This window comes from Labeo rohita, chromosome 7, assembly GCF_022985175.1.
Source record: "Labeo rohita strain BAU-BD-2019 chromosome 7, IGBB_LRoh.1.0, whole genome shotgun sequence".
NCBI lineage: Eukaryota > Metazoa > Chordata > Actinopteri > Cypriniformes > Cyprinidae > Labeo > Labeo rohita.
In genome coordinates this window covers 40,101,089-40,173,177 of record NC_066875.1, presented here as the reverse complement: position 1 = coordinate 40,173,177, position 72,089 = coordinate 40,101,089, and the positions used below count along the sequence as shown (strand labels likewise).

At 36.2% G+C, this 72,089-nt stretch overlaps 3 protein-coding genes across 3 annotated transcripts; 1 reads left to right on the top strand and 2 right to left on the bottom strand.

The window, feature by feature from the left end:
* The first annotated feature begins 3,661 nt into the window (after positions 1-3,661).
* Positions 3,662-7,500, top strand: cd248a (CD248 molecule, endosialin a). The gene has a single exon (XM_051115487.1). The coding sequence runs from the start codon at positions 3,868-3,870 to the stop codon at positions 6,025-6,027; it is 2,160 nt and encodes a 719-aa protein (XP_050971444.1). The 5' UTR covers positions 3,662-3,867; the 3' UTR covers positions 6,028-7,500.
* Positions 7,501-28,666: 21,166 nt separating this feature from the next.
* On the bottom strand, positions 28,667-45,812 carry sstr1b (somatostatin receptor 1b). The gene is made up of 2 exons (XM_051113805.1): positions 45,554-45,812; positions 28,667-31,339 (listed from the first exon to the last, which is right to left on the bottom strand). The coding sequence occupies exon 2, from the start codon at positions 30,668-30,670 to the stop codon at positions 29,555-29,557; it is 1,116 nt and encodes a 371-aa protein (XP_050969762.1). The 5' UTR covers positions 30,671-31,339; positions 45,554-45,812; the 3' UTR covers positions 28,667-29,554.
* An 8,870-nt stretch (positions 45,813-54,682) lies between these two features.
* znf16l (zinc finger protein 16 like) lies at positions 54,683-61,833 on the bottom strand. Its single transcript, XM_051115913.1, has 3 exons — positions 61,031-61,833; positions 59,068-59,250; positions 54,683-57,875 (listed from the first exon to the last, which is right to left on the bottom strand). The coding sequence occupies exons 1-3, from the start codon at positions 61,737-61,739 to the stop codon at positions 57,166-57,168; spliced, it is 1,602 nt and encodes a 533-aa protein (XP_050971870.1). The 5' UTR covers positions 61,740-61,833; the 3' UTR covers positions 54,683-57,165.
* Between the last annotated feature and the right edge of the window lie 10,256 nt (positions 61,834-72,089).

The following is a 72,089-nucleotide window of genomic DNA, read 5'->3' as shown; positions in this document are numbered from 1 at the left end:
CAGATCACAGCTTTTTTTTAACAGAAACAAATGTCATATAAGTTTCATCTGCATCAGGTACATCCTGAAAGTGGTGGGGACATGTCCCACTTGTCTCACCCACATAATACACCTGTAATTATTGTATTGAACACAGTGAAATCAAGAATCATAACAAAGCTGTCATGCCTCTGGACTGTCTGTGTGACCCAGTTTTTCCCTCTTGTTTGATTAGTGATTTGGTACAGGTGTGTCCCTTTGATTTCCCTTGTTTAGTTCAGTATTTAAAGTGTTGTCTGTTCCTTGATTCCTTTGTCCGGTGTTGTCCTTGAGATGTGCTATGTCTGTGTTCCTGCCTGTCCTGTGTTACCCCTTATGTGGATTTTTAAGACTATTCTTCATATTTCTCTCATCTCTGCGTTCCTTGCCTCCTCACAGTAGTATTGTGACAAAAGCTGAATTTACATTGAATGTTTATATGGTTTCCAATGAATGGAACACTACATTTTATTCATAACCTCTTGGAATATAGACTAAATATCTTTTGGCTTAAACAAGATTTCCCCAGAGAATGCAATCACGATTGGGACGTCTTCCATGATTCCTGTTCTTTCTGACATCAAAGCATTTGAATGCAACAAATTTGTAATTACAACTTAAGAAGGGGAGATTTCTAATAGCACATGAAGGCAGCATAAATGTTTGGAGAAGTTTTGCATATATCACTAGAGAAAAGACTTTTTTATAAAACATTACAAGGCCAGAACATTACAAGGTTTTAAAAATGAAAGATGTGCACAGATTAATTGCTCACAATATATGTAACATGCCTTTAGAAAATAGATGGGGTGAACTTTTATTTCATGCTGAGTTTAACAGTAGTAGGCCAACTGGGTTTAATGTTGTGGAAATCTGCCCAAAGACAAATTGCTTTTTGGACAGAGTAAAATTGTCTGGTGAGATAAATCTTCCAAGTATTTTATATTGGATGAGAATCCACTGTAAGCCTAAGCAAAAAACGATACAGGTGACAATCCCCATCTAAGATATAAGCTGATATCAGTAAGAAGGATAGCATTTATATATGTGCGAATTTGTTGTTCCTTTCTGGCAATGTGATCGAGTCAGCCTTCCATGCTAATCAAAAGATCTCCAGATGCTGTAATACTTAAACATAGGCATTACGCAGTGTCTGAACAAGATGTATGTGATCCACATACATGTATGCTTGTGTATATGGAGGTAATTCCTGATCCAGAAATGTATCTTTAGGTTGACAGCTTCAACTGAATTGAATTTGCGACTTATCATGGTTCAGGGAGAGGGCTTTCTGTAAGTGCTGTCAAAGACTGAATTATGAATTTTAAAAATGTTAAACAGAGCCACATAAGACTATACATCCTGCACCAAGATCCTTGTTTCCAAACACAGCTGGGAATGTTGATTAATAAGGTCATTGTAACATACAACATGCTGTCTTTAAGACTATGGAATGATTAGTACTCTCTATATTGTGCTTCCATTTGCATCAGTGTCTTAAAAATGATAACGTTACGTCTGCTTTTATTTTCCAGAGGAAAACAAAATGAGCAGTAATGACTTCTGCCAAGTACATGACCACTGCCAACAGCATGAGAGCATAGACATGAGATATCTGTTGCATGTATAACATCTCATCATTTTCTTCTCAGTCCCAATCACAGCTCTAATTTGTATAATTATCACATGCAAGAATTAGGGACACTGTTTACGAGTGGGTGACTGAATTCAGTTCTGCATGATATGAAGGGTTGGTGGAAACATCATGAGACCTGAGAACAATATTAAGAACGAGGGATCTTGAGGGCGGAAAAGAGCAAATGTGATTTACAGGTGGTGGATTGACGGTTCCAGGAAAAAAATAAAGGCAAATAAATGAAAAAAATACCCTGAGGATCTTCTGTGCTGTCCTGCAGATTTGATCTCTGCTTCACCTCGTTGTACCTTGGATATGGAGTTGTGGCATGAATAGGCACGTTAGCACTGATCGTGAGATGAAAAGAGAACACGAGTCAAGTGAGGTGTTTAAAACGTGCCCTTTTTGTTTTTGTTTTTTTAAATTTGTATTTTTATAAAAGACCATTTTCATGGTATTATCAGGACTTTGCAGGCCTATACATCCTTGAAATCTTGTAACAAAAGCTTCCTGGAACTGTTTTATTCATTTTTATTTCATTTTGTCTGGCAAGCTTTGCATTTTTTACATTGAGTGTTTCCATGGAAGTGATTGATATGTTCCTATAGAACATCTGCACAGTCCATGATTAGATTTGCCCAAGCTCTTACGATTGTTAGACACATCTCTGTTTACTGACAAGTTTGACATTGTGTATGCATATACAGGTATATAAAAAAATTCCATTGCTAATGACTTAACCTTTAGACACCTCTCCAAAATGTTATAATGTGATATTTGCTTCATTGTGAGAATGATCACCACAATAGGAGTCAAATTGCTTGGTTCAAGGTTGTATCAAGTTTTATAATGTTTTCGCTTTAATAAAAGACAAGAAAAATAAACTCTTTTTTAAATATTATCAGCATGTGCGTCATCTGTTTCAATCGCAATAGTGATTAATGATTTTTTAGAGAAATCCAGCCATTTCCTCCTCACTCTGCTTCTGTTTAACCCCCCACAGAACGTTATCCCCATTACGACCATATACAGACTGAGATCCCATCTCCGTCTTTCCTCCTCTCTGGTTTTTTAACAAAGCTATACCTGCTTTTGTTCCTTACGGCTGTGGATACTGTAACCTCTAGCATAACTAGATTTATTATTGTTCCGGTGCGCAGTGATTGTTGATTTTGCAGTGTTTTCACAGGCATCTGGCAGACTTCAGGTAATTTGAGTTTTTGTATGCTCCGGTATTCAGGTATGAACAATAGTTGTTTCATTGAACAAGTTTGTATATATAAACATATGTATATATCCGTTAATGTATGTATGTTTATAAGACATTGTTAAACACATGTGAATGCATATTTTACAATACATTCTGTGTAATTCATTCATCATATGAAATGTAGTAGTACAATAAAGTAACATATTTTATTTTTTCATGTTTTAGTCTTTCATTTTTATAGTCCAGATTTTAGAAAAGTGGGGAACATTTGGAAAATGGCCAGATTCAGACCTACTTAAGAGCAGAATAGCTTGTACTGTGTATCAGAAAGACAATATGAAAGATCTGTGGAAAGTTGGAATAGAAAGTGCTGACAGATACAAGTGGGACTGTTACAGCAGATACAGCCTTTGTTTCAATTTTCTCTGTTTTGTAAATGGGTAAAATAAATAAATAAATAAATGTGTTATAGGTTATCATGCATTCAGAGTTTGGTGGGGGTGGAGAGCTGCATTGGGTTGCAGGGGGTAGTGTGGTAGGGGTAGAGTCCCAAACTATTTCCATGCACACTCTTATGAGAAACATACGTTACGTTCTGGTGAAGAGGCGCAGAGACTGCTGCACTTCCCCCCGGTCCCCCCAAAATACACACACACATTGGTTCTGCCTGTGCCAAAAGCATCTTTTTCGACTCCCCCCTTTTCTTCAGTCACTCCTACTCTCCTTCCATTTCTACAACCCTCCCTCTCTCTCTCTCTCTCTCTCTCTCTCTCTCTCTTTTGCTGGAACGTCAAGGGTGAGATTGTAAGTACTCAGGCTAGGCACAGATCACCACTGGACAGGACAGAGAGAGGAGGGTGGAGAGGAAAAGAAGGGAAAAGTTTAATAAAGGTACAAGTAGAAGAAGAATGGACAGTTAGGGCATTAAACTGTATTTTAGTATACTGAAAGCCTTTTAAAAAAGGGAAACAAAGTATAATAGAAAATAGAGTAGGTGTAAGGTATGGGCTGTCCAGTTCTTTGTGTTATTCTGCTGTCCTCACTACTGTGCCTCTGCGGAGTGCAAACTCAGGACATGAGAGAACGGGATGCACTCTGCAGCGAGGATGGGTGCTACGTGCTCTATTTTCAGCGGAAGATCTTCCTGGAAGCTTGGCGGAACTGCAAGGAGCAAGGAGGGAACCTGGCCATCATCAGGCATTCGAAGGAAGCAGCAATGGTGAGGGAGCTCTTCTCAAATGTGGAACTGAGATCACACCACAGAGGCAAGGTAAATATCTGGATTGGCCTTCAGAGACAACCCCGACAATGTTCATCCACCCGGCCTCTGCGTGGCTTCTCGTGGGTCACTGGAGATCAGGATACCCAATACACTAACTGGCTGCAAGAGGACCTGGCCAGTGCCTGCTCATCCCCACGATGTGTGGTGATGCCTTATAGCACCGTGGCCCATGAGCAAGGGCATAATCTAAAATGGAAGGACGGACCTTGTTCGATAACAATGGATGGCTACCTGTGCAGGCACAATTTCCCAGGCATGTGTACAGCTATTGCTAGTGAGGGAGGTGGGAATACACTGTATACTACGCCTTTTAACCTGCTGAGTACTATCTTAACCCATATCCCGTATGGATCAGTTGCTGCTGTACCTTGTCCTGCTAAAGATGACCAATCAATTCTATGCACACAAAAGGATGATGGAACTGTAGGTTGGAACAGGGAACCACCTTTTTGCTCAGATACGCCTAAGACAAGCTGGTGCGATAAAGACAACGGAGGTTGTCATCACTACTGCATTGAGAGTAACATGCACTACTTTTGTGATTGCAATGATGGCTTTCTCCTGGCTGAAGATGGGGTAAGTTGCATTCCGTCTGACCCTTGCAATGGGGCTCCATGTGAGTTTGAGTGCTTGCCTGTGATGGATGGCTACCGCTGTGCGTGTCCTGATGGCTACATGCTGGCACCTGATGAACGGGGCTGTGTAGATGTCGATGAATGCCTACAGAGTCCCTGTGAGCATATCTGTGTGAACGCTCCTGGAACCTTTGAGTGTCGCTGCCGCGATGGCTACCGACAGGATGAAGATGGTGCCTGTGAAGATGTGGATGAGTGTTTGGACAACCCATGTGAGCTTGCGTGTGAGAACACAATGGGCTCCCATATTTGCCACTGCCATCTTGGTTTTGCCCCATTGCCAGAAGACCAGAGTCGTTGTCATGACATTGACGAATGTCAAATTGAAGGAACATGTGAGCAGATGTGCATCAATTATGAGGGGGGCTTTGAGTGCTACTGTGAAGAAGGTTATACTCTTCGACTTGACCAATATTCCTGCAGTCCCATCTGGGACGACCTGGAGACTCGGTCAACCACTGTCCCCAACCCATGGATTACTCAGAACCCCATTTGGAAACCAGAGGATCCTGTATACCCATGGCACCCTCCACCTGATTCTGACTGGAACTGGCAGACTGAGCCACCCAATGTGGAGACGGTTCCGACAGACCTGATTTGGACAACTGAAGAGGAACCTGAAACGACTACACCGACTGAAAGCTCCCCTGAGGTCACTAATGTAGATGGTGAGCTTAATCCAGAACAACCTAAAATTCATAATGTTTTTTTTTCACCAACTCTGACGCCCACACCAGACTATTATGAGGATGAGAGCACCACGGTTCCCACAGTCCACCCTTCCTCCACAGCTTCAGGCGGAGCTTGGAATTGGCTCTGGTTCAGCTCAACCCAAACAAAGCCTGAGACACAGGAAACTGCAAAGAACCCTCTTGACCTTTCTGGAGAATATGAGTCTTATGAACAAGATCGTGATCATGTTGACGTGTATGATGATGAATCAACCACCTTTGGTCCAGGGCAACAAACTTCCACCCTTATCCCAATGCAGTCCCGAGGAATAGAGGAGGCCATGGATGGCAATAGCAGCAACCAGAGCCAAGGAACCAGCTGGTTGCTAGTCGGATTGCTAGTGCCACTTTGCATCTTCATTGTGGTGATGGTGGTCCTGGGCATTATCTATTGCACTTGCTACACAGTTAAACCACAGAACAAGAACACCAGCGATTGCTATCACTGGATTGCCGGTGCTGGTGATAAAGCGGCTGCTGACATATCTGGTAGCGCAACTAAATCCCATGTTTAAGCAAGAAGGTCTGTGACAGAACAGTGTGAAATTGTAAATAAACTTTGTTTTGTAACTTCACAGTAGCAAGAGTTCTGAGAAGAATTTGATGAATTAAGTGTAGCACCCCATCCTTTCCCTTTGACATTTTCAATTCATGATTATTTATGGATGTTTGTCTGGACAATCTGCTAAGTGAGAAATGGGAGGTGGGGGGGCAAGGAGGAATGACTCTAAAACCACTGAGCCACTCATTCTCTGCTGTCCTCAAAAGCAATAAATGTTGTTCTACTGTTGGTCACACTGATCTCTTAGTTTGCAAAACAGTTGCTCAACAGCCACATAGCAAGCGAGAGAGTAACGTGGGTTATTTATTTTTAATTTTGAAAGAACTTTCCATCTGTGTCATTCAAGAGACTCATGTCTTCACCGATTTGTTCTCTAAGGAGCCATAATTTCAGTCCATTTTGACAATGTCGAGATTTTTATTCCCTGTTGTGATTTCAGTCTGATCCAGACCAAGAAAAAGGCTTTCTATGTTGTTTTTACCAAACTGTGCCTAACAAGTCTTGTAACAAGATGATTTGAAAATGCTTTCTAAGCATTCTGCGTTTAATGACAGTAATCTGACAAAAATTGCTCTGAAATCAGTTCTTTAGCGGTCAGCATGCATGTAGACAGTCTGGTCATTATGCCACACTGTGAGAGTTAAGTTGGTTATAATTCACAAGCATTTTGAAATGTCAGACAATCATGTACCAGTGACTGTCCTTGATTGTTTGCAGTATGTGTTTTGATATTCTTGAGGCTATATGAAGGTAAGGTACAGATAAACTTGTTTAAAACACAAACCACCAAATGTCCTGCTCTAACTACTCCCTGATTTTTTAAAAAACTGTTTATTAAAGTGCTCAGTAAGGTTTAAGGGTTTGTCTTCATTATTTGAGACATGCAGTATTTGTTTTGTTGCTATGCCCATATAATCAATAGGCAACTTGTGGTTTAATTTGTAGGTTGCAACTTTGGTAAGAGTAAGGGTTTACTCAGTTCTGTAAAAGTAATTATCCCTCCTTTTTATTCTTAATCCTTTCAACACTTCTCATCTCCTCCCAGATTTCCTTTCTCTTTTTATCCACACGGATACTGAGAGATTTTCAGTGATTGACGGTGGTACTATGAAAGTACAGAACACATGTTCTGTACTCAGTACCAGCTGATTATCCAATCAGATAAATCTGTCCAGACATCAGAGAACTCCTTACTGTCATGCAGTGTTGTGGATAATTGGTGTGCTCAGCCTTCACATCATCACAGGAAAAGCACTCTGGTGTAATCGCTTGAACTGACAGCTTCCTACATGTTTTGCTGTTATAGTTACAGTTTTGTGTGAGATGACTTTAGGTTTGGGTGGTCAGATACACTACAGTTCAAATGTTTGGGGTCAGTAAATTAATTTTTAATTATTATTATTATTATTATTTTTTTTTTGTAAATTGTTTATGACAAGATTATAAATCATACAAAGTGATCTTTTTTGAAAATCTAAAATAGCAGAAAGTTTTGTGTGAGGTAGGTTTAGGAGTAGCGTTAGGGTAAGGGGATAAAAAATACAGTTTGTACAGTATGAAAATCATTACATATCTAGAGTCACCATAAAACATGGAAACCCAACATGTGTGTGGGCATGTGAGAGAGAGAGAGAGAGAGAGAGAGAGAGAGAGTGTGTGTGTGTGTGTGTACTTGTTTTTGCTACATTGTGGGGACCAAATGTCCCCACAAGGATAGTAAAACCTGAAAAGCCTGTGGTCCCCACAATGTTAAAAAATTATTAAAAATAGTCAATGATGTTTATCTGAAAATGTAATGATGCAAACATGTTTTCTGTAAGGGGTAGATTTAGGTTTAGGGTTAGGGTTGGGTTAGGGGATAGACAATATCGTTTAGTCAGTATAAAAACTATAGAAGTCTATAGAAAGTCCCCACAATTCACAAAAAGGCTCTAAACGATCCTGGTCAAGGAAAAAGGGTCTTCTCTAGTGAAACAATCAGAGTTATTTTCTTAAAAAAAAAAAAAAACTCTGTCTAGCTCTGTGTGTACTCTGTGTATTCCAGTTCAAGACAGTTATGGTAGGTCAAAAAACTACCATCTCATTTTCTTCTCCAACTTCAAAATCGTCCTATATCACTGTTTTAACGTTTTTTTGTGAAAGATGTTTGATGATCTTTGCATGTTCACTTTGTAAACACTGGGTCGGTAATTCTGCAGCGATGTAGCATGATTTTGAAGCTGGAAGAGAAAATTAGATGTTTTTTTTACGACCTACCATAACTGTCTTGAACCAGAATACACAGAGTTCATGCAGAGTAGACAAGATGAGCATTTGAGTTCACTATATGGAGAAAATTCCTGAAATGTTTTCTTCAGAAAACATCATTTCTTTATGACTGAAGAAAGAAAGACATGGACATCTTGGATGACAAGGAAGAGTAAATTGTCTGTAAATTTTTGTTCTGGAAGTAACTTCTCCTTTAAAGTAAATGTTGCTGTCTATAATTTAATTCATATATTTTTATATGTGACTTAGGTGCCCATATACTTTTGGGGTCACTGTACTCATCTTTAAAGGGATAGTTCACACAAAAATGAAAATTCTGTCAGTAATTACTCACCTTCATGTCTTTCCAAACCCGTAAGACGTTTGTTCATCTTCGGAACAAAAATTAAGACATTTCTGATCCTGCATAGCCAGCAATGCAAATAAACATTTTATTGCCCAGAAAGGTAGTAAGCACATTGTTAAAATAGTCCATGTGGCATCAGTGGTTCAATTGTAGTTTTATGTAGTGGCGAGAATACTTTTTGTGCACAAAGACACGAACGAGAAGAAATTGTTGAATATAGTTGTTATTTTAGTTTTCTTTGCACACAAAAAGTACTATTGTAGCTTCATAACATTACGGTTGAACCACTGATGTCACATGGACTATTTTAACAAGGTCCTTACTACCTTTCTGTCTGTGCAAAGCTCTTGGATTTCATCAAAAATATCTTAATTTGTGTTCCGAAGATGAACGAAGGTCTTGGAACAACATAGTGAGGAACTGATGACAGAATTTGCATTTTTAGGTGAACTATTCCTTTAATTCTGTAACTGATCATAAGACTAGTATTCAAATGTTGTAAAGAGCAAAGCATTATGGCTAAATGTCAGTACCTGATTCACATAATTGTCTTTATGCAAATAAAGAAAGCCTAATTTTGTGATTGTATTATTTCTTAGAAAACATACAAAACAATTTATAGCCACAGCAAGAAATCAGTATGCTATCGTGACGGCATTTACCTAATTCTTCAAGTAATCACTTTAAATATTCTAATCAACCTTCCATAATAATTACTAATGTCAGTTTAACAAATGCTCTCAGTAATGAGTTTTATTTCAAAGGCTTGCTGATTGTTTGTGTTTGCTTTGTGCCCTCAGGCGCACTCACATTCAGCCCAGTGATAAGCAGCTGGGTAAAGATTTCAGCAACAGTCTCTTCAAAGGAAAATGTTGGAGTATATCATGGCCTCTCCTCATTCCACATTCCACAGACGCCTCTTTTAAATTCAGCAGTGCATTAGGAGAGGGAATAGACCGATTTATGTTATGTATTCCAGAGAGTGTTCGGCATCACTGGCTTAGCTCTGTGTCTGTGTGTGTTTGATTGCATGCATAACCAGTCTCCTGCCTTTCCCGATAAACAACCTGTCAGCTATATTAATTAAGGAAGAATTATTATTCGAGCACCAGTTCTACATTCCACACAACATATAGAATCCGAAGTCATTTTATGCCTCGTTTCCTGCACCTATGGAGGCTGATATGGCTCATTAAAGACGCAACGTGATTTCAGTCCGACATTCCATATCCTGTCAGACATGGAATATTCGCAAATGTGTTCGGCATACCTTTGTGTATAGAGAGTAGCAAAGTTTTATTTACCTTATTTTCTCAGCATAGAGAAACCTAGCAGTCCCTGTATTTGAAGTTTAAAATCTTGTGGAAGAAAGTATTCACGAGTGTGTTTGATATCAAGGTGTTTTCCTTCATTCTGTTCATTTTACTCATTCCAGTTCTTATTGATTCATATCCGAATGTTCAGTTCAGCTGTAGGACTGTCTGTAAACTTGCTGGCAATTCACACGAATCACATCCAAGCGAGGCTTGGCTATGCTGCATGTGGCCAATATAAGCAAATCGTAGCATGTATCCTTATGGACTCGCTTGGCTGCCTGCTGTAATGCTTGTTCTATGGTCAGTCATGTGTGAAAATGCAATGTGTCAGAAATTTGAGGCAAAGTGGGAAGAGAAAGGCAGATCTGGTAGCCAGGGAATCTGAGAGAAGATTCAGAGAAGGATGGCGAGATTAGTTCTGGGAATTGTGAATTTTGCACTTCCATCCCTAATTACGGTAATATTGAGCCAGGCTGAATATCTCTGCACGACACCACAGACGCCTCAAACTGGGCTTTTTATATATTAGTTTTGAACTTTGTTTTATCTTTAGCTTTCAGTGAATTATTCAGAAATGTAAGAATTTACATTTTGGCAGATACTCCCTTAACCAAAGGACTTTTAACGCCATGCATTATGCATGTGAGTGAGTAAACATAGCTATAAAGGGACTGCAGAAATAAGACGAAATGAGACATAGCTCTCGGTGAATGTTTATGATCTGTGCATTCATAATACCAAGAAATGTGTGATAAGACTTCACAGTTATTTCTCAGCAATGTACATAAAGTGGCAATTTTATCAGGTACATGTGATTGCGAACAGCCCACTTTGGTGCATCATTATGCCTGCTGCAGCTTCGTATTTTTGTTCTATAAGCTTGCCATTCAGATGTGTTTTTCTGCACACCAGTATTGTAACTGTAATTGTCTACCTGACTAAAACATCTCTGCAAGATGTACATATTGCAAATGTAGCATATGGTTTTCTATTTATATATTTGCATTTACAAGCAAGCCATATGCCTTTTAAAATGCCACTGGGTGTACATTGAATGTCCGTCAGCTTTTTTTCATGTGCACTATCCATCAATGACTTCCAATTCCAGTTCCAGTGGGGGACGAAGTACACAAATCAAGTACTTGAGTAAAAGTACAGATACGTATAATAAAATATTACTCCAGTAAAAGTAAAAGTACTCCTTTTTCAATTTTACTCGAGTAAAAGTACAAAAGTATTCAATTTTTATGTACTTGATGTAAGTAAAAAAGTACTTATAGATTTATTTTGCAGTTGTATGGGCTACTTAATTTAATTTTATATTAGCACATTTTTTTATAATCCTACTGCTCAAAATACCTGGGATTCCCCCAAAATAACCACTATATGGAGATATAATTTTGTTGCTGATATGGACGAGAGTGATTTAGTTATGTTCACTGTGAAGCTTACACTGCAATGTACCTGATTTGACCATATCATTTTCACCAAGAAAATAGTGTTTTAAAGCTTGTTGTTTTGCAGAATGTCACAGTTATATATGACATGAGAATAAAGCCTGAAGTTAGGAAGAACATTTTAAGGAAAATATATAAAAACACCCCTGGCCAAATGGCCCCACTTTGAAAATTACTGTAGTTAGCATGTTATGAACATCACATCCTTTCTTTTTCCCTCAGATGTAATCTATCTAGGTGGTTGAAAAAAATAATTGGACTTTCAAACTGTCTAAAAATTACCTTAACTTAGCACCAGCAAGCTTGTTAGCTAGACAGTTAGCAATAGCTAACAATATTTCCTTATTTTCAGTATGGTTATGAATAAACATTGTCTACTTGGCTAGCTGATCCAAACAATACTAAAAGTTATACTGTTGATTGATAATATAAAAACAGAGGTCACATAGGGCTAAATGCGTTTAATAAAGTTAATAAAACTGCTGATGTTACAGCAGCGGGGAATATGAACGTGCATGAGTTACTTTATTTGCAATCGCTTTTTGACCTAAAACATAGATACACTGATATTGATGTGTCTGCATTTAAGCATTTCAGCAGGCTTAAACAGATCACCCTTTACAGCAGATTTAGTTTACAAACAACTGACAGTTTTGACCTAAAAATTATTTTCAATTACAATAATTAATCCTAAATTTCGACATTATTAAACTTGCTTTTCACAGCATCGTCGTGCGCACGCTCACACAAGATCTCCCGGTTCTTACTCGTGAATTCAGTTCACTGGAGATCTCCCGGTCTCGCTCTAAACGGATCATTTGAATCAGTGAGTTGTCAACTCGAGAACAGCTGCAATCGGATCGTTCCAATTTGTAAATGAATCATTTGGTGCAACTTGCGAACCGATTTAACAGGTTCACTGAAATCAAACACCACATAACATAAGCTCAATAATACTATGAGAGTTAATTGACATGTTGTTACAAAGTTGCTTATAGTCGACTATAGTCAGGGGAGCATCAAAATAAAATTTAACCTAACATATAAACATTGCAATTTTTTCAGTTGAAATTATTAACTAGCTCACATCAAAATTAATATTAGCCTCACAGGGAACACTCAAATAACACTCCACACCTAACCACATAACAGATTTAGTAAGATACTGTGCAGATCTTAAATAAACAATGTCAAGATATATAGCCCATTATAAATGTAAAATAAGATTTAATATGGTGTTCAATGTGTGTTATAAATAATCATAATCTTAAAAGTTATAACCACAAATGCAAAAGCATTATAATTGTATCGCAATTGTTGTTATAATTATTTGTAAGATGATATAACATATTATAAGGTTTTTTATAATGCATTATGCATTCATTATAATACCTTAAGAATACCCTTATAATGTATTATAAATATGGACTTCATAGAAAGTGTTACCGAAGTGACAATACGTTTTATGAAATGTAGTGAAGTAAAAAGTATGATCTTATGCTTTGGAATGTAGTGAAGTAAAAGATACTCAAAATAAAACTACTCCAGTAAAGTACAGATACTTGAAAAATGTGCTTAAGTACAGTAACAAAGTAAAACTACTTAGTTACTGTCCACCACTGCTTCCAACAGAGTTTACATTGCTCAGTATATGTTGAATTTTCATCACTAAACTTAATCTCAAGTGAATCTTTCTGTCTCTCAAAAAGGCAGACCGTGATTCTGGTGCAATATACATAATTCATATGCAGTTAAACTATCTAAATATCCTTCATGCCCAAAAACATCATCCGTCAACTGTAGGATGTCTGATGCGCTGCATGCTCTAACAGTTTTCTTTTCAGAAAAAAAGCAAATCAGACAAAATGCAGTCATGCCCTATTTTTCCAAAGCTCTTGGATTACTCGCAAAGATCGTGAAATTCCCTTTGAGTAGTGCTTTGATCCAACACGAGCATCCTTGTCTCTTTCCAAGTCACTTCAGTGCAGGGCTGGCTGTCTCGAAGCTTTTTGTTTTCAGGAAAGTAACCGAAACCCCCAATCCTGTTTCTTGTTCTGTTTTGGCTTCTTAAAGTCAAGTCAAGTCAAGTCAAGCAGAGCTTTATTGTTATTCCGCTACATGTGTGGACATACAGTGGAACAAAATGTTGTGCAAGAAATTGTGCAACAGAGGTATTTAAGGTTAAAAAACAAGTAGTGCAATATGATTTGTAGTGCATTCACTAGTAAACATTTGTGTTGCTTGTGATATCACGAGGTGTTATTAAAGTACTAATAACACCTCGTGATATCTTGTGTTTATGGGACAGAGGGATTAAAGATCTGCAATTAGATTTTTTGAAGATATGGTTCATGGCATTCAAGGTCTATCTGTTTTCACAAGCTGCTGAGCAGATGTGCAGTTCATGGGCTTTCCCAAGCAGACCCCTTTGATCTGTCAATCAACCTTAAAATCAGCCTTATTTTCCATGGCACGCTGTAGCAACAGCAGTTTGACTACAATAGACATAAAAGTGTTTTGTCTAATGTAGTAAAATAAATATGAACTAAAATAAAATATATAAACAATTAAACTTAAGCCAAAATTTTTTGGGCTAGTTTCCAAGGCAAAATTCCTCTTTTTTATTTAGTTTAACTTGATGTACTAAACTAAATAAAACTGGAATTTTAAAAAAGTATGAATTATATAAACATACACCACAAGTCAAAAGTTTTTAAACAGTAAGATTTTTAATGTTTTTTTTTAAAAAGAAGTTTCTTCTCCTCAAGCCTGCATTTATTTGATCCAAAGTACAGCAAAAATGTTTTTAAATATTTTTTACCATTTAAAATAACTCTTTTCTATTTGAATATATTTTAAAATGTAATTTATTCCTGTGATTTCAAAGCTGAATTTTTAGCATCATTTCTCAAGTCACATGATGCTTCAGAAATCATGCTAATATTCTTATTTGCTGCTCAAAAAAACATTTACTGTTGAAAACAGCTATGTATCATTTTTCAGCTTTCTTTGATGAATAGAAAGTTCAGAAGAACAGCATTTATTTATTTATTTATTTATTTCTCAGATAAATGCTGATCTTCGGATCTTTCTATTCATCAAAGAATCCTGAAAAAATGTACTCATCTGTTTTATATATTGATAATAATAATAAAATAATAATAAAAATGTGTCTTGAACAGCAATTCGGCATATTAGAATGGTTTCTGGAGGATCATGTGACACTGAAGACTCGAGTATTGATGCTGAAAATTTAGATTTGGTCACAGGAATAAATTACATTTTAAAATATATTAAAATAGAAAGCAGTTATTTTAAATAGTAAAAATATTTCACAATATTACTGCTTTTGGTGTATTTTGAAACAAATAAATGTAGGCTTTAAAAAAACATAAAAAATCTTTTGACTGGTAGTGTATAAAAAACAACAACCAAAAGTTATAAAAACAAAAACACAACTAAATTACTAAAACTTTAATGAAACTGGAAAGTAAAATATTAAGAAATAAAATATTAACTATTTCAAAATACTAATAAAAGTTACAATAGTATCTCAGTATACATGCGCATAAATATATGTAAAATATGTTTTCTATACAAAATGTACATGGAGAGCAGTACTTGTCATCTTAAACTTATGGCCAACATCATCTGAATACTAATCACATGAACATTCATGAAAAAAGAAACACTTGTGAAAAAGCCTACTGCAAGTCATTTGAGGATTCACTGGGTTAAATAGTTTTTCTCATTGTGAAGCACTTTCTGCTACTGGAGATACTGAGAAATGTTTGAGTGCTTTGAAATGCTGGCAGGTGTCTTGGCAGTTTAGTTCCCAGCTGTGTGTGTTATCCAATTTTACGTCACCTGCTCAAGCAGGTTCTTCAGGTAAAAATATCTCAAAGAGAGTTCATGTGTAAATAATTGAAGGAACAACAAAATATGAGGATGCCAGTGTGTGTTTGTGTGTGTTAGAGCAAACAACGCATATTTGCAATTGTAAAATAAGGGGTTCATTATAGTTCATATTTTAAAAAAGTCAAGGAAGATGAGCATTATTGTAATACTGCAATATGGTGATTATGCAGAAACTGTTTCACAATGAAAAAATTGTTTGAGGAGATCATCACACATGTTTTTTATGTATATGTGTATGCTTGTTTTCACAGAAATTATTCAAATTCAGATCATATGATGCGCCTTACATCATCACCCTCCATTAACATGCCAGAGAAATATTCTCCATGGGAAAATTCTTTTTCGTCTTTTTTGTTTACTGTTATATAACAATATGATGCCTTATAAGAAAACATCCTGTGTAAGTGAAAAGCTGAGATGAACTTTCACAGCAGAAACTTGCAGTTGGTTTTAGTATTTCCTTCTTCAGGATATGAACATTATTAATGTCATAATGGCTTTAAATATGGGGATGACTATAATGATTTTCATATATTGCAGATTATGACCAAGTTGTATTGAAATATGTGAAGTAAATGTAAGTTTAATAACCCAAAAGCCATACATTTATAGTTCACTTAAAAATGAAAAGTTCAAAATCAATTACTCACTCTCATGTCATTCCATATTGGTTTAAACCCCGCTGAATTACACTGTATGGGCAAAACCCATTGAAAAATTATTTGAAATATGTTCTTTTGTGAATCGTTTGGAACAACATGAGGGTAAGTAAATCATTTTCAAAATTTCCATGGCAGTATCCATGGCAGCAGGTTTTTCAAAACAGTTATTCATATAACTTCAAAGATGGATGGAGAGTCTTGGATTGAAAGAGAGTAGGTTAAGTGACCAAATGACCCTACCATCAAACACAAACCTTTGTAGTTTAACAGTTAGAGATAGTGAGATTGTGAGATTGACTGTTCTGCTCTTGTGTTTGTCTATTTTCTAGTCTGTCTCTGCCAAGCAGAGTATGTCAGGGATATTTTGATATGCTTAACTCCTTAGCATAATATAAAATCAATAGATCTAAAAATAGAAAACAAGAGATGAGAAACTGGGTGGCATGTGGGATATGAATGTGAAATATGCATTTAACATCATGCACCATTACTTTTGTCCTCATACAATGCACAGTCTTTGTGATTTGAGCTCCTTGGGAGCAACTACTGTGAATGAATTCTATTCTAATTCTAGAATCATCTCTTTTGGCATGAGGCCCAGGGGATCCTCTTCTACCCTGCAGTTAACAATCCATAGTCATTACTTTGCCAGATATCTGATTACATGCAAGTCTAGGGCCTTTTTGAATGCTTTTGTCTGGTTTATAAAACTTTATAAAGATATATTAATAATTTATGGCGCCGATTGTTAAAGTGAAGTAACATCTGCGGTGAAATCTAATATTTCCTGTGCAGATATTTCCCTGCGATTCCTGTCTAGACAATCACATAAATGGAGCTGAGGTGAATCCTAGGGAGTTTTTGTCTGAGCTACAACATTTTCCATTTATTAATGACAAACCCAGATTAATTTTTTATTCTGAATTGAAGTGTTTTGAAACTATATTATTTATGCCGTTATGAATAAGGAAGGAGACAAGATGCAACACATTAATGCGTGAATATCATGAATAACCTCCTAGAACTCTTAGCGATTCCGTTTCTAACACAAGCTGCTGTTCTTAGAAAAAATTTGGGAATTCATTTCCTCAGGAAGCCTGTGCTACAAATCAAAAAGATGACATACAAGAGAGAAGAAGAATGAAGTTATGATGAATTCCAAATTGTGACTAAATAGAAACTGCACTGACACAAATCAATACAGTATATTTTGTGCAAATCCTTTTATATGTCTCCTTCAGTAAATCTTCAGAAGAGTTATTTTTCTATCCAACGTGTGTTTTCCAGCACCTAATTAAGCAGTTTTATCACTTATATAATTTTATTATATCATTATATTTAGCGTTCATCACTTAAGTTTATAATTATTCATTGTCGTATAATAACCAATTCTTGTTTCAGTTTATTAGTCCAACTGAAGGCTGTTTACAGTTTCCAGGCAACAAATTGGCAGATTAAAATAGAATATGTGGTCACAGGTGTGCGTTTATATTCATTTAAACATATTTCTCATAGCGAGTGTCATGGCGGATGCCCAAATTCTGTAATTTTATAAATAATACTGTTTCGTGTCATGGAATGTATTTTTAAGAGGATTTTAGATGAGAATGTACTTTTTTAGACTTCAAATATGAGGTTTGTTAATAAACATAACGTCTATTTGAAATTTAGCTTCAACGTTTTTGGAGATGTAAGCTCCAATGTGTCAACTGCCATTCAGCGCTAAAAAGCGTGCCGAGAGCAGCCTCACCTCGGTCAGATCTTCTGGATTTTGCCGCTGGCTCTGATGTCTCTATAGTGGTTAAACATGAGCTATAATTCGTTTTGGGTAAATCTAACAAGTCTTTGGTCTCATTAATCTATTATTTGTTCCAGAGCAAATAGTTTTGGCTTTGGGCAAAATCTTCAATTTTAATGCTGTATACCAGAGCGCTGCCTTTGTACTTTTTGAATTACTTTGAATTGCCTAGCAACTTTTATGATGGCTGTTGTTGTTGATTAAAAATGATTATTAAATATGTAATATAATAGGCTAATAGTATTTAATAATAGTATTTAGTATTGGGAAAGGGTGTGTGTGTGTGTGTTCGTGATGGTGGATTTAGTTACATTATTCTGCCATTACATGGTGACAAAAGACTTTTTATGAGTTAAGAGTTATGAGTTGAACGTTATTTTTACTTTCAACAACACCTTGTAAGACACAGCCAACAAATGCACTGAGCTGCACTATCATCGGAAATCACCTTTAACAGATGAAAGGATAGTATGACAAAGATTTCCTCAGTGGACATTAGGGCTGCCTCTTAATAGTCAACTAACAGTTAGTTGACAAGAAGAGGCTTGGTCAACCAAAATTTTATTAGTCGTAGAAAAAAATTCCACAGAAAGTGGCGAAGTCACGCAGTCTGTGATGGACAGATCATTAACGGCTAGTCTATGTAGTAATACAGTACATCGGGTAGGACATCCAAATGCTCACCTATCATTCATCGACCTCAAATATGGCTTTTTGTCTGAAAGATGTATGTAGTAGTAACTTTACACGGCAGCTCAGTCTAATGTTAACCTAGAAAAATGTGAGCTATTGAAGTGTCTGTGTGGAGTGTGGAAGCTGAATAGTAGTGTGCTTACTGCATTACAGATGTGGTCACTTGCTCTTAAAATACTCTGTTATTTTCAGATGTACAGATAAGAGTGATATATCTTTCGAAACTGTAAATACGTTTATTTGTGTCCACTCACAATAACAACGAGACGTTGCGCTTTTGTAAAATAATAAAAGCAAACAGGATGCACTTTCCGGCGTCTCAGTCTCTGTAAACTTGAGCACATCACTTTGAAACTCTGTGTAGGCCTATACTTGCCTTACATACATGAAAAATATATCTATAGAGAGTGAAATGTCTACTTTTAAATGAACCAATTTAAATAGAAAACTAATATTCTCAGATTATTTAATCTGTTTGAAACATGCATACAGCCGCATCACTACTGCAGAATACAAAGAAAACGCTAGTTTATCAATTAATTATTTAATCGTTAATGCAGTCTCCTTGCTGTTTGTCCCTGACACATTTATAATTAATACATCTGCTGCTGTGCTGTGGCAAGCTTTTTTTGTGTGGGCTTGAGCGCTTATTAGGCTATGTGGCCAATTAAAGACTTATTATTATGATATATATGGGTTATTAATAAACGTGTGACTAATAATCGACTGATGCTTAAAATGAACAACTACTAGTTGACCAGAAAAATCTTTAAAACTAATGTTTTATTGTGAATATAAAATTGAGCTGAAGAATGAGTGCTGTATCAGATGCAGATAATCACACTCACTCAGCCTGTCTCTCTCTCATAATACTCTGCATAATACAGTGAGCTTTTAATACAGTCATACAATAAACTTTTAATGAAGCAACTCACCAACTCACCAAATTAGTAACGGAAGGTTGGGCTCAGCTGTGAAACTAAGAGATTTGAATCCATGGCAGATAGAAAGTTGTTCTGCACAAAAGAGTGTTTTTAAAGACACTCTGTTGTTGTTTCTTATGTGTTTACACATTTGTGCTGTCAAACTGCAGCCATATTGCACTGCTACTTGTGTGATATTGCTCATTTGTGGTCACTTGAATGCAGCTTTCTTTTCAGTGCTTTTTTATTCCAATGCCATAAGAACATGAGGTATTACATATTCATGTCAAATTACAATAGCTGCCAGAGAACACTTGAATGCAGCTCATATCATCAGAGTCCCATAAAATACATCAGTATATTGTATGGATTCAAGGTGTTGCTGAAATGTGTGGTTTGGCAGCCTAAAATAAGCACAAAACACATAGACTGACAAAATTAGAAAACCCATCAGGTTTTTAGCACAATTAGCATCTCCTGAAATCAAATCATTGATCATTATTATGCTCGGTTTTAGATTCAGTGGGTTGAATGATTGCCGCAGGTGTCTTTGTGTGTATATAAATTCCATGCGGCTCAGCCAGTATGGAAAATTGAGGTTGGTCATTTGTAAAAATTTCTCATTTGGGAAGTCATCAGAAAATTCTTGTCAAATTAGATTCAATTGATTAAATGAATAGCTCAAGACAAGTGTTCATTCAGCTGTGAAACAATAAACAGTATCGAAACTATGGAAATGTGTAGTACACCAGTCATGAGGAATCATTTGATTATCTGAGCCATTTGCACTTGGAATGTAGCCGTTTATTGATGGAAATATGGAGTGGTGAGCCATGACTATGTAAAGTGAGTTGTTTCTAATAGATATCACCTGGCTGGACTAGGAAAGAATGTTTAAATCATATCATCCTTCCAACTCTATCATCCGAGATTTAAACACAATACATTATCCTCGTGTCTCCTAATTGACTCCGCTGAGGCTGAAAATAAGGAATGAATAAAAAAAGATTCTCTTCTCTATATATTTATGGCAGGTATTTGGATTCACTCCTTTTGGTGGAGGTCCCCAGTTTGTCTTACTAATTCCTGCTAAATGACTCTCTGGAAACTTCACTGGAACATAATGGAGGGTTATTAGAGCTTTAGGTGAAACCAGATGTGGGAGGGTCATAAAATCACCATTTCTTTAAACGATCTTCTCCTGCGGCACCAACGCTCCGTGCTTTGACCTTGCTTTCCAAACAAAATGCTTTAAACGGGAGGTCCATCCGTATCTAACATTTACAAAATGATGGAGAATTGATGTGAAATCTTCTTTAATCTTGGTCCTGTTTACAGTACAGGAGGCCCTTGTCCCAAAATTGAGGTTGTTGCCCTCATTTTTGTGCGCCGTTTTATTTTTAGCCATTTCTATCAATCATTATGTCATGATCTGCCACCTTCCCTGTGATCAGTTTCTCAAGCACCCAGCCTCAGGGGTCTCAGCGAGGTCTGCAGTGCAGAATTTTTCTATGGAAGGAAGCCAAGTCTGAAAGCTTTTTTGACCTGCATACCTCTGACAAAATGATAAGGACATGTAGACAGTACAAGAGCTCCTACTTGACCTTTATTCTAATAATATTACTGGGCAAGGTGCTTTTGTTCTCGCTCTGGTTTAGATGGTGTCATGTTGACACATTGGAAGAGGGGTCATAATGTAGCAAGGAAAAATATGACTGCGCCCCAGAGCTTTAGAAATTGCTGTCATATCTAATCGTTTTCGCTGATAACAATTGTTGCCACAAGCACATAAAAAGCATTTTTGGGGACAGTCTTTTCAGAATACACACAATAGATGTTAGCAGTGTGACAGGTGTTTAATAGTAATATTACACTCATGCTGTAGACCATTGAGGAAATGTCACTGTGATTGACTGTCCTGTGTTTTCTCCATGTGGTCCCTTGGGGTTGTGCACATTTTCACTCAGCATTCATCTACAGCTCTGCTTCATTCATGGCCAGTGAACAAAAACTGGTTGGAATATAAAAAAAAAAAAAGGACAAAGAGAAAATGGACTCACATTTGTGCAACTTTTTTTTATAAAGGAAACAATCTGGCCTCACATTTAAACTTCATTAGCATCATAAAGGCAGAAGAAGATTAGTGTGGGCAGTAATTAAAATGACTGCCTCAGTTGTGATAACACGGATCAGTTATTTTTGTTGAGTCATTAAAACTGAAGCCAGTGTCACTGCAATACCACATCAAACACGCCAAGCCTCCATAAATGAATTTTATTAATTCTTGAAATAGACTGCTGCCAAAACCAAGAAACAGGTTAGCATTTTAGCACCTACGGTTCCATTGTCATGTGTATCTCTTTCAAACTATTCTAACAAACTTTCAGGGGAAAATGCTTTTTAAATAAAGACAGTTGCTTCATAAAATTATGGTTGAACTACTGATGTCACATGGATTATTTTATCAATGTCCTTGCAACCTTTCTGGACCATTTGAACATTTCAGTTGCATTGTTGTCTGTGCAGGGTCAGAAAGCTCTTGGATTTCATCAAAAATATTTTAATTTGTGTTCTGAAGATGAACGAAGGTCTTATAGGTTTGGAACGACATGAGGGTGAGTAATTCATAAAAGAAATTTCATTTTTGGATGAACTAAGCCTTTTAAGTTTTTTGCATGATTTTATTGTATTCACACATACAGTAGCATATGACATATCCTCTATAACTTTTTTAATAATCTTTCTGTCAAACCAAGGTCTTTTAGCAACGAATTGAGACTAGCCAGCTCAGAACTCTCATTACAAATGCATTGAAGTTTTGTCTTTTAGCAGTAACCTTAAAATATAATTTATTTTAACATCACCTTGTGTTTCTTTCACAGCCCTGCTTCAGATTCTTTAATTCTATGAAATAATGTTGTCCACTTTCATTTAATATTTGCAGAAAGCTTATTTGGTAGTGAGAGAGAATATTTGCAATAGAAAATAATAGCAGTCAAATTACTCCTATTCTGACATTTGGAGATAATGAATAAATGAAATTTGTATAAATGCAATTTCTGGTACTTTGTTCATTCTAAGTGTGTTCCATTTAATTTATAGAGAAAAGAACATGTGTTAACTGACTAAAAAGAATTGTAGTTTTGCATTATCCTTGTAGAAATCACGCTCAGGAAATGTTAACATGCTCCTGAAGGTATATGAAGGGCTAATGCATTAGAAGGTATGAATTTTTATGTCTGTTCAATTAATATTCAGAACAACTAGCACTAAGAAGGCTGCTGGCTCATTTGACTCCATTAAGTCTGTATTTCTCCAATTACAGCTAAGCTGTGGAGAGATTTGGTAGCCTTGGGACTGAGCATCTACATGCTAGCAGATAAATTCACTGACTCACACTGTCTTTCATTTTTGCCTTAAAGGCAAACGAGTTAAGAGTTGCTATGAGATTTGCTTGGTAATGGGCTTTGGCATTGATTCAAAAATTCACTGAGATACTGTGGAGACCTTATTTAGTTCCACCGTATCTCAAAGGTACACTGCTTTTTACATCCGAATGCTAAAATTTGTTCAGGGTTTCTGTAATTGGTCTGAAGTTAAAAGGCTTGGCCAACTTGACCTTTCTGTGATTGAGGGCAACAAGTTGTTGGTCAAAATATACGCTTAGCACTGTGGGCATTATTTTGACAATCCAGTCACCCAGTGTGGGCCCTTCAGGGGATTCAGTGTGATTAGTTCTGTCTGTCTTGATCAACAGTAAAAGGTTTCAGTGGCAGTACTGAATATATGATTAGCACCATCCTGTCATATTCATCCTCATATATTCTTTTCATTAGCATTCATTTATTTTCTCATATATTTACATACCTCCTGCAGTATTATCCAGATTTTTATCATGTAAAAATAAAATTCTGTCATCTTTTCATCACCCTTATGTCATTCTGAATCTGTATGACTTCAGAATAATTGTGAAGAATATCCTAGCCACTTTTTTCAATATAATTAATGTAAATGAGGTCTAGAGTAGAAGGCTATAGTAAACAATTAATTAAATGTCCCATCTTACACATACCCACGTAATTACAACAATGACCTTGTTTGAGTAAATAATTTTAATTTTTTAGTGAACTGTTACTTTACGTTCAGTATATCTTTTGGAACCTTTATTTTTAAGAGTGCATGATATTAAAAACAAAGTATTGCGTTTTTGACCATCAGTGACTGTTTGCAACCTTTGGTGATACAAACTGGGGGAACTAAAGAAACTGAAGAAATCACAGTACCTGGAGGCATTTTGTCAAGAATCAGTATTACTGCTTATGACAAACCAGTCACAATTCAAAGGCTATATGAACAGTCATGGGTGCACATGAAATACATGATATTAACCAAGGGTATGTAAACTTAAGTAATTTGTGTAAGTTTAGTAAATTTGTAAATATGTGTGCTACTGTATGTTCAATAGTTTCATCAGGACTGTGTAAACATAAAAATTAAATGTCTTTCTGCACTCTTAAAAAAAATGTGCAAATTGGTATAGCAGATTGTCACTGGGGCAGTACCTTCAAAGGGATACTTTTCTACCTTCTTTACCCCCAAAGGGCTCATAATGGTACTACAGGAGTACATGTCACTGCCTTACTCTAAGGTACTAATATGCACTCTTTATGAAAAAGAGTTTCTGTAACAGAACTGTATGCCCCATAATTTCTACCAAATAGATTTGGCATGCATGAGGCAAAGAAGGCTGTGTATTGTAAAAATGAATAATACTCTGCAGTTTCAACACATTAATCAATTATATTGATTTTATAAATTCATCCTAAAAAAAGATTAGCTGTGCAGTTTCCCAGAATCAAAGAAACTTTTATTTAAAGCAAAGTTTTGTAAAAGTGAACGCCTTGTTAAAGTTTGATAGAGGTTGCTCAGAGGTTGCACTGGCATGGAAATTGAATGAGGAAAATTTCAACAATGGCAGTGAATTACAATCAGAGCTCTGTGTGGGAAAAAGTGTTTCAGGCACATTTGGAGTTTTCTGTTAAATGGCTATGTTCATAATACCATACTACTCTTGACTGTATCTGCAGTGTATACTATATGTGCACGGCATGCATGTTTTATGTATGCATTAGAATACACAGTTGATCAAAATGATCAAAAGTGACAGTTAAGACATTTATAATGATACAAAATAAATAAATGCTGTTCTTTTGAACTTTCTATTCATGAAAAAGTATCCTGAGAAATGTTTGAAAACCACAGTATTTGAACCCTTTCCAACAATGACTGTATGATTTTGAGTTTCATCTTTTCAGACTGAGGGCAACTGAGGGACTCATGCAACTATTACAGAAGGTTCAAACGCTCACTAATGCTCCAGAAGGAAACACGATGGATTAAGAGCTGGGGGTGAAAACTTTTTGAATTTGAAGATCAGGGCAAATTTAACTTATTTTGTCTTCTGGGAAACATGTAAGTATCTTCTGTAGCCTCTGAAGACAAGTACTAAATGAAAAAAATATAATTTTTACTCAAAATAAGAAAAATGTCCATTCTGTTCAAAAGTTTTCACCCCTGGCCCTTAATGCATGGTTTTTCCTTCTGGAGCATAAGTGAGCATTTGAACCTCCTGTAATTGTTGCATATGAGTTGTCCTCACACCGTGTCTACACCGGATGCGAAGCGGCGCGGTGCGACGCAACAAAATACAGTAGAACCCATTGTAACAACACAGTATTAAGAATCAAGGGGGTGTAAACTTTTGAACCAGGTCATTTTTATAAATTCAGCTATTACTTGTGGACTATATGTAAACATATTTTATGTGAAATATCTTATTTAGGTCAGTACTAAATAAACAATAACATGCATTTTGTATGATCCCTCTCATTTTGGTAAAAATAATTAACATGTTTAATGATTCTGAAAAGGGGATGCAAACTTTTGACCTCAGCTGTATGTATGTAGTAAGCTAGTATTTCAACAATAGCAAATGTTGTCCAGAAAACGTTTAAATGGAAGAAACAGCCATGGTGAAGTGTTTGCATGGTTATTGTCATCTAACTAATAGTAACATTAACTGAATAAACAGATTTTTCTGAATAACACTAATGCTACATAAATCTAATTTGGTATGCAGAGTTTTATTTAACTCTGCATTCTATCATCTTTAATATCCACTTTATTTCTTGCTATTATTTTCTTTCCATTCTTCTCTCTCCCCTCCCCCTTCTCTCTCCCTCGCTCTCTCCCAGACGTCTCAACTAATTTATTCGGTCATGTGGCCATGTGTCCTTATTACTGACTTTGCAGGTGCTGACAGTAATATTAACACTGCGATTTGCATCGCCTGCAGTGGATGATTTCAAATGATGTGGGTCCTTTAGTTAATCTTGCGGCTGTGAAGGTCAGTTCAGTGTTTACAAAGTGTATTAAAACAGTGGCATATGTGCTTACGAAACGTAATGGCTAAAGCAGAGAGGCAGTAAAGCATGTGTGTTTCTACTCAAAGAAGTTCATTTGGGAGCACTAAGTCTTTTCAGATTGAAGCTACAGTATAGTGAACAGATAGTTGACTTCAATTTCAAGAATGCTAGTTTAATGTTTTGTGCATGCTTTAGAGCACAAATAGCTTGCTTGCATTAAAAGTTAGCATTCAAACTTGCATATATCATTTGAATGGCTACATCACCATGCATCCTAAAGAAAAAACAATGAGTCACTGCATGTTGATGTCGCAAGTTTACACATTCTGTGTAGATGAAAATGTCCAGACATAATTGTGGACCATGCAAAAAAAGAAAAATAAATAGACACATATTCATCGTCGTCTTATCATCATGAGGACAATGGATGTTCTGACATGTGTTCTTCATTTGTGTTTTCTGCTTTTCTGTGATTTATTCATTTGTTTGTTTCCAGTCTGATTTATTGGCTGAACACATGGTAAAGTTTCCTGTAAACCTGCATATCCGCTTCTATGTTGTCTCTTTAGGATGTGTTTGCTTTGACCATGAAATGTTCTTATGGTGGAGCATGAAGTAACTACACCTCTGTGTCTATTTCTTGCTAGTTAGAGGCAGTTTTGTCTGTCAGGAAATAAAAATGAATCATGTTGCTAAACCAAACCAGCTGTTTTTGCTGGATTCACAGTTTTTCTGTTTTTGTGTGTGGCAGCAACTCTGCCATACTAAAAGAAGAGTTAATGCATTGAGCAAACTCATGCCATAAGGTTGAGAGAAAGTAATGGGCAAATTTCCACATCTGTGTCATGTCGTTAAGTTGAAACCAGTCCACAGCTTTTTATTTGAGGGGTTTAGCAGATGGAGAGCCTCAAAATAATTGAAAATGATGCAACAACCACAGATAATACTGGTTTTAGTCAGTGGCTTGGAAGCTGGTAGATTAGCTTTCCCCCTGTCTGAAACTTAAACATCTGTCTGTGTCAAGTTCAAGTGAATTTAATTATGATTCCAGCCGAAAGAACTCTTCACTATGTGATGCAACAGTGCTGCTCTAGACAAACAGTAGACACCTGACCAAGTTCACTCATCTTTTATTGTCTTTTTCATTTTAAAATATCAACAATTTGGACCCACAACACAGTTTTAAAGCAGGGTGAACTGAGTAGAATTTGGGCATTGACTTACGAACCATTTGGCTCACAAACATAACAACGTGAACAATGATTTAAGCAAGAACTAATGGCTTGTTTCGGTGATATTGTGCATTCAAAAGTACACTAAATTGGAATTCACAAAGTAATCATATAACCATTTTAACATCTGTTTCATATAAACATTAATCTACAATTAATCTACAATTAACATTATTACATAAAGATCACAAATTTAACAGTATGGGGGATATCGGTTCATAATGAGGTCTTGCTGAGCAATCTTCACCACATAAATAGAGTTTGTCATGGAACTTCAGAAGTATTTTAAGGCAAACTGAGACATCCTTATTCTCTCATGACTTCAACCTGAGCACAAAATGTTCTGACTTTTCTGTCCTTTTGGCTACCTTTTTCTTACTATTACGGTGCAGTCACATTAGTAAAATTTCTCAGGCTAATAGTCAATAGTGTAGTGATGCATGAAGCATCACTCACACAGAGGGCACTTGCTTTCTGTTGGTCAACAACCACTTTCTGTCTTGAACCTGATGTCTACTGGATTTTGTACATACAATTTTGCTGAGAAATGTTAAATGTGACCGCACTTTCATAAGGAGTAAATTATGTGTCCTAATTACCATATCATGTTTGACTGATGTTAACCATTCCTTTAAGCACAACTGAATTATAATAATGTCTTCACATCAATTAGAAATACAAGATATTTAAAGATTCAACAAACATTTTGGTTGTTATCTATACAGATGCACTGGACTGTCTGCTCTCACGATGTCCTCATCACTTTAGATACCTATATTTGAGACAGTGCCTTGCAAAAGTATTCATACCCCTTCATTTTTTTCACTTTTTTTATGTTGTTGCCTTATGTTAAACTGATTTAAATTACCTTTTTTTCTCATCAATCTACACTTCATACACCATAATAACGAAGCAAAATCTGCCATTTTTCTCCTCGCCTCTTCACCTCTCAAGCTCTGTCAGGTTGGATGGGGCATATGCACATTTTCAGGTTTCTCTAGAAATATTTGGTTACACTTTATTTTAAGGTGTCCTTGTTACAGTGTAATTATACATTTAAGTACTGAGAAATATTAATTAACTACATGTACTTACTATATGGTTAGGGTTAGGATTAGGTTTGGCTTATGGTTACTTGCATGTAATTATAAAAAATTAATTGTTATTATAATAGTAAGTACATGTAACATGTGTAACAAGGACACCTTAAAATAGTGTTACCAAATATTTCATTGGGTTCAAGCCCAGGCTGTGGCTGGGCCACTCTCTTCCACTCTTGCTGTGTGCTTAGGGTCATTGTCCTGTTGGAAGGTGAACCTTCTGCCCAGTGTAATGTTTTGAATGCTCTTGACTGGGTTGTCATTCTCAATATTTTGGTGCATTGAGGTTTTTCCGTTGCAGTGATTTTTGACTTTCTGGAGTCTGGAGGCCAGCTCTAGCAAGAGTCCTGGTTGTGTGCATGCTTGTGTGAGCCTTCATTGCAGCAGATTTTTTTTTCTGAAATCTTCCCCATTTTTTTTCCCTTTACACAATCCTGTTTCTGAGCTCTGCAGGCTGTTTTTTTTTTTTTTTTACCTCAGGGCTTGGTTTTCGCTCCCATATGCATTTTCAGCTGTTAGACCTTTTATTAAGACGTCAATTGAATTTGCCACAGATTAACTTAATTTGAAGTGTGGTAACATCAACAAGCAATATAAATGCTCCTGCGGTAAATTTCAAGTGATCCGGATAAGGGTATGAATACTTATGCAATGGAATCATTTAAGTGTTTTTAATTTTTAATAAATTTGCAAAGATGTTAAAAACCTGTTTTTGCTTTGTCATCATGGTGTGTGGAGAGTGGATTGATGTGGAAAAAAGGTAATTTAAAGCAGTTTAACATATGGCTGCAACATAAAATGTGAAAAAAATGAAAGGGTTTGAATACTTTTGCAAGGCACTGTATCTGAATATGTAAGACAAGAAATGTATGAATAATGCGTGAATTATCATGTTTATTAAATATAAGAAATGTTGGGAACAGTAACAATTTTAACTTAATATAAATGAAAGTCTACTGTAATTGCTCTTACAACTGCTCAGATTTGTTTTCATTTTTCTTAAAAATGAATGCTATGAGCTTTTAGCCAATGTTACAATCATTTGCCAATTGTTACAGCACTTCATGTCTCAATGAATGAAACAATAAAGTAATAGTTCTCCCAAAAAATAAAAATTTTGTTATTATTTACCCTCATGTCATTCTAAACCTGTTTAGCTTTCTTCTAGGTAACATAAAAGATATTTTGAGAAACCTCTCAGTGTTTTTTGTCCATGCAATAAAAGTCAGTGGTAACCAAAGCATGATGGTCTGATTAACATGAACATAACATAAATAATGACAGAATTTTTCATTTGAGTCCACTATCCCTTTAAACTCTAACGCTCTGACTGAATACCCTCTCACAGAGTGGTGGTACGGGACGTGCAGGTTCCATTACGAAACACCATGTCGGAGGCCAAGCACTCCTTTGGAAAGTCCGGTGGGCCGCATGTGGTCTGACGCCGTAGTGCCACAGCACAGTAGTCCACCTGCTCAGCATCCAGTCCGTTCTCCAGCCAGCGGAAACAAATGATACGCTGAAACGAGCGGCGGAAGTTGTCCGACACAAATCCGTAGAGAATGGGGTTGGCGCCGCTGTTAGCGTAGCTTAGAATGACAAATAGCTGAGTCACCATGGGGTCCGGTGGCTTGCGGAACACACTAATCAGCTGCACAATATAAAACGGCATCCAGCAGAGCACAAAAACGGCAACCACCAGGAGCACCATGCGTGTGATTTTCTTTTCAGAGCGCCGCCGCTGCAACCAGCCCGCTTTTAGACCCACCGCACGCATGCGGACCACAATCAAGCAGTAGCACAGGCAGATGGCTGCGACTGGGAGCAAAAAACCCAACAGGAATGTATAGACCACAAATGCTTCTGACCATGAGGACTCAGGCCATAGAAAGTTGCAGTCCACTCCTCCGTCCTGCGCCGGGACTGTGTCTGCGAAGATGATGATTGGGAGAATAACAAGTAGAGAAAGTCCCCACACACAAACGTTGACCACTTTGGCAACGGTCGGGCGACGGTAGCGAGCCGATTTGATGGGGTGCACCACTGCGATGTAGCGGTCCACGCTTAGCACAGTCAAGCAGAAGATGCTCGTAAACATGTTGATGCCGTCTACGCTGAGAACCAAACGACACATGAGGGAGCCAAACGGCCAGTGATGCACCGCGGCTGAAGTTGCCAGGAAGGGGACGCTCAACATGAAGAGTTCATCTGCAATGGCAAGATTAAGAATGTAGATGTTGGTAGCCGTTTTCATCTTGGCGTACTTGAGGATGACATAGATGACCATGGCGTTTCCGGTGACGCCGACGCAGCACACCAGTGCGTAGATGGAGGGGATGATGATCTTGCTGGCATCGGGTTCAGGTTCATAATACTCATAATCGCCAGTTGAGTTGAAAGGCAGACCAGTTGAGAACACAAAGCTCTCACTGCCATTGTATCCAGCAAGTTCAGCCATTTTATCTTGTGTTGAATTGATATGTTGTACCCAAATTGGGCCTTTCTATATGTGATTTCCAATCGTCACTCAATGTCTTATTGTTGCCCTGAAGTTAGACATTCTCAGACGGTCACAAGTGTTGTTTTTCTTCAACCTTCAAGTGTCCTTGAAAAATCTTGCACCAAACCAGTCGGCAGGTCCTCACATGTGTCTCATCTCCATCTCCTAAGAGACTCCAGTTCCTTCAGAACTTGGAGATAATAAGCAGAAAAATTGGAATCCGAAGGCAAAATGGTTGCATCTGCAGAATTCTAAGTGTGAGCATGCATCTTCGATTCCTAAGCAAACCTATGCTCGTCTATGAGAGTGTGCAGGTGTTGAAGGGCATGGCTCGCTAAGCATCATTCAACTTCTCATTCTTGGCAGAGGGGAGGCATTCCAGCTCATTAAAAAGAAATTGAGTCTGTGAATCAAAGTATTACGGCGTTACTCTTCGCGTGCTCTTGCCGCAAGAACAGCCTCCCAGTGGAGAATGCGATCCACAGCATATTGTTAAATCAAGATTAGTTCATCTAGAGTTGAAGCTGTTCCATTGTGCCGTCATAAAAGAGGGATGACTAGAGGGGCCTAATACATTTAGTTGGCTTTGTCTTGTTGGTATTCCTTTGTTCGTGGTGTCGTTAAGATCTATAAAAAGAAAAAGAACATGCTAGTTAAAGGCACTGATGGCAGTCATAAGGTTCACTGAAGAGGTGTCTGCTCACTGCAAAAAAGTGAAAATATCTAAAAATCCTTAAAGCAATAAATTAAAGGGGACATCAGATGCAAAATTCACTTTTACATGTTTGCATATAACGTTTATACCGTTTGCATATAACCACCCTACAATGATAAAAATCCATTCACTCCTTTTTTAATCCCCAAAATCCTAAACAGTCTCAATTATCAAGCTGTTTTGATTTTTTGGACAGCTGATGGACAGTGCTGTATTAGCATATTTCCGCCCTCGCCCATTTGTGCGCTGTCCACCACTTGCGCCATACTCGAGCAGCTATAGCAACAATGTCTCATAAGCAATGCAGATGTTTTGTAGCTGGATGTAAAAGTGAACATAAGAATCTTAATTTTCTCCTGACATCAGAGCCACTGAGGACGCAGTGGATTCATTTTGTTTTTTAGGGTAATGCACCACCGAATATACAAAAAAAGAAATAGAGGGGCGGGGTGAGCAGTAGCTCATTATCATTTAAAAAGACATGCACAGAAACGAGTTTCTGTGAACAGAGCTGTTTTTGACAGGGTAAAAAGGGTGAAACTTGTAGATGTCCCCTTTAAAAAAATGTGTTCCCGTCATTTTGACCAGTAGAGGATTTTCTTTTTTGTCGAAATGCTAGTTAATGATCGCATTGGACAGGGTATTACAATTTCCCAAAAGTTTTTTGATAATTTTTGTCCTTTTTTTTGGATTTTCCCCCAATCTTGTTACACTTGTGGTGTTCCTGGTCAAAAATGACCAGCCTACAAAAATTGCTAATAAATTTATGCTACAAAAATTATGCTGTACTATTACCAAATATTTGATTTAATATTTTTCTTGTTTTCTTTAAATTAGTACAGGTTTTGTTGTTCTTTTTGGAACTGATTAATCGTAACCCCATTGAACTGAGCTTGTGCATCTCAAATTTGGAGTGAATATTAATTAAATTATTCACAAATAATGCTTTTTTGCTCAAAAATTGAGGTGCATAAAAAGATTGAATCCAAGATTTGTTGATAATATAGTGTGATGACAGATACACAAGCATTTTTGACCTTTAGGTAAAGATTTTTCAACCCAGCAATGGTTAAAATTTTTTTTTTTTTCTAAATAATGAAAGTTGTATAAATATATATATATATATACAGAACCCCTAAGAATCATGGAAAAAATATTTTTCAATGCTTTTATGTTCATTCACAAAATGCTGAGAAAGGGTAATACTTAAAAAGAATCTCAAGTTTTCGTATTTAGTCATTTACTATAGTCATTTATCTTTTTTAATAAATGTTCAAGCATTTTTGGTCACATTTTATTTTTAAGGTCCAATTCTCGCTATTAGCTCAATAATTTGCTGCTTATTAATAGTTAGTAGTTGTTAAGTTCAGGTAGGATTAGGGATATAGAATATAGTCATGCAGAATATGTGCTTTATAAGTACTAATAAACAACCATTATGTTAATAATAAACATGCTAAAAAGCAACTAGTTAATAGTGAAAATTGTTCCCTATACTAAAGTGTTACCACAATTTTAATGGAAAAGGCAAAATTACAAATTAAGAAAAAATATTTTGAGCCACCTGTTCATCCCTGTCTGAGTGAGTGTGTCTGCATATCTATTTGCCCTGGATATGAAATGTATTCAGAGATTAGAAGTGAAATATATTTGTCACCCATGTCATTGTGGATGCATGAGCGTGTGTGAGTGTGTGTCCTCAGCCATCCCCCTCTTCAATTAGAAGACATGAAAACGCCGAGACACCTTTGACTTCAATCTGTTTGCTCACAAAAGAGCAAACATCCTGCTGTAGGACTCAACCATGGTGATGCCAACTAAATGAGAAAGTAATGAAAAAGAGAGGGCAGAAAACACTAACCCCTGCACCTCCTCACAGCTCGAGCTGGGCAGCTTGTGCCCGTTCTCATCCAAAAGGCAAATGCAATGTTAAGCACAAATCTGGTGAGCTAATAACATGAACGGCTGGAATACAAATGGCTTAGAGTTTGCCCTAGCAATGTCTAAAAAACAGCTAATGCTGAAGAAAACGAATACTGTGAGGAGAATTGAGAACACAGGAGCCCAGATAATAAATAAAGCTGCTCCTCTCCCCTGCCATTCAATTTTACAGTTTCAAACAGAGAGAGAGAGCGATAAAGATCTCAATTTTGGTAGATGGAACGTTTTGCTAAGACTAGATAAGTCCAAGCGCCCAGATGTGTTATTGCTAATAAAAATCGCTATGGTGTGTTCTTTCCTGAGGACATTTTTAAACCAAAATGGGTTGAAATTGTACCTCTATTTATAGCTCAAATGTATCTTTTAGGAAAATTGCCACCTAGGTAATTCCCTCAAATAAAAAGACCCCAATTTTCTGCTTTTAGTATGTTTCTGCTTCGAATTTTAAATTAAAAAAAAAAAAATTAACAAATGTTCAGACTTCGCAACATTAACCTCCTGAGACCCTGCGTCCTCATATGAGGACATTATATTTTAGTGAATTTTTCTGAGACTGTACATGCAACAGTTTTAAGTCTGGATGTCCTGTACAGAGCACATTCTGGGCTTTTCAGAAATATTAAATGTTTGGATGTTTCACCATGACCACTCCCTCTCCTTGGTCTTCAAAAATGTCTAATATTAATTTAGTGACACTCTTATGGAAATATGATAATATTTTGTAATTATCATCTAAACCTGACTAATTCTTAAACTGTGTCATAAAACAACATCTCAGGAAAATGTTATGAGGTTTCAAATCAAAATATGACTTCCTGTTACAAAACAGGACGTTGATTTCATACATGTCCTCATATGAGGACACCGGGACTAAAAAGCATGTTTATTATGCATTTTGGGAGACACAACAAATGAATAGGGAAAGAAATTATATTTCAATATTCATATTAAATATGATATATTATTATGAAAATATTGTAAATTATTACTCCTATTATTACACTTCTTTTTTTTCATGACATCTTGCCCCAAAAACACATTAATATGCTAAATTAGATTTAGTTTATAGATACATTAAATATAATGAGAAAACCCGCATAAAGAAAAATGGTTTATAAAATCATTCTGTTATAACATAGTTAAGATTATCTTTATACAAATTATGGTATAAAAAAAAATCCTGAAAACTAAAAATGTATTGGTGATTTAAAAAAATAAATAAATAAATTATTTTGCCTATGCATGTTCATTCATGTCTTTTTATTTTTATTTTTTTAAACAAATTGAGTCCCAATGTCACGCAGCATAACTTATGAATGAAATATAATTTTTTTTTTTAACATTTTTTTAATGCTCTAAACAATGTAATGACATGAAAAAATAAAACCAGGTCTCAGGAGGTTAAGACTGTTACTGAACTGAATCTGATTTGAGCTGAATAATAACACTGTTGTCTTCTGTAGACCTGCTTTTGAAATTATTTCATAATGAATGAACTTTGCGACATTGACACTGTTATTAAACTGAATTTAATCAGCATTGAACTACTTGAGCCAAATAATGACAATGTTCTCCTATACAGTGCTTTATAGCAAAATTGAATTTTTCAGGATTAATTTTGCACAATTTTTGTTGTAAAGCTTGTGCTATGAAAAACTCTATGTAAATAAATGTGACTTGTCTATACTTTCGTTTAATCATTCTCAAGTGAAAAGACTCCAAAAGCTTCTTTCATCTTTTATGCATCATAATAGCTGTTTCCTGTTTACAGTGAAATGGTTCTTATTTCATCAGACAAATATAATAATTTTAGCACATGCTGCATAAAGGTTCTGTGCCTTAATGATACATACTTAACCTTGATGTATCAAATGGAGGAGAAAGGGAAATTACATTATCTACAAAGCATTTCAAAGCCCTATCACCCAGTAAGAAGTGAATTCACTGCTGTAATCTCTATAAGGACACCTGCTGACGCCAAAGCAAAAGCCTTTTCATGAAGCAATGGGCATTTCTTGTCTGTCTGTGATGTGCTCTTCTGGTCATATAGGAGAAGCAATGCTAGAAGGGTTAAAGAAGCATAGAATGGAATAGAAATGAGGATGATACTAAAAAGCGAGGATGACAGAACGGTTGATAGGGAAAGCAAAGCAAGTGAAAGAGAAGAGAAAAGAGTGGCAGGGGAAATGGACCTTGAACACATACACAAAAAGTGAGAGCCAGCAGGAGCACAGAACACAGTGGGATGTAAAAAAAAGAAGGATTGTGAAAGAGGAGCAGGTCACGGGTGGACCGTCTCGCACATACAACTGAGAGTGAGTTAAGACATGTTGGAGGATCTCATGATGAAAGACAGAGAGGAAGATCAAGGGAGTGAAAAAGAGGGAAAGAGAATAAGTGAGAATGGGTTCAGAGTGGAGAGGAAAACTCCATCACTGTTCTTTGACATTTTTCTCCAGCTCTAGAGCTTCTCTCCTCTCTCTGTCTCTTTTAGGTCACAGTAATGTTTCAAGTAGTGGCACAAGTTAGTAATGTGACTGGAAGAAGAGGTATGTGGAAATTGGGTATAGCCGGTCAGTGACAAATAAGGATGTCTGAGATGATGAACAGGAAATCCTTCAAAAATTAGTTTAACAGTGCAAAGTTTTTAGAAATGTAATTTTCCCCCGAAAAACATTTATACCATTTTCATGACAAAGCCATCAAGTACGAAGTAATTTCCTTACACCTTAAATATGCTGTACATAAAGAATAATTGACAACGGGCCTTTGAATTCTTAGAAAATAATGCAAACCTGAGGAGGTGATGGCATTGGGTGTGCATTATTTTTGGAGAATTCAATGGACCGAAGTCAATTATTTCGCTTAAACTACGGTTACCGCACCTTAAGACATCGATCAGATGATATATTTTAAGACATTCATCCGTTTTTTGTCCTTAAAACGCTGTTGTGAGTAGAATTAATTTCTTACGCAGCTCATCCTAGACCTAGTAAAGACACTTGAGCCATTGATAGCAGACTAATGCAGGAAAAAAAACAACATGTTTTTGAAATAAATGAAATCGTGTGGCGAAGTGATATGGACATATAATCAGCCAATCAGATTCAAGCACTTAATAGCCCTGTAGTATAAATCTTGTACAAAATACAGTGCCCTCCATTAATATTGGCACCCTTGGTAAATATGGTAGGGGAGAGCGGGGACGAAAGTAACGCGGGACGAATGTAACAAAGCTATTTTCTCAGAGCCCGGACTAAATTTGCTTTCCAAGCTATGACAGCACATTCAGCACGTAACTCTTGATGGGGCTGAGAAATATCACGTGACTTCGTCATTGTTTCCCGTGGTTATTTAGTGCTGTAATACATTCTGAAGTTTGGCTTTTCAGAGTTTTTTAGTATAGAAGTAAATTGGATTTAAATGTCAGGAGTTCCTGTCGGGACAAAAGTAACACTTTTACTTTTGTCCCCCTACAGTGACAAGTGTTTCTTTTGTCCCGCAGCATGCCAATTTGGTGACTTTCTGTGTCTTGCATTTATTAAAACATTTATCATAAATGTTTATGTTGTATTATACCAAAAGAATATGCCAAGATTAAGGTCAGAAAGATAGACACAGGTCTGATTCAACCACATAATCATGAGAGGGTGTTTCCGTCAGGAATATCAGTCTCAGGGCTGTTGCTACATCACATTTATCTTAGTCATATTTAGGTTTTAGCCATACTTTAGCTTTTCCACCTCCACCTATGAATTTGCAGTGTTTTCATATGTGTCTATGCACATTTTGAATTTATGCATACAAACAACTGGATGGAAACATGAATAGGCCTACTGTTAAATGATGCTGAGAATTTATATTATGCTAATCTAATTTTCATATTGTTCATTCTGTTAAAAAAATGTTGTATAAAAATAAGTTGAATAAATAAATAAATAAAACAATTCAAGTTTGTACACTAAGGTGAACTATTTGACGAAACTTAATTTTAAACTTAAATTTAAACATGTACATGTTTTTCTCTAGCTCACGTTGGCCATAATTATTGGCAACCAATTATTGTAACATCCTTTTCCCAAGATAACAGCTCTACGTTTTCTCTATACTTCTCTCCAGTGTTGGTGGTAACGCATTACAAGTAACGCAAGTTACGTTATAATATTACTTTTTTCAAGTAACTGGTAAAGTAACGCATTACTTTTGAATTTCTAAGAAAATATCTGAGCTACTTTTTCAAATAAGTAACGCCAGTTACCTTTTATATAATTAATAGTTAAATATGTTAAATAAAACAAATATCCTTTGTTTAATCCTTTTATTAACTAGTGTCTTTGCTGCTGACCTGCAATGATGAAGCAATTCAACCATACTAATAAGCTAAAATTACTTTAGATAAACATTTGTGCTTTTTTATAGCTGAATAGTGATCTCATGCATAAATGTACTTTTCTTTCAGCCTGAGGTGAATTCATTTCACTTTTGGTGTAAAAGGGCTTTCACATTATAACTGTTTTATATTAAAAACAAAGAAGTAAGCCCTGCCCAAATTTAAAAAGTAACACATTACTTTCCATAAAAAGTAACTAAGTAACATAATTAGTTACTTTTACAGGGAGTAACGCAAAATTGCAATGCATTACTTTTAAAAGTAACTTTCCCCAACACTGCTTCTCTCTCTATACTTCTTTCTTCTCTATAATGCCTGATGAGTTTGAAATACACCTTACAAGAGATCAGAGACCATTCCTTCATACAGAATCTTTCCAGATCCTTTAGATTCCCAGTTAAATGTTCGTGCTTTTTCTCTTCAGTTCGCCCCACTCATATTCTATAGGGTTCAGGTCAGGGAACTGGGACAGCCATAGCAGAAGCTTGGTTTTGTGCTCAGTGACATTTTTGTGTTGATGTTGCTGTTTTTGATTTTTGTTCATTGTCCTGTTGAAAGATCCAAACACGGCTCATTACTGTCAGGCTTTGATTTTTTTATCTGTTTGTTGGTGTTTGATAGAAACCATGATGCCATCTATCTGAACAAGATATCCAGGACCTCTGGCAGAAAAATGGGCCCACAACATTAAAGATCCAGTAGTATATTTAACCGTGGGCATGGGTTCTCGTGGGTTTTCCGCCAAAAAGCTCTTTTTTTAGTTTCATCTGACCTTAGAAGCCAGTCCCATTTGAAGTTCCAGTCGTGTCTGACAACTGAATATGCTGGAGTTTGTTTTTGGATGAGTAAGAAGCATTTTTTTAAACCCTCCCAAACAACATGTGGTAATGTAGGGGCTATTAGATTTTTTAGGCTTTCTGCCTAATTCAATTCTCCAGCTGTAATCCTAAGAGAGTCTTTGGCCACTCAAACTCTCCGCCTCACCATGCATTAGGATGAGATAGACACATGTGCTCTTCCAGGCAGATTTGTAACATCTTTAGTTGATTGTATCTACTTAATTAATGCCCCTGTTTTGTGAAGCTCAACACTCATGTTCTGCATGTCAGAACTATATTCTTCGGTTTTTCATGAAGTCATGACTGGGCAATTTAATGCTCCTAGTCACCATGAAAAAATGTACATCTGAATGGGAATTTAGTTTAGAGATATTCTACTCTTGGAGCGCCAATACTTGTGGCCAACATGCATTGGAGAAAAACATTATTTAATAATATTAGTTTTTTTTTTTCCCATAAAAGAAAGACACTAGCATACAGATATCTCAAAGCTAGCAGACATCAGCTAAAAGCCAAAAGTCCTATTTTGATTTCATGCTATGTGCTGCATATTAGAGGAGTTTGACAACCAATAATTGCCTACTCAAGATGTCCCTTAGTAATCAACATAATTGAGGTTACTTAAAGATTGCAATAAAAAACTACAGAAAAATTAGTTGGATAAATGTGTCATTTTTAAAATCTTGTACATACTAAACATTGACTAATTATCGAAACAGTCTGTATAAAATTAAATTTTGCAGTGAATATAAGGTGAAAATTATAGCAAACGAAGAAGATTGATGTCAAGGGTTGTTGTCGCAATTAATATTTGTAATGCCTTATTAGCAAATGCATCCTATTTGTGTCACCCTCCCACAAATGCACTGTGTTTTACAAGAATGTGACGTTAGTTGAAGCACTAATAAAACCGAGTACAAAACACATTTTTAGACAAATGTGACTAATGCTTTTAGCACCTTTTATGAAACTCAAAGCATTTGTTTAACACAAAAGCGTGTGACTATGTGGAAATTTCCCTGAAATACAAACTACCATTTAAAATCATGGTAAATAGACGATAACATGCTTTTTCTGGCATCTCTCTATGTGTCATTGTATATTAAAAGGGCAATGAACAAAGACAGTGCTTCACACCTTCAAATCATGTCATGTGACAGGATTGGCTTTCATTAATCCAACTCAACATGCTTCGTAACACCATAATGTGTGTGTGCATAGTGGTCTTGAAATGCAGCTCACTCAACAACAGCCTACAAAGCCATTATGCTGAAAAGGACATCATCTGGTCATCATTATCATTATAATCAAAGCAAGTTTCTGTGGAGATTGAGTATCAGCCTGCCTCATCTTCTCATGCACACACACATACACTTATATTACTGTATTAGCAATGTCACTAGCATATATAGTTATTTTAGTAATTCTTAAAAGAATAAAAATTAATATTTTGTCATCATTTGCCCATTGTCAAGTTGTTCCAAACCTGTATGTGTTTCTTTCACCTGTTGAACACAAAAGAAAGTATTTTAAAGAATACTTTTATGTTGGCTGGTAGCCATTGACTTCCATAGTGTTTTTTACACACTATCGGCAACTATTTTGTTGCCAGCATTCTTCAAAAATGCCTTCTTCTTAACAGAACAAAGAAACTCATACAGGTTTGGAACAACTTGAGGGTGAGTAAATGATGACAGAAACTTCATTTGTGGTTTTGCTGTTTGCTAGCTTCATTTAAACTTTTGTCATTATTTTGTGATTATTGTTAGTTATTTGTTCCATTGTGATACAAGATCTCATCAGTTTTACATTTGGTGATTGTCACCATTCTTGAGGTTTGTTTGTGAAGTGTTGAAACTTACATTACGTTCAACCATTTAAAACTATACCCTGGATAGCTTTGCTTTGTAGGATGATCATTCCTTTACAATGGCAGACAGCAAAGACACCATATTCAGAACACATAACAAATGTTTATGTACATTTGTACAGCTATTAAAACAATAAATTAATTTGTAAATGTGTAGTTAGTTTAGAGATCTTAAAAATCTAAAGGCACTTAAAAAATCTTTGCACTAAGTGCAAATAGCAATGCATTCTATTTATACTAAGGGAAAATAGTATTTTCTTAGCGATATGCTATTTACACTTAGTGCAGGATTTTCTGCTATTTATACTACTCATTACTTTATTTTAAACTTTTCTATTATTTCCTTCATTTTTATTGAAAGTAAATGCCTTTTCAATGTGATATGAGATTGAAAAAGGAGATAAAAATGTTCGGCAAATGGAAGATTTGAACCCGGGTCGATCGCTCCAAAAATTACCACAAAATGACCTCTGCCAACAAGGCAGGCTGTTTGCACTTAGTGACACTCTGAAATTGGCATGCATCAATCTTAAAGAAGTTCACTTGCAGAACAAAAATTTACAGATAATTTACTCAACTCTTGTCATCCAAGATGTTCATGTCTTTATTTCTTTAGTCGTAAATAAATTATGTTTTTTTGAGGAAAGCATTTCAGGATTTCTCTCCATATAGTGGACTTCTATGGTGCCTCTGAGTTTCAACTTCCAAAATGCAGTTTAAATGCAGCTTCAACGGACGCTAAACAATCCCAGCCAAGAAAGAAGGGTTCTATCTAGCAAAATGATCGCTTATGTTCTAAAAAAAAAATAAATAAAAATAAATAAAAATTAGTTTATGTTTTTTAACCTCAAGTGCTCATCTTGTCTAGCTCTGTGTGAACACTGTGTATTCCAGCTCATGAGAGTTAGGTCATTTTCTTCTCCAACTTCAAAATCATCCTACATTGCTGTTTTGTTATATTTTATTTATTTATTTATTTTTGTAAAGGGCATTTGATCTTCTTTGCCTGTTCACTGTAAACACTGGGTCGGTACTTCTGCAGCAATGTAGAACGATTTTGAAGTTAGAGGAAAAAATGAGAGCCCTAACTGTCTTAATTGTCCATTTTTTTGGAAAATAACCAGTCGTTTTGCTAGATAAGACCCTTCTTCTTCAGCTGGGAAGGTTTAGAGCCCTTTGAAGCTGCATTTAAACTGTATTTTGGAAGTTCAAACTATAGAAGTCCACTATATGGAGAGAAATCCTAAAATGTTTTCCTGAAAAAACATAATTTTTTTTTACGACTGAAAAAAGAAATAGATGAACATTATGGATGACGAGGGGGTGAGTAAATTAACTGTACATTTTTGTTCTGGAAGTGAACTTCTCCCTTAATGCCTGTTTTAAATTTATTTTTTACATTGTAGTTATGCAACAGAAAATCAACACTTCCACACTCTGTTGCAGTGATTTGTACATTTTTCTGAAGGAAATATGAGCTCTGCTTGTCTTTTGTGATGAGTATTGTGGGTGGTTACCGAAGTATGAGGTGGTTACCAAAGTATGAGGTTGTTACCATGTTTTGGATGGTTTCTAGGTGATTAGACTGGATGCAGGTCAAAAGAGCCCTCCTTCAATCATTGCTCTCAGGAAAAGGCACGAAAGCTCTATCACTGGGGTAGCACTACCTTTAAGATACCAATATGCTCCTTTTAGGGGTAAATAATCCTTTCAAAAATGTGCATTCTGAAAGGATACGCCTTATCGACTACTTTTGTACCTTGTTTTTTCTGAAAGCGTGTGACATTTTTCACTCATATTCCTCCTTTGATATAAACCCATAGGATCTATAGGAATTGATTACTTGTAAAAGCATTTGCACATAGGTGCATATTTATATAACATGATGCATGAAGCCACCATTTTCCCACCCAGATTTTTATTTGGCAAAATACTGCTTCTTTTCATGTATTGTAATGTGAAGCTGTTACTTTTTGTCTTTTGAATGAATGCAATTTCCACACGCCGTTAATAACACAAAGGTCATAACTTCCCCACTTCGTATTACCATAATAAAACCGTCTGTTGTTTGTTGGGTGATTTGTGGCACACATTGCTACTGGCGGCAGAAAGAGTGAGAATGCGCTGAAGTAGAGCAATGGCTGTCACGTATTATTGTGTTGCTTATTGGCAAGGCAACACTTGACCATCGTGGAATCAGTCTGAAAATGCGAGCTGCGGCGGGGAATATTAAAGGAGCTCGTCTCCGCATCTGTACGCATCTCACGTCTCTGTACAGTGCCTCATGCTGGAATCACACTACTCTACTCTTGGACATGCTGTGGGAGTGAGGGTATTTTATTTAGTGAGCGTACAGCTACAAGAGAAAATAAATGTGAACGTGATCGATGAAACCACATTCGGATGTGCATTTAAATGGAGCGTTTGTTAAGAAAACTTCCTAGCAAACACACAGACTCCACCTTGTGGCAACATCAGGAGGTCTGCACTGTATTGAATTTTGCAAAACTGCTGTGGACTCTTTGATTAATATAAAGTGAAACTATCAATACTTGGTATTGTTTTTGATGTCGCACGATCAATGAAGATCAGACTGAATGGTCATTGAACTATATGATCTACAATATTTATTGTTAATTTATTGCACATTGATTGTAAAATGGCCTTGAACTGACTGATATATCATTGAGCATGAACAATAGAATATACTTTATTATATCTCATATAGGAGAACTCATAAATGTATAACAATCTGTATTAGAAATTCTTTCTTGCAAGCTCTGTACTGTTGTACTCATGTTTAATCAGGCTGTCCTTGGAGCAGACGATTAATGTGATTCATGGAGACAGGACAGGAGATAAATAGATCAGATACTTCACTGGGCTGCTTTATTCTCTGTGCTTGTGTTAAGATGTCTGAGTCTGATTTTATCAGTCTGTTGAGTTTTTACAGACACAAAATAGATTTCCATTTTCACCTTATATAGCTATTCAATAGCTCCTTGTCAGTTTGTTTCAAATGATCTTTTCTAGTTCAGCATAACAGCAGTAGAGGTCGATGTGAACCTGCCAATACTTTGCATACAGTTAGTCAGTGTAACGAGACTTTCAGTTAATCAGGTTAGCCAGATCTCCTGCGGTACAGTGATAGGATACGTCACATTTCTGCTCCACACGCTTCCTTTAAGCAGCAACAGATATTTATTCTTCAGCCTTCAAATACACTAACAATTTAATGCTGTAAACTTGTTCCTAAACTCAGATAAGGTTAAAATACATGACGTCTGTCAGTTTTTGGCTGTAAGGTGTGACATTAATATAAAGTGGACCACTAATGAACCACTTTGTCTGCAATTATCATATGCAAAACTGATTTTAAAATAAATGTTAATGCCAGCTTACATTAAAAAATAAAACAGCTGAATGTATCTTGTTTATAATTTCTTAAATGTACTGAATTGGTTGATACGAACAATAAAACAGCAGATAGATGACCTGTCTTTTGGGAATATTCAGACTTTGATTGGCTGTATGTTTATATAATAGTAATAGTAATGGTAAAAGATATATGATTTCCTTCAAATCTTGCCGACAAGTAGCTTTCCAGGAGCTCAGCAATATCATCTGTCCGTTCTTTTTCTGCTCTGAGATAGTTATGAAACACTAAAGCATCTGAACAGGTCACATGAAGTCCTGCTCTAAAAACACATTATTACTGATAATAGCTGAGAGTGACATATGAAAGATACTGTCCACTTACAACACAGTTCAGACTGGTAAAATAAAGTAGTGATTCACAACTATTTAAGGGGGTTACTTAAGCCTTAAGTACTAGTACTTGTAAAGCTGAGCTGCAGGACAGATTATACTATCAGACTGCAATATCATGAATGATATCTCACACTTTTGTCTTCTTCACAACAATACAATGTCAGAAACTGTTCCCTACAGAACTGTCAAAACATGTGAGAGACAAACAAACAAACGTGTGAGGCAGCTACCATTGAGCCTGTTTTGGACCAGTGAGTCTGTCTTTCATCATTTTTTTTTTTCAGTTTACAAAGCAAATCATTATAATAATGGTCACTTTAATAATATTAGTAATAATGATATATGATATCCAGTAGGTATAGGTAAAAAAAAAAGTGGCAAACTTGAGTCTTTTATGTTTTAAAAGAAAACATACAGATTGTAGATTTTTAGATTTAGCCACAAAACCAGTCATAAGGGTACATTTTTGGAAACTGAGATTTATACATCATCTGAACGCTGAATAAATAAGCTTTCCATCGATGTATGGTTTGTAGGACAATATCTGGTTGAGATACAACTGAAAATCTGAAATCTAAGGGTGCAAAAAAAATCTAAATACTGAGAAAATCACCTTTAACGTTGTCCAAATGAAGTTCTTAGCAATGCATATTACTAATCAAAAATTATGTTTTGATATACTTAAGGAAATTTACAAAATATCTTCATGGAACGTGATCTTAATATCCTAATGAATTTTGGCATAAAAGAAAAATCGATAATTTTTTACCCATACAATGTATTTTTTGTTTATTAGTACAGTACAAATATACCCGTGCTACTTAAGACTGGTTTTGTTGTCCAGGATCACAAATGTGTTTCCTTTAACTCATATTTTTATAATGCGTATTGTATAGCATTGTAGTGTTTATATTTTTTAGATGATACATTGTCTTGGTTTATGTGTAAACCTTTTTGTAATGCTTTTCTATGAATGAAGAAACTGCTTGGTCTCTCTCTTCTCTCCTCTCGCACATAGTTACAGGTCTAAAACATTGTGTTCTCCAATAAAAATCAAAGGCTTTGAGGTCTTGCTACTTGTGAGGGAAATAACATTTATGAATGATTTTATAGACAACATAGGTTCATAGACATAAAATCAGCATCATTTATAAATGTTATTTCCCTCACATGTATCAAAACCTAAGCTATGTCAAGAAATAATAAAAGGCTAATTGTGTCTACTTTTAAAATCATGGTTGAGTTACAGTAACTCAACAATCTGTAATTCCATTTAAAGTAGATATAGTGTAGAGATGCTGTAGGTTTTTTTTACCTGACGTGATCCAGATGTGTAGAGTTGTGTTGGTTAGTGATCCTCCTTGATTTAAATCAGAGAGGAAGCTGCTGATTTGTCAGTCTGTTTGTGCAGGTTGTTCTGTATCGTCCTCATGATGCTGGAAACACTGACAAGGCTGAAGCATCTTCTCGTCTGCAGCTCTTTCATCCGTCCACCCACCAACCCGCTATCACTCAGTCTCTCTCTGTCTCCATCTGTCTCTCTCTCCCTCGTTCTTGTGCTGCCTTCACATATTCTCCTTGATTCCAGTGGTTGTGCACTTGCTCTCTCTCTCTCTCTCTCTCTCTCCTGTGTGCGTGTCTCTCTGTCTGTTCACTCTCTATCCTCCCTCTAATCTTTCTGTCTCATTACATCCAAATTTATTCTATTTTCAGGACAAACACAGCTCGCATTTATCTCTCATGCACTCAGATTTCAGCTCAGAAGGCATTTTGGCCATGGCTGCTGCGCTGTATCAGTCCAGATTGATTGTTTGATTGATCGCCCACCTTCACCTGAAACCTGTTGTGCCAAAGCATGTTAAAAGTCAAACTATCCTTGTTTTGTAGGTGTTCTGTTGGTTGTCTACAGGGTGTAACAATATGTATGAAGATAATGACAGTGGACTGCTGTGGACAGTTTGATATTGAACTGGGAAAACTGTATTTGTTCTGTCAAAAATGATAAAGTCTGAGGTGCCAATTATTTCAATTATTTTTTATTTCTTTTTTTTTTTTTTTGCAAATTCACTCTTACAGTAGCAAACATAAAAAGCACCACTGAAGTGGTGGTATGATAGTGAAAACTGTTTAAAAAACAAAAAACAAATGTTGCATTATTTAATATTCTTAAGTGCCAATTTCTTTCTTATAATTTTTTTTATTATATATTTATTATTATTAAGCTCACTTATACACTGTTAAAAGTTTTCACCAATTTCAACTTAAAAACTTAAGTTCAGCAGCTGCCTTAAAAATTTAAGTTAAATCAACTTAAAAGTACAAGTCATTTCAACTCACAAGTTAAATCAACTAAAAAGTAGAAATCATTTTAACCCATTGTATTGTAGCGAGTTAAAATGACTGGTAGTTTTAAGTTGGTTTAACTTAAAATTATAAGGCAAGGCAGCTGCTGAACTTAAGTTTTTAAGTTGAAACATGAGAAAAAATTTTACAGTGTAAACTAACAAACATAAAAATCCTGTAAAAAAGTGAATATTATGGCTAAAATGTTACATTTTTTCCTGAATATCCTAATATATGTATATATATATATATGAAGAGTTCAGTTGCAAAAGCCTCTAAAACCCTTGCCGTTCATGGGAGAGTCAGAGACCTCTCGGATTTCATCCTCAATCCTTCAAATTCCATTTAATTTTTTTATGAAAAATAAATATACATAGAGAGAGAGAGAGAGAGAGAGAGAGAGAGTTCAGATGCAAAAGCCTCTAAATCCATCTGACATTTTTCTTTAAAATTAGCATTTCTTTCTGGCTACTTTGTATAGGTTTCTATGTAAGTACTGGAACTTCTGATTGGGGAAGGAGGCTGGAATTTAGTGAGTTTGAAATAAAAGTATTTGATGGATATATTTTTTTTAGTTTATTTTTATTTATTTATTTATTTTCACAAGAAAATTAAACAGAATTTAAATTTAAAGGGTTGAGGATGAAATCTGAGAGGTCTCTCTCCCATGAACATCAAAGGTTTAAGGCTCAGAAAAGTACCAAGATAATCGACAAAGTAGTCCATGCGCCGCCAGTGGTTCAACTGTAATTTTACGAACCTACGAGAATACTTTTTGTGCGCAAAGAAAACAAAAATAACGACTATATTCCACATTTTCGTCTCTATTGTGTCAGTTGTGGACGCGCGTTCACGAGAGTACCCGCATGTGTGACTGTGGCGGTGCTGACGCAGATCACTTTACCTTTCATACAGCTTGCGTCTTTCTCCAAATGTAAACAAACAAGGCATAACGCGGTTAAAAGGGAGACAGCTCTGGCTACTGGGCATGCGCACTTCAGTCGCGCACTGTATTATAGTAAGGGCTATGTTTAGGGTTGGGGTAGGTGTAGACGTTAATAAAACACAGTATAGGTAGAACAATTAATTTCATTGTTAGTTTCCGGTCGGAGCCTTATCTCTTGGTGAGCGCCGGCGCCGCCACACGCATGCGCGTCGTTGGAACGTACTCTCATGAACGCGCACAGTAGAGACGAAAATGTGGGATAAAAAGTCGTTAATTTTGTTTGCTTTGCGCACAAAAAGTATTCTCGTTGCTTTGTAAAATTACAATTGAACCACTAATGTCGCATGGACTACTTTGTCGGTCATCTAGTAGTACCCTTGCTGTCTATGGCAGAGTCAGAGATCTCTCGGATAGCATCAAAAATCCGAAGATGAACGAAGGTCTTGCGGGTTTGGAACAACATAATTATAACTCAGAGGTTATTCAGTTTTTAAGGTCAAGTGCCTATAGATCATACACAGAAAGGGAACTTTGCAAACTATACATCACATCTCTTTCAGTGGCGATTTCTTTAAGACTGCAAGGGAAGCTCAGCTTCCCCTATAATGTCACAAAATTAATGGTCAAATTATGTACTATTGTATTAACATTTTATTGACTAAAAATGCGTTAGAAAACGTTCATCTCAAAGACGAGTTCGTTCAGAATCAGTTAGATACAGCAGGTCGGCTGACTTGATTTTCTTCTCATACATTCCCGTAGCGTCACAGTGCATTTCCCCGTTGAAGCCCAGCGTCCATTGACTTCAATGGGGCTGCTTTGAACGTTTTTTTTTCAGTGCTTTGAAACTAGACGGTCATTGGATAAACGCTGCGATTATGTCCCGCCCACGGACGCTCAGCGTCTCTGGGGGTGAACGAGGAGCAAATGAGGAGTGGGCTGGCCTGGACTCCGAGCTTCTGCGTGATGATTGGAGGGTCTGTCGAAAGATTGCATCTCCTTTTGACTGACAGCGATTTGTACTACTATAAGGAATCGCTGAAGCTATTCGCGCTCAGTCCCATCGCGGATTTCTCAAGTTCAGTCGAAATAAAAACTGCTGCAACCTATTTCTTTATATTTGCTTGGCGAAATTGCTTGATTTTAATCATACATTTCACACAATTATACACCACATTCCTTGTTTCACTTTTACAGAGTTTAATATTTTTTTTTAGATCGTTCATTCATTTATTGATTACTTGGTGTTCCTTAAAGACATGGAGTTGGACAGTGCAATGCCTCAGCTTTACAAACTGTTCTCATTAGTGGCAACAATTGGAGCTACATCTGCAGGTGTAGAAAGGAGCTTCTCCTGTTTAAAGCGGCTCAAGTCCTACACCCGAAACACAATGGGCCAAGGCCGTTTAAGCAGCCTAGCTCTGCTGGCCATTGAGAGGACACTGGTCAAGTCACTGGAAAAGACGCCTAGTTGGTACGACAGGGTCACAGACCGTTTTCTTGAAAAGGAATGTAGGGCAGAATTTACTTTTAAATAAACAGACAATTTTATGATGTAGGCCAAAAATGAGCTTCCCCCTATTTGACAGACCAGTAGCCGCCACTGATCTCTTTTATAGCTTTGACGCTTTTACATGTGAAACGTGTTTCAGAAAAAAAACTAATTAACTTCCCACTCTCAACTCAAGGTCTGAATTTACAGAGAAGTACTGAAAAATTATAGAAGACATTTCTTCTCATGCCCTTTAGATCAGTTTAAACTGATGGAAAGCTATGTGATATTTCATTAAAATGAAAAGCTAATATCAGGTACAGGTTTAATGAGGTATATTGTCATAGCTAATGAAGTTATGTTTAATAAATAGCTACAGTTCATCATAAAATGACTCTTGGCATATTTTTACAGATTTTTCTTGACATAGCTTAATATATGTTCTTAAGGCTTATGGCATTATCAGAGCTGTGCTCAGAGAACACATAATGCGTGTTTGGGCTTACTGAAATATTACAAGCAAAAACATTAGATTATGTTCAGCGGTAACCTTTCAGAATTCCCAGAAATGCATGAAAATGCAGAGGATTAATGATTCTGTCTATTTCTGGTATCTATTAACCAAAGCTGTATTACATAGAGTCATAGTACAAATACTAAGATGACTTTTCATGTTCTAATTGTGTTTTTGAAGATTGTATTTTTTAGGAAATCATTGGAACAACTTTTATTGTTTTCTCCTAAATGGTTTGTATGCATCAGCCCCCTTCATGAATGCAGTGTGAATAATTGAAGAATGCCATTTCAATACAAAAATTCTGTCTTTTGCAGATAATTGCACAGAGATACTCCGGTGGTTGATTGGATTTTATTACTTCTTTCAGATAAATGCTTCAATATTCATTATCTTACTTGGTAAACAAACCTCAGTTCATTTATAATTCTGTAATGTGTAATACTGGAAATGCCAATAAATCAAGCAAATAAATAACACACTTTGACAACTGGTAGAAATTATTAGTGGTGCTTTATGTATATTGGGAAAAAATATGAAGAAACAATTTTCACACAGAAGCTGCTAAATTTCATGATCAGTTACAAAAAAACACCAAGTAACAAACTGAATTAAATGTGGGAAAAAAGACAAATTATATTTTCTTGTAAAATATGCTTCAGTAACTCCAATAGCTTCTGTTGAACACAAAAGCATATATTTTGAAGAATGCTGGTAACCGAACAGTTGCTGGAAGCCACTAGACTTCACTAGTATGGAAAAAAATACTATGAAAGTCAATGGCTACCATCAACTGTTTACCAACATATTTCAGAATATCTCAGAATCTTTTGCAATTCATTAGTTTGCCAATATCTGACAAGTTCATTCAATATATGCAAAGTGTTTCATACAAATTTTTGATTGATGAGAGTTTATTGTTTTTATTGTTGTAGTCTCCACTGATGCACATTCCCATAATGTTTATTTAGTAATTTAAGAGATTCCAGCAAGGGTTGTTTTTCCCCTTCAGTGAATTTGATCATTGTGTGATATTTGTGGTTATAACACGCAAGACCAGTTTCTGACATGTGCACTGTAAGAGCAGGAGAATCATATCATAAATGTGACAAAACTTAAATGTAATTCTCTGGAATTCTTGGCTCTGATTGGTCAACAGTGATATTCTATTCTAAAATATTGTTCACAACAGCTAAACTAAACCGTTTGACCTTGTACTAGTTTTATGTCTCTTATAAAACCATATCTGCACTATATATATATATATATATAACAAGACCCGATGCAAAGGTATTATCTTTGTCTGTCCTACAGAAAACAGCATAAAGAAAAGGCCTTCATGCGAGTTTGTGAAATCAATCAAGCCTGACATTTATGGGCTTCTTTATTGTATTCATACCACACAATTCCATTGGATTCTATCAGATGGATCCAACAATTATGAAGGCTAGAAAGCAAGCTTAAATGATTGCTCTGTCAATGTGGCATGTTTATGCACCACTGAGGATTTAGTATCAGTTAATGGAGTGTAACTGCAGTCAGGTGCAGAAAATGATGGTTTTTAACAGACATGAACATGTCCTTTGATACTGAGTGCAAGGAATAGGTGTATTTTTAGCTGAGTATGTCCATGGGTGCGCTGATGTGCAAGCATTCATACCTACATCAGTGCATAGAGCAGTCACGTTTTAAATTGATCTCGGTCCTGTCATTGTGTAATGCTTGTGTCGGTGTGTAGGTGAGAATTCAATACTGAATGAAAGTACAGCAATCCAATAATTCATGCCTTCAATACACTCAGGTAAAAAGGCTGAAAACCAGAAGAAAACCTACAGAAATTCATGTCGGAGCACAAAACATCTTTTCACCTTGGTTTAAAAAACCAGAAGCCTTGAAGGTGCGAACATCAAGGTTATACAACAATCAGGTGTCTAAATGTGTCGAAACTAGGTTATGTGATACACTGTATATCCAAACATTCAAAGATCAAAGGTCACTACAGTTCCTTTATTTTGACTCTTTCCATCCAGATCATTTAATCAGTGAGTAGTTAACCGCTACTATCAAATCAGTCAAATCATTCAGTGCAATCACTGGCAGTGAAAGGGTTTATTGAAAAGAATCAACTTAAATGAATGATTTATTCTCGCTTTATTATATCCAGTGTTGGAGAAAGTTACTTTTAAAAAACATGCATTACAATATTGCGTTACTCCCTAAAAAAGTAACTAATTATGGAAAATAATGTGTTGCATTACTTTTCAAATCTGTGCAGGGCTTGCTTGTTTGTTTTTTAAATAAAAAGGTTTATTTTTGGCAAACGTAAACGTTTTCACACCGAAAGTGAAATGAATCAGCCTTGGGCTGAAGGAAAAGTAAATTCACATTTGTATAGTAGAATACTAGAAAAGAAAATTCAACACTCTTCAGCAAAAAAAAAAAAGCAAAATAAGCACAATTGTTAGTTCATCTAAAGTAATTTTTGCTTGCTTGAATTGGATCAACAAAGGTCAGCAGCAAAGACATTGATTAATAAAACGGAATTAAATACATAAAGGATATTTGTGTTATTTAACATACTTAATTATTGCAGGTTTGCGTCATATGTGACTCTGGACCACAAAACCAGTCATAAGATGTATGGTTTGTTGGGATAGGACAATATTGGCCTGAGATACAACTGTTTGAAAATCTGGAATTTGAGGGTACAAAAATATCTAACTACTGAGAAAATCACCTTTAAAGTTGTCCAAATGAAGTTCTTATAGCAATGCACATTACTAAGCAAAAATTAAGTTTTGACATATTTACAGTAGGAGATTTACAAAGTATCTTCATGGAATATGATCTTTACTTAATATCCTAATGATTTTTGCCATAAAAGAAAAATCAATAATTTTGACCCATACTATGTATTTTTGGCTATTGCTACAAATATGCCTGTGCTACTTATGACTGATTTTGTGGTCCAGGGTCACATATTCTGCCTTTGCATTTGACTGTTTTTATTTATTTTGAGAAATTGTTTTTATGCAAGTGAGATGAATTAAAGAAGGTCACTTCCAGAACAAAAATTTACAGATAATTTACTCACCCCCTTGTCATCCATGATCTTCATGTCTTTCTTTCTTCAGTCGATTTTCCTCAGTTTCTTGAGGAAAACATTTCAGGATTTCTCTCCATATAGTGGACTTCAATGGTGCCTGTGAGTTTGAACTTCCAAAATGCATTTTAAATGCAGCTTCAAATGGCTCTGAATGATCCCAGCCGAGGAAGAAGGGTCTTATCTAGCAAAACGATCAGTCATTTTCTAAACAAATGGACAAGTTACATACTTTTTAACCTCAAATCCTCGTCTTGTCTCATCTCTGCGATATGCATGTGTAGTCTGTGTATTCCAGGTCAATACATTTAGGGTATGTCGAAAAACTCCCATCTCGTTTTCTTCTTTAACGCCAAAATCGTCTTAAATCACTGTTTTTCCTTTTTTTTTTTTTTTTTTTTTTTGTAAAGGGCGTTTGATCTTCTTTGCATGTTCACTTTGTAAACACTTCTGCAGCGATGTAGGACGATTTTGAAGTTGGGGAAGAAAACGAGATGGGAGTTTTTGTATTGACCATACTGAACCAGAAAAAAACAGTTCACATAGACTTTGACAAGACGAGCGTTTGAAGTTAAAAAGTATATAAATTGTCAATTTGTTTCGAAAATTACCGATCATTTTGCTAGATAAGACCCTTCTTCCTCGGCTGGGATCGTTTAGAGACATTTGAAGCTGCATTTAAACTGTATTTTGGAAGTTCAAACTTGGGGGCACCATTGAAGTCTACTATATGGCGATAATGTCTGAATTTTTTTCCTCAAGAAAGATCATTTCTTTTTCAACTGAAGAAAGAAAGACAAACATCTTGGATAACAAGGGGTGAGTAAATTATCTGTTAAATTACCTTTAATAAAGGCCTTCTGAAGTAAACTGATAGGAAAAATATCCATATTTAAAACGTTATAAATTGTAATCTCTAGCTTTCGCGAGGATGTAGGCGTAACATAAGCACCGGCGAGAAGTGATGAACACAGACAAGCCAAAAGAAGACTGGTTTTCTTTTGCTGTAAACAAAACGATTCCTGTGAGAATAGCATATTCTCACCAGAGCTACGCTGCACCTACGTCATCCGCTGGAACACCACTCTGTACATGCATACAAAATTTAGTGGAACCTAGAGATTAGGGTTTATAAAGTTTTAAATACGGATGTTTTTCTTACACAAATGCATCAGTTTACTTCAGAAGGCCTTTATTAACCCCTGGAGCCATGTGGAGTACTTTTTATGATGGATGGATGCACTTAATTGGACTTCAAAATCTCAACACCCATTCACTGCTATTATAAAGCTTTGTAGAGCCATGACATTTTTAATATAACTCTGATTATGTTCATCTGAAAAAAGAAAGTCATATACACCTAGGATAGCTCGAGGGTGAGTAAATCATGGCGTAATTTTTTGGGGGGGGAGAACTATCTCCTTAATTTACTTTTACATTAATTTTACCTAATCCAACTAAATTATGTTTTTTATAGGTTTTTCCACAGAAAAAATTGTAAAAACTACTTGCAATATATTTTTTGCATTGTTCGTATCAAGTGTGAAATGTTGCTTCATCCTTGGTTTAATTTGCTTTAATAAAAGATAACATTAAGTTGCTCAAAATGTGAACCGCTGTTATGTATCTGTTCCCATTCCAGACCTCACAGACTCTGTGATGGAAAGTGCCTACAGCAGGTAAGTGAGGTTTTGTCTAGCATTGCTGCTAGTAGTTAATGAATATGGCTGCTCACCCATTGTGTCTACAGCAAACATCCCACACATGTGGTCTTATGAGAACGGATAAAATTAGACCCTCTTCACAGCAGGTGTCCATAAATGCCATACAGTTCCACAATAAAAGCCCAGATGTTTACATTGTGTCTGCAATGCCACTATTGGCCAGTAAGTGCTTTTTACCTCACATAATGGAAATGGACTGGCAGTTTTATTTTAAGTATTTGATGGTTTTCACTGTGGAGTCTTCAGAGTGAATGGTGGCATCCTATAAGCTTACATTAATACAAACCATTTGCTGCTTAAAGTACACAGTTTAATTTATTTTAGTACTAATACATATTACTTACATTTCATCAACAATTCACTTTGTAGTCGTCGTTTGTAGTCTCTGTGTAAGAACTTGTTGCTTTTCCTCAAAGTGTTTTGCTGGAAAATAGTCTTCCAGTCACACACAGCCCTGCAATCTCCTGGAGAAATGACAAGTTCAGCTGGCAGTGTGTCAATAAGGCGTCGTGATTACTGACGGAGACTTGTCACCCTCTAATAACAAAAAATAGTTCCTATGGCTGGATGTTGTTCTTTGTCTCAGTCTCTCCTGACATATATGTTCTCCTCTCTTAAATGTCACGACGTTTTTTTTCTCATGCATATCTGAGAGACATTTACAAGACAAATGACTGCGACAGCATTCAACCTGTCAAAAGCACTCCATCGCTGTTAGGGTCCATAGCAATTTCAAAGCAGGTTAAAAATCAAACACATCACTTCATACACAAGTGTTATTTTTTTTTAATGTGCTTCAATAGCATGTCAAGATGTCAACAACCGCTTACAAATACATAAACTGGAACCATAGCTTAAGAGTATTTATTAGTTACAGTTCAGTTTGTCTTGTACAGATCATTCATTCAAAGTTATCACTGAGAAAAATGACAAGTTGTACCTTTTTGTGCTATTTAATCGGTAATGTTCAGGATATTCTGAGATCACCGCTATGGAAAAGTCTTAAAATAAATCTAATGGATTCATTTCAGAATTACACGTATTTCCATTCAGGTATATTTTCCCAAACTTATAAGTTGTTCAAATACAGGTAGACATATATAAACAATTCACTAATATAAATAAAAAAGGTGTTAATAGTGCGATCACATAATTGAAAACATACAGAAACACTGACGGTCGCAGTGATGCAATAACAGAAGGTATCCACACGATGGCAGCACTCAAACGCTCAAAACGTGACTACAGGTTTGTAATGTCTTGTCAAAATGACACTGCAATGCATTTTAAACTACCTGTGTTGTTTTTTCAACATCATGATTTTGAGCTGCTGAACCAACTTTAAGTTATATTTAAAAAAAAATGGTTAAGTTAGTTTTATCCTGGCCAACCCTAATAACAGTTAGCAATTAGCATGTAACTTGTAAATATATAAAATAATATTTCTTGTTTAATCGTATACATCGTCATACGCATTTATGATCAGACTTGATTACTGGATACTAGTGATTGGATTTGGATTTTGACACACCATGGTATTATTTGACGTACCATGTTTGTACACAATCAAGCGTTTTTTAAAGAATCCACATTTTTCTTCTTGTAAGTGTAGCTTCCGGTCCCATTCCGTCCAGCTATATTTAGTTGTTCAAAACAGCGAATTTTGCTGCATGATATTGCAAATTGACTTACCATATTATTTTAATGTATTATCTTAATTATGAACACACTGGTTTGTAGTGCAAACAGTTACCCTTTACTGCAAACTGTTTTTGTTATTGTTCTCATCATTTCCCTGTATCGGCTAATAAACCGGAAGTTTCGGCAAAAGATTTAATTTAGCAAGAATGGATCGAGTTGAAAATTAATAAAAAAACATAAAATCAAGAATTAAAAAACAAATTAACTAAAGAATCCTGAAATAAAATGATTACCGTTTTTAGAAAAATAATAAGCAGCACAACTGTTTTCAGAATTGTTAATATGAAATGTTTCTTGAGCATCAAATGATATTTGAATGATTTTTGAAGGGTCATGTGACACTGAAGACTGAAGTAAAACTGATGTTTCATGAATAAATTATATTTTAAAATGTGTTCAAAAAGAAGTGTTATTTTAAATTGTAACAATATTTCACAATATTGCTGTTTAAACTATTTTTTAGCAAATAAATAAGTATAAGAGACAAAAACATTAAAGAAAAAAAAAAAAACAATACCCCAAACTTTTAAATGGCAGTGTACATATGTTATATGAATATGGTAATTATTCAAAACAATAGTAACTTTGTATTACAATCTCACACCATGGTGCTTTTTGTAAGGGTGGAAGAGGGAATGTCAAGTTGAATCATTATTAATGTATAATTATTTAACTTAAACGTTTTTGTAAGGCATATTTCACTCAGTTAATATGGCCTTGTCATCTGCTTCTAAACAGAGTCAGAATGTTTTCACAAAAAGTCAGAATTTTAAAAAAAGAACAATAAAACACACTTTAGTGACACTTTAGTGACTTTAGTGAAGTCTTGAAATACTGTGTATGGACACTCAAACACTTTTTATGTTTGACGCTAGAAGATATTATTGCAAAATGTTTCAAAAACAAACATTAACGAGCAGCAAGTTAACTAACTTGAACGAGAAAGATGCGCTAATTCTTACAGCTTCATATATATGAAACCTGATGTTGTTTATTGTCATAATGACCTCACATCTCTCTTCAGCCGAGTTTTTTTTCTAGGATCCTGAACCAGCAGTCGAGGAAGTAACAAACCACTTTTTGCACATATCTGTCACCTGGCAGTTACCCCGTTTGCACCTTGTCTTCCTGTGCCCATGCTGGACTGTGGCCACTGGCTAACTGAGTAGCAGGCATACAGCGATGACTCTTATACGTGCCAAGATGCCTGAAGCTCCGCCCACACTGGTAGCAAGAATAGGGTGTAGCACCGCTGTGAATGCGCATGTGTGTGTATAAGTTCCCCAGCTCTTTAAACCTGCGGCCGCATTGGGGACAAGCGTACGGACTCTCTCCCGTATGCACACGCTGGTGCCTTTTCAGTCCGGACAGCACTGGGAAGCCCTTACCGCACTGCGGGCAGGGGAAGGGGCTCTGGGCTCCGCTGTGGCTCAGGCGGTGGCTCTTGAGACGAGCGGCGTGCCGGAAACGCTCTCCGCACTCGGGGCAGACGAAGGGTTTCTCGCCGGTGTGGATGCGCTGGTGCTGCCGCAAGTTGCCCAGATAGTTGAAATGACGCCCACAGTCGCCGCACTCATAGCCGCCCTCCACTTTCTTCTCCCGTGCGCCCCGGCCAACAGGTCTTTCTGAGCCTCCCAGAGCTCGCCCTGCCTCGCTTGAGTCGCCCTCCCCACGAGAGGAAGAACCGCTCGGGGCCGAGTGCAGAGTGCTTTCATCATGATGCATGAGCTTGATGTGCTCCTCCAGGAATGAGGAGTCAGGGCAAAGAGTTCCACAGAAGGGGCAGATGAACGTGTGAGAGGAGAACTGCTGACCTGGAAGCGAATCAATATTTCCCAAAAAGGTTCATTTATGCAAAAAAAGAACACAAAAAATAAATCTTTTTTTATACAGTGCATGGTGACTAAGGCTGTCATACTGTCGAACATACATTAGTTAAAAAAAAGTTTGGGAAAATAAAATTATTATTATTTTGTTTAGATTTTTTATATATTTTGCAATGATGCATTCAAATGATAAAGACATTTATAATGCATAACAAAGATTCTATTTTAAATAAATGCTGTTCTTTTTAACTTTATTTTCATCATAGAATCCTGACAAATATGTGCCATTTTTTTCCAAAAAAATACTAGTTTTGTAACTGTTTTCAACATTAATAATAATAACTATTTTTTGCAGCAAATAAGCATAATAAAATGATTTCTGAAGGATCATGTGACATTGAAGAAAATTCATCGTTGCATCACAGGAATAAGTTACATTTTAAAATATATCAAAACAGAAAACAAATTAAAATTGCAATAATATTTCACAGTATTACTGTTATTAATGTATTTTAATATAAAACAAATAAATGCAGCCTTTAAATTCTTACAACCCCCAAATGGTCAGTGTTTCATCTCTTCACATTAACCCAATAAGTGATTTTATTTTTTAAAGGTACAGAAAGTTATCAATAGGGGTTTCGATCAATGTAAATATCAATTTCTAGAGAGCACAATGGTTGATATAAAGCCAGTTTACACATGATACAACTTAACATAACATGAAATCAAAATTGACACACCTTCCATAATGCACATTTCAGGCCATATTGTGAATGATTCATTAATGCATAGAATTCCAAAACAAACATTTAATAATCTTATGGATAACAGTCTAATAGCTATTTATTTTACACCATTCCAGCAAACCTTCCTTCTGAATTAAATCAAGTATCTCACTGAGTACTCATTTTACTCAGGACAAAAATAAAACAGTTGTTGTTGTTTTTTTGTTTGTTTTATTCTTCACTGACAAGACTGTTGGTAGAATTTTGAGCACAAAGGCTAAAGACTAGGACTAAAAAACTGAAACTAAATTTCTAAACTCACAGTAAACATACGTTTGATGTTATGGATTAAGTATTTAACAAAGGTTTAAAAGTGCACAACACATTACACTTTCCAGCTGCTTTCATCTAGAGTTTGCAAACCAAAGCATTCTTTCTTTTAAAACACTGACCTGACTCCATTCTGTCCACACTGTCCTCGGCCGGGCTGCTCCTGTCTTCCCGCGGGGAGCCCTGAGCGTCAAGAGGAAAATGGTCAGACACTGACCTCAGACTTCCTCTTCCTCCTTCAGAGTCTTCCGTTTCATCCTCCTCATCCACAGTGGGAATATCTTCACATTTTGTTTCAGTATCTCCTAAAGAAGCAGAGGAGAATGGGAGTAAATGCAACTGGGTTTTGCTAATTTAGTCAGATGATGTTGAATTCAATTTTGATTTTTATTTTCCTTTAAACGCCTTTCACATGCTAGCAGTCATTAACTAGCAATTAAATGCAAAACTGAAGTAAGACGTATACACCTAAACTTGATGTTGTGTATTTAGGCCTAAATTTCATACAAGAACGGGCATGCACTGGTAAAATATTTAAATATTACATATCATATTGCAGCCTCACCAGCATTTGAAAGTATTAATTTGAAAGCATGCATACCACAACGCATGCATCCTATGGGCAACTATAAGCATACTGTATGCAACCATCCATATATTACAAAGAATGCATACTACATGTAAATATGTAGGTCATACATTATTATTATTATATGCATCTATAAACATATGCATATACATGCATACATACTTTACAGAATTATATGCATCTATATGTATTCTGTGAATGCATACCACAAGCACACCTATGTATCATAATGCATGCATATTACATGCAACTACATGCATACTATATGCTATACATGCTACAATGCATGCAAACTATATGCAAACATATAAGACACAATGCATGCATAATACATGCAACCGCATGCATACTATAATCAACTAGACACATACTAATACATCAATAATATATACATATCTATATACATACTGCAATGCATGCATACTATATACAGGCTACATTGCATGCAAACCACAACACATGCCTCATATCGGCAACTATAAGCATACTATATGCAACTATACATAATTTACAAAGTACATACTTTACATACTTCATGTAAATATGTATACCATACATTAATATATGTGACCCTGGACCACAAAACCAGTCATAAAGGTCAATTTTTTAAAATGGAGATTTATACAACGTCTGTTAGGATAGGACAATATTTGGCCAAGATACAACTATTTGAAAATCTGGAATTTGAGGGTGCAAACGAATCTAAATATTGAGAAAATCACCTTTAAAGTTGTCCACATGAAGTTCCAAGCAACGCATATTACTAACCCAAAATTAGGTTTTGATATATTTTAGTAGGAAGATTACAAAATATCTTAATGGAACATGACGTTTACTTTATATCCTCAAGATATTTGGCATTAAATAAAAAAACAATAATTTTGACCCACACAGTGTATTTTAGACTTTTGCTACAAATATACCAGTGCTACTTATGTGGTCCAGGGTCACATGTGCATCTATATACATACTGAAATGCATGCATACTTTACTAAATTAGATGCATCTATATGGATTCCATAGTGCATGTCATTTATAAAATGTATGCATAAAGCAATGAATGCATACTACAAGCAGGCATATGTATCATAACTCATGCATATTACATGCAACTACATGCATAGCATAGGCAATTATACATATACTACAAGGAAAGCATACATACTATGCACATGCTACAATGCATGCATACTTTACACAATTACATGGATCTATCTACACACTATAATGCATGCATACTATAAACTATATGCATACGACAATGCATGCAAACATATAAGACAAAATGCATGCATATTACATGCAACCCCTATGGTCAACTAGACATACTAAAGAGAAATCTCATACCACGATACATGAATACTATATGCATCTATGTATGCATGCATGCTATATATGCATTAGGCTATGCATGCAAACATATGTAAGATACAATGCCTGCATGTTATACATAGCTATAGTTTGTGTCTACAATACTCTATATGATTACGCAGTACCTTTAAACTCAGCTGAGTTGAGCTCAACTCCTGCCATCCACTCATAGTCATACATGCGCTTGCTGGCGGACGGCAGCATGCTGAAGATGTCCGTGTCAGCGTCCGTGTCCGCGGGACCGCTGTCCGACCACAGGCTCAGAGACCCGTGCGGCTGCGGTTCGGTCCGCATGTCCCGCTCGGACCCAAAGGCCTGATTGCTGTGGTCGCTTTCCACTTCAGCAGCACCCCGCTGGTTCTTGTCCTTCATCAGATAGTCGCAGATCGCATTGATGTTCTCCTTCTTCACCACGGGCGTCCCAGGTTTGGCTTTTTTCGAGTCGGCGATGTATTTCTGGCCCGACTGATGCTCTGCTTTCCTAAAGTCCAGGCTGCTGGAGTTGGAAACCCTCCCATCTTTCTCCGTCGACTCCAGCTTGGCTTTCAGCAGCTCGATCTCGTCGGTTTTCTCGCGGAGCTCCATCTTCAGGACTCGGATCCGGACGCTGACCAGCTTGCGTATCTCGGACAGCGCGGACTCCAGCACCACCGTGATGTTCCTGCCCAGGTGCTCCGTAATCTCGGTCACCGAGCACACCAGCTGCTCGTCTGGCTCGAGCTCGGAGAAATCCTCCTCGTCTCGGCTGAAGGACCCTGCGTTGTCCATAAATGCGACCTGGGACTCCGAGGACGGCCCTGTTTCCAAATAGCAGTGGTTTCTCTTTCTGTTCATGCTGAAGAGCGCAGGCACTCAGCGCTGATGGGACACTGTTTTGATCGTGATGGACACTAAGGATGCAGGGACACCATAGAACACCAGACCAACTTCCTCCCACCTCGGAAGTTGACAATATAAACAGCGCCCTCTACAGAGCCATCCTGTTTGTAAATATTTTTACAATTTAAAATAACGGTTTTTCATATATATATATATATATATATATATATATATATATATATATATATATATATATATATATATTAAAATGTAATTTATTCATGTGATCAAACCTGAATTTTCAGCATCATTACTAATGTGCTGATTTGTTGTTCAAGAAACATGTTATTTTTGTTATTATTGCAATTATTACAATTATTATTATTATCATCAATATTTAAAATAGTTGGGTACATTTTTTTCAGGATTCTTTGATGAATAGAAAGATCCAAAGATCAGCATTTATCTAAAAAAAAAATAAAAGCTTTTGTAACATTATACACTATTCCATTCAAAAGCTTGGAGTCACTATAATTTTTATAATATTTATTTATTTATTTATAAAAAGAAATTATAGAAATGAATATTTTTTTGAGCAAGGATACTTTAAATTGATCAAAAGTGATGATAAAGACATATAATGTTACAAAAGATTTCTATTTTAAATAAATGCTGTTCTTCTGAACTTTTTATTCATCACAGAAACCTGAAAAAATTCTACTCAGCTGTTTCCAACATAATAATAATAATAATAATATATACAGTGGGTACGGAAAGTATTCAGACCCCCTTAAATTTTTCACTCTTTGTTATATTGCAGCCATTTGCTAAAATCAATTAAGTTCATTTTTTTTCCTCATTAATGTACACACAGCACCCCATATTGACAGAAAAACACAGAATTGTTGACATTTTTGCAGATTTATTAAAAAAGAAAAACTGAAATATCACATGGTCCTAAGTATTCAGACGCTTTGCTCAGTATTTAGTAGAAGCACCCTTTTGATCTAATACAGCCATGAGTCTTTTTGGGAAAGATGCAACAAGTTTTTCACACCTGGATTTGAGGATCCTCTGCCATTCCTCCTTGCAGATCCTCTCCAGTTCTGTCAGGTTGGATGGTAAACGTTGGTGGACAGCCATTTTTAGGTCTCTCCAGAGATGCTCAATTGGGTTTAAGTCAGGGCTCTGGCTGGGCCATTCAAGAACAGTCACGGAGTTGTTGTGAAGCCACTCCTTCGTTATTTTAGCTGTGTGCTTAGGGTCATTGTCTTGTTGGAAGGTAAACCTTTGGTACAGTCTGAGGTCCTGAGCAGTCTGGAGAAGGTTTTCGTCCAGGATATCCCTGTACTTGGCCGTGTTCATCTTTCCCTCGATTGCAACCAGTCGTCCTGTCCCTGCAGCTAAAAAACACCCCCACAGCATGATGCTGCCACCACCATGCTTCACTGTTGGGACTGTATTGGACAGGTGATGAGCAGTGCCTGGTTTTCTCCACACATACCGCTTAGAATTAAGGCCAAAAAGTTCTATCTTGGTCTCATCAGACCAGAGAATCTTATTTCTCACCATCTTGGAGTCCTTCAGGTGGGCTTTCATGTGTCTTGCACTGAGGAGAGGCTTCCGTTGGGCCACTCTGCCATAAAGCCCCGAATGGTGGAGGGCTGCAGTGATGGTTGACTTTCTACAACTTTCTCCCATCTCCCGATTGCATCTCTGGAACTCAGCCACAGTGATCTTTGGGTTCTTCTTTACCTCTCTCACCAAGGCTCTTCTCCCCCGATAGCTCAGTTTGGCCGGACGGCCAGCTCTAGGAAGGGTTCTGGTCGTCCCAAACGTCTTCCATTTAAGGATTATGGAGGCCACTGTGCTCTTAGGAACCTTAAGTGCAGCAGAAATGTTTTTGTAACCTTGGCCAGATCTGTGCCTTGTCACAATTCTGTCTCTGAGCTCTTCAGGCAGTTCCTTTGACCTCATGATTCTCATTTGCTCTGACATGCACTGTGAGCTGTAAGGTCTTATATAGACAGGTGTGTGGCTTTCCTAATCAAGTCCAGTCAGTATAATCAAACACAGCTGGACTCAAATGAAGGTGTAGAACCATCTCAAGGATGATCAGAAGAAATGGACAGCATCTGAGTTCAGTATATGAGTGTCACAGCAAAGGGTCTGAATACTTAGGACCATGTGATATTTCAGTTTTTCTTTTTTAATAAATCTGCAAAAATGTCAACAATTCTGTGTTTTTCTGTCAATATGGGGTGCTGTGTGTACATTACTGAGGAAAAAAAATGAACTCAAATGATTTTAGCAAATGGCTGCAATATAACAAAAAGCGAAAAATTTAAGGGGGTCTGAATACTTTCCGTACCCACTGTATATATATATATATATATATATATTTTTTTTTTTTTTTTGTTTGTTTGTTTTTTTTGTTTTTTGTTTTTTGTTTGAGCGGCAAATCAGAATGTTAGAATGATTCTGAAGAATCATGTGACTGGAGTATTGATGCTAAAAATGCTTTGAAAATTACAGGAATAAATTATATTTTTAAACATTCAAAAAGAAAACAGTTATTTTAAATAGTAAAAATATTTAGTACAATATTTTTATTCAAAAATATAACTAAAGATTTTACTGTTTTTGCTGTACTTTGGACCAAATAAATGCAGGCTTGGTGAGCAGAAGACACTTCTTTAAAAATAAATAAATAAATAAATAAATCTTACTGTTAAAAACCTTTTGGTGTTGGATCTGGTCTGTTTGAGCAGGTTAGAAGAAGAAAAAGAAGACAAATTCTTTTTTGTGTAATGACCACTAGATGTCGCTCTTTAGGCGAGTTTTAGACTTTAGACTTGTACACCTACTCTCTCTCTCTCCTTCGGCTTGCTCCCTTTATCAGGGGTCGCCACAGCGGAGTGATCCGCAAAGCCGATCTGGCATATGTTTTTACGCCGGATGCCCTTCCTGTCACAACCCAGCCCTGAGAGCGCACTAACTCGTGCAACCCCAGTGCTGGGACACACTCACTCACTCATTCACACACACACTCACACTCAGATGTCATCTCTGAATGATCTCACCGATTACAAAAAATAGTTGATAATAGAGTTACAAAATAAACACAGATCGATCCCGCACTTAGACTAAAATAGATGACTCAACAATGATTTTTAAATTCATTTTTAATAATAATTACTTAATTTTTGTGTCTGAATCTGTTTTAACATAAGACTAGATGTGTTCGCTTTCCAAATTTACAGTACAAGACAGCCTTGCAAAAAACAAAACAACTTTCCATTTAAAGGAATTACTGTGAATTGGTGGACTAAATTCCACTATAACTACTGAAACCATTCGCATTACCTCCAACTATAATTTCCAACTAGTTACACTGACATTCTGATGTGCACTATGATCCCAATCTAACACTGAACACAGAGGTTTTTATCATTATTATTAAATAAAGAATGGTCTAAAGTTACAAAATATTAACGAATAACCCTTTCAATCTTAGGTTACATTATTAACATACACAATATTTTCCACATACACATTTTGGCTCCATCTCAGTCTTTGAAAATGTCCAGCAAGCAGCTTCCTTCAGACAAACGTTGCTTTATATTGCACAGTGTCGCTCTCGTTGACTTCCAGCACCCCGCTGAGGGGACGGGACGCTTCTGTGGAGGGGTAAATGCCATTTCTCATTTTGCTCTGGCACTGGCGAAGCTCAGCTGCGTAACCCTCGAAGCTGTCCTCCAGAGTGACCCCCTCCACACTGACCCCCTTGTCCAGCACTTGGGCTGTGGAGGAGGGATGGTGGTTGACAGCTGAAGTGCATGTGTTTCCTTCTTCTGTACCTGGAGAAAAGTTGGCAAACAAGTCAGTACAGCACATTTAAAGGAATATACAGAAAGAATGTGGGAATTGGGAACCAGAATCAGATATTGTTGATTTGTAAATGAAAGCATTTTAAACTGCAAATTACTTCTTGGTTTATTGACAGGATTGTCACATATTGGTTTAAGTCTGAACGTGGAAATCTAGAATACGGGATACATATTTTAGGCGATTGAAACACTGAAGTCCAGATTAATTGATTCGAAGACATTATTATGAATAATTAAGAGTAGTAAAAGTGTTCAATCGTTCACTGTTTATTGTTACTTGACTGTCAGCAGTGTTTGACGATGACCATTCAACCACAAGGTGGCAGTATGCCCTTAGCAAATATTAAAGCCTATTATTAAATAAATAAATCGATAAAAACTCAGCACAAACGCAATCTGAGGATGGTGTCTTTATACACCTTTTTCTTCACCAGGGTTGCCAGGTTTTCACAAAACCCGCCCAATTGCTAATCGAAACTAGCTCAAAACTAACCCAATGGCGCTTCAAGGGGGGTCCTTGTTAAAACTGGCCTTCAGGGGTATAAAACACACGTTTTTTGTCGGGGTTCCCCTGTTAAATTTGCATTTCAGGGGATAAATATGACGTTATTCGGGTCGCTTCAAAAACAGTCCGCGGCCACAGTGTTAAATTCCGCGGGAAAACCGCGACACTGTTCTTCACGCAATAGTGGGCGCGGCCATTTGTAAATTTCATGGGCTCGGCTTCCGGTCTCATCTCAGCTCTAGAAAAAAGCTTGTTTTGCTGCTTGATATTACAAATAGATATGTCTTATTATATTATTTTTAATGTGTTATCTTAAATATAACAACACTGGCTTGTAGTGCAAACAGTTTTACAGTTTACTGCACGTTGTTTTTCCTCGTTATTTCTCTATAGTGGCTAATAAAATAAAAGTCTCAACCATAAGCTTACTTCCGCGTTAAAGAAAAATGTGGATAAATATGTTTGTGTATTTGCATTTCTGTGGGAAAAAAGTTTATTATTATGCATATAAATCTAATCCCTAGTACTTTATCGATCAGTTTAGTGTAAAAATTAGTACACCAAATCTAAAGATGAGTCAGTAAACAAACGATGCAGATGGAAGAACTTTCTTCACATTCATGCTTTCATAGGTTATTGGTGCATTTCATGCAGTCATCTTATTTTAGCAGTTTCAGTAGGCTGGAAAGATTATTTTTATGCAAAACCATGCTTTACACAATATTAGACATTGATTATTATAGGATTAACAAGTATCAGACTGCTTTCAGATCAGCTCAAATAGCTGCAGACATCAGGATCAACAAGGTTACAGTATATTATCAAATGCAATTAAGGGAAGACTGAATGGAAAACAATCACAAAGATGTAGTAAAATGAAGGAAAAGAGATTAAAGAATAAAGAAACATGATCACATTGGGAAGGTATAGGGATGACACAAGATCACAAGCAAGTCTAGTCTGATTTGGCTAACATTTATTAGATCTAATCAGATTGACACAGAATCAACATGATCACTACAAAGGAAACAGGATGGCAGGCAAATCAACAATGCGACTTTGAGAGCATGCATATAGCTTGACTCTTAAAATGTTGTGAAATACTGTAAGCGCATTCCTGCCGGAACAACTCTGATTAAAATCTCACATTCAGCATTGTTGAATCGCACTTTAGGTAATGATTAAATGGGTAAAGACACATTTGCACAGCTTGTACCAAATGTCAAAAATAAACAAAAAAAGTATATCAGAGTTTTGTAAATGATTATTTACAGTCCTCAGAAACACTGTAAACGGCACTTAATATACACCCATGTGAACACTTTAAGTTTACAACATGATCTACAGGGTGTGTTGTTTTTATAAGGATGTGTCAAAACAATTAAGACAAATTCATGCCTTATTAATTTAAAGTTTTCAACACATACATATACATACTGTACAGTACAGAGAAACTGTCTATGATCTGACTGAAATGAAGTCATGTCACAATGATTATAAGTGCATAATCCATATTGTTTCACATACTATTTTTAAACATATAGTACATACTGCGTAGTATGCAGTACACTAGTATTCCATTTCAAGCACAGCTACACTAATCTTTGAAAAGTTTGGCATCAGTATGATTTTTTTTTGTAATATTAAGCAGTACAACTGTTTTCAACATTACAATAATAAGAAATGCTTCTTGAGCAGCAAATTATTTCTGAAGGGTCATGTGACAATGAAGACTGTAGTAATGATGCTAAAAATTTAGCTTTGCCATCACAGAAATAAATTACATTTCAAAATATATTGAAATAGAAAACAGTTATTTTAAATTGTAATGTTTCACAATTTTACTGTTTTCACTGTATTTTCTAAACAAATAAATTCAGCCTTGTAAGTATAAGAAACTTCTTTTAAAAACACAAAACCTTACCAACCCCAAACTTTTGAACACTAGTGTATTTAAATATAAATATGAAATTATGAAGACACTAGTGAGATTAATATTATGAAGTGTATGTCAGGTGAATTTGGGATGTGTGTTTATATTACAATGCAAATCCATTCAAACATGCCAACCACCACATGCACGCAAACACAGCCACACTCACAGCTAGTCAGGCGGGAGAAATACCTGGGCTGGGATGCCTGTGTATGCATGACGGAGGAGTGAAGTTGGCCTCGGGTAGGCTGCCCTCATAAGGGGGCGGAGAGATCGGCGGAGGCGGAAGCAGAGTGGAGTTAGGGCTGCTGATGTCACCCTCCCCCACCAGAGTCAGGTCACCCAGCCCTTCCTCTTCCTGACCCTGAGGACCAGAGTGTAGGATGGGGGAGAGGGGGGGCGGTGAAAGGGGGCGAGTCAGGGCTGGGTGCACGGGGGTGTCCGTTAGAGGAGCTGGGTTTAGGAGGTTGGGGGGTTGTGGTGGTAGTGGTGTGGCCGGGTTTACGGGAGGTGGGGGTTGAGCAGGCAGGAGGTTGAGGTTCGGGATCGGGGTTCACACGGAGAAAATCAGGAAGCACAAGGTCTTCTTTTCTCAGCAAGCCTCTCTGGTCGTCGACACGACTGCTCTGAGCGCGACTCAACAACTCGAAAAATTCTAGAAAATAAGAGTGATTTGAACAATTAGTAAACAGTAAACATTATAAAAAGTAGCCCAGATACAACTAAGCCGGAAAAAAAACCCACGCTACAATGGCCCTAAATATATGTATGTATGTAGTATATATACAGTGTTGGGGAGTAACTAGTTACATGTGACGGAATTACGTAATTTAATTACAAAATAAATGTAATTGTAATTAGTTACAGTTACTGAGAAAAAATATGTAATTAAATTACAGTTACTTTTGAAAAATGCCAGTGATTACAAAGGGGATTACATCTGAATTTTTTTCACACACCCATCCCCACTTGGCAGATTTAATTGACTTCTTTTAAATTGCATTGACTGCTCTAAAATGAGACACCAATGTTTCAGGAGTTTAGGACACAGAATAGGACACATGCTTATTCGATAACTTTTTTATTTCCTATTTGGGTCTATGCATAAACTTTATTTTTTAAGATAAAAAAATTGGCATTGTTAGATGCTAGTGTTTTCTGTCATAACTATGCAAATATTTGATTTCAAACCCAGTGTCACAGCTATTAAACTATTTCTTGTTATGATGTTATTTATGTTATGATCTTGTTATGACATATAGCGCAACTGCGCTCACGGTGACCCCAGTTCGATTCCCGTCTCAGGGTCCTTTGCTGATCCCGCTCCTCTCTCTCCTCTCAGCTCTTTCCTGTCATCTCTCTACTGTCCTATCACAATAAAAGGCATAAAAAGCCCAAAAATATAAAAAAAAAAAAAAAGGAAAGTCTTAATTTGTGGTGGCTTTGCTTTAAATTAAATTATTCCACAGCTCAGACTCTTTCGGGGCAACTTAAGTCAGTACTATATGCTTGATCATTTTTCTTAGCGGAAGTTTTGCGTTTGGTAAGATTAGCTAATAAAATATTAAAGCTTAATTCAATATTATGTGTACAATTTCTTAATTCTGTCATCCTGGTATCGTGGACTTGCTCTATTGTTTCATACAAACGCAGTTGCTGCCATTTTTTTTTTTTTGGTACATTGTAATGGACTATAAGATAACTAACAAACTAGTACTACTACTTAATTATTTATGTGGTGAAATGTTGTGTAAGAAAACTGGTATGACTGCACTGTATCCCTAAAATGTCTAGTTTGAACTTGCTGTTTGCTAGCTGATTTCTTCATGGAAGCTTTGCGTTCAAATATTTCAACTCAGATCAGTGTTTCGTGTCTAATAATTTTGACACAAAACATCTAAATAATCTATCAAGCAGCTGTGTAATAAGTGAGATAATGTACATTCAGCCAGTTGTTATTGCAAAATAAAGATGTATATTATCCCTTACTTATTATAATCTTAATTCAAGTCATAAAGGATTTTGAAAGTCTGACAGTAATTAGTGTTGAGTGCTACTGTAAGGTTAACTCTGCCTGGTTTAAATGTTTCAAAATGATTAACAGTTGAAAATATTAGAAATTTAGAAAAGTAATCAAAAAGTAATTAAAAGTAATAAGTTACATTACTTTAATAAAGTAATTGAAAAGTTACACTACATATTACATTTTAAATCAAGTAACTTGTAATCTGTAACCTATTACATTTCCAAAGTAACCTTCCCAACACTGTATATATATATATCAGTAAGATTTTTAATGTTTTTAAAGAAGTGTCTTTTTTAACAATAATTACTGAACCCAAGCTTTGAAAAGTAGTGTATATTGTTACAAAAGATTTCGATTTAAAAAAAAAAATCCTGTTCTTTTTAACGCTTTATTCTTTAAAGAATTCTGAAAAAAGTATCACAGGTTAAAAAAAAAAAGTTCTGCATCACAACTGTTTCCAACATTGATAATAAATCAGCATATTCTGAAAAATCATGTGACACTGAAGACTGGAGTAATGATGGTGAAAATTCAGCTTTGCATCACAAGAATTAATTCTATTTTAAAAGTATATTAAAATAGAAAACGACATATTATATTAAAATGTTGCATATTATATGAAAACAGAAATGTTCTATTTCTATTTAGCTTTCTTTTTTTCACTTTTAATTCGTCATTTTAGCACTTCAACTTTAATTAGTTGCAAAACTACAAAAATGACAAATTAAAAGGGAAAAAAGAAATTAAACCTAAATAGAAATATTACAAAATGAAAACAAAAACTAAGGAGGACAAACTAAGAAAACTAATTTAAAATATGAATAAATACTCCAAAATTATATAAATAACACTAAACTAACACTGGAAAATATCAAGCCATTTCAAGATAAGCTAAAAACTGAGGCAAACTTTCTTCATCTATGAGCTTTTAACACATTTCTAAGTGTGGCTTAAGTCCCCGAATACTTTTTAACAAAAACAATGGACATAAAAGCACTGAAAAGTCAGTGAAAAGTAGAAAATATGTACCCTCTGCTTCATCTATATGATTCTTTTTCCCTTTCTTCCTCTCTGTCGCAGCTGTCCGGGGATGCTTGTCTTCACCATCGCTTTTCGACGGTTTCCCCGCCGAGCTTTCGTCTCTCTAGCAATGCAGCAAAGACAGACGTAGGATGAATGAATATTGGACTGAATGTCTTATAGATTGACATGTTCGTGAAGGTTTGAATGAACAAAGAACAAAGCCATTTCTAATGTAATCTGATATTTCAAAATGTAACTCGAAGAACTTGTGGGTCATGCATGTACCCACAAGTTCATGCTCACCACATCTATGCATGCTTAAAGTTAGTAACATACAGAGAATGTTATTCAGCTCAAGATGCATTTAGTTTCTTAGAGTACATTAGCTATTTAGAACATTGAAGCAGGCATGACTATCACACTATCGTATTTACAAGTCACTCTCACCTCTCTTGGCAGAGTTTTCTTAGCAGCTGGTGTTTTGGAGTTGAGTGTTTTAGACTTGTCTGGTAAAGGAGTACAACAAAACAATTACCCAAAGGAATGTTGAAATGACCTTGAACACAATTACTTGATATTATCAGAGAGAAGTGGAGAACTTGATAGTGCACAAGGCCATGTGTGTGTGTGTGTGTGTTTTAAGAAAACATTTCTAAAAAAAAAAAAATGCAGATTGTTTTTTCTTAGGGTTAGGTTATAGTGTTTATAACTAGATGTATATAAAAAAACAAGAGAAGTCTATACATTGTTCTTAGTGTTTTTTGAAAATGTAAAACTGATTTTCTGTGAGGGATAGGTTTAGGGTTAGGGGATAGAATACACAGTTTGTATAGTATCACTACGACTATGGAAAGTCCCCATAAAAGATGAAAACCAAAAATATGTGCTTGGGTGTGTGTATGTACCTTTGGCTGGATCAGCCCTCTCCAATACAACCCGTAGACCATCAAGGTTTGATATGGGCACTCCAAGATCGAGAACCTCTGTC

What these genes read in the sequence shown, in the direction of transcription:
- cd248a (XM_051115487.1), top strand. Translation starts at nt 3,868, where the DNA reads ATGGGCTGTCCAGTTCTTTGTGTTATTCTGCTGTCCTCACTACTGTGC.
- sstr1b (XM_051113805.1), bottom strand. Translation starts at nt 30,670, where the DNA reads ATGGCTGAACTTGCTGGATACAATGGCAGTGAGAGCTTTGTGTTCTCA.
- znf16l (XM_051115913.1), bottom strand. Translation starts at nt 61,739, where the DNA reads ATGAACAGAAAGAGAAACCACTGCTATTTGGAAACAGGGCCGTCCTCG. An exon ending in CAACTCAGCTGAGTTTAAAG is followed by an intron (nt 59,251 to 61,030) that starts GTACTGCGTAAT and finishes CTGCTTCTTTAG; the next exon opens with GAGATACTGAAACAAAATGT. An exon ending in TGTGGACAGAATGGAGTCAG is followed by an intron (nt 57,876 to 59,067) that starts GTCAGTGTTTTA and finishes ATTCGCTTCCAG; the next exon opens with GTCAGCAGTTCTCCTCTCAC.